Source organism: Panicum virgatum, chromosome 9N (assembly GCF_016808335.1).
Source record: "Panicum virgatum strain AP13 chromosome 9N, P.virgatum_v5, whole genome shotgun sequence".
NCBI lineage: Eukaryota > Viridiplantae > Streptophyta > Magnoliopsida > Poales > Poaceae > Panicum > Panicum virgatum.
The window spans coordinates 17130141-17199637 of record NC_053153.1 but is presented as its reverse complement, the minus strand read 5'-3'; the positions used below and the strand labels follow the sequence as shown (position 1 = coordinate 17199637).

The 69497-nt window shown below is 45.7% G+C and overlaps 6 protein-coding genes across 10 annotated transcripts; 3 read left to right on the top strand and 3 right to left on the bottom strand.

The window, feature by feature from the left end:
• Positions 1–3492: 3492 nt before the first annotated feature.
• LOC120692437 (peamaclein-like) lies at positions 3493–13767 on the bottom strand. Of its 3 annotated transcripts, none has more exons than XM_039975734.1 (3): positions 13465–13767; positions 12995–13289; positions 3493–3521 (listed from the first exon to the last, which is right to left on the bottom strand). In XM_039975734.1, exons 1-2 carry the CDS (start codon positions 13553–13555, stop codon positions 13081–13083), a joined length of 300 nt encoding a protein of 99 aa, XP_039831668.1. In that variant the 5' UTR covers positions 13556–13767; the 3' UTR covers positions 3493–3521; positions 12995–13080. The 3 variants fall into 3 exon arrangements, with proteins under 3 accessions (XP_039831668.1, XP_039831667.1, XP_039831665.1); XM_039975733.1 differs by lacking the exon at positions 3493–3521 and adding an exon at positions 5851–5987 and having other exon boundaries at positions 12982–13289; positions 13465–13766; XM_039975731.1 differs by lacking the exon at positions 3493–3521 and adding an exon at positions 5851–5984 and having other exon boundaries at positions 12982–13289; positions 13465–13765.
• A 2604-nt stretch (positions 13768–16371) lies between these two features.
• On the top strand, positions 16372–21472 carry LOC120687977 (elongator complex protein 1-like). Of its 3 annotated transcripts, none has more exons than XR_005680933.1 (5): positions 16372–16772; positions 17074–17397; positions 17474–20547; positions 20681–20807; positions 20882–21472. XR_005680933.1 is itself a non-coding variant. In XM_039970092.1 (5 exons), the coding sequence occupies exons 1-5, from the start codon at positions 16602–16604 to the stop codon at positions 21198–21200; spliced, it is 3987 nt and encodes a 1328-aa protein (XP_039826026.1). In that variant the 5' UTR covers positions 16377–16601; the 3' UTR covers positions 21201–21472. The 3 variants fall into 3 exon arrangements, 2 of the variants coding, with proteins under 2 accessions (XP_039826026.1, XP_039826027.1); XM_039970092.1 differs by having other exon boundaries at positions 16377–16772; positions 20709–20807; XM_039970093.1 differs by lacking the exon at positions 16372–16772 and having other exon boundaries at positions 17261–17397; positions 17487–20547; positions 20709–20807.
• An 883-nt stretch (positions 21473–22355) lies between these two features.
• On the bottom strand, positions 22356–41367 carry LOC120687975. Its single transcript, XM_039970091.1, has 24 exons — positions 41008–41367; positions 40071–40180; positions 39554–39719; positions 39330–39430; positions 39147–39219; positions 38921–39062; positions 38251–38411; positions 37958–38082; positions 37773–37872; positions 37435–37531; positions 37238–37289; positions 36681–36782; positions 36454–36600; positions 36206–36377; positions 35873–36112; positions 35568–35722; positions 27567–27695; positions 27312–27429; positions 26968–27163; positions 26653–26764; positions 26422–26576; positions 23508–24933; positions 23240–23434; positions 22356–23134 (listed from the first exon to the last, which is right to left on the bottom strand). Exons 1-24 carry the CDS (start codon positions 41180–41182, stop codon positions 22655–22657), a joined length of 4929 nt encoding a protein of 1642 aa, XP_039826025.1. The 5' UTR covers positions 41183–41367; the 3' UTR covers positions 22356–22654.
• Positions 41368–43991: 2624 nt separating this feature from the next.
• On the bottom strand, positions 43992–47834 carry LOC120692857 (metal transporter Nramp6-like). Its single transcript, XM_039976253.1, has 4 exons — positions 47126–47834; positions 46209–46345; positions 45268–45920; positions 43992–44800 (listed from the first exon to the last, which is right to left on the bottom strand). The coding sequence occupies exons 1-4, from the start codon at positions 47809–47811 to the stop codon at positions 44636–44638; spliced, it is 1641 nt and encodes a 546-aa protein (XP_039832187.1). The 5' UTR covers positions 47812–47834; the 3' UTR covers positions 43992–44635.
• Positions 47835–48537: 703 nt separating this feature from the next.
• On the top strand, positions 48538–55194 carry LOC120688298. Its single transcript, XM_039970552.1, has 6 exons — positions 48538–48921; positions 50952–51157; positions 52776–53070; positions 54059–54166; positions 54335–54585; positions 54669–55194. The coding sequence occupies exons 1-6, from the start codon at positions 48718–48720 to the stop codon at positions 54784–54786; spliced, it is 1182 nt and encodes a 393-aa protein (XP_039826486.1). The 5' UTR covers positions 48538–48717; the 3' UTR covers positions 54787–55194.
• Positions 55195–63857: 8663 nt separating this feature from the next.
• On the top strand, positions 63858–66335 carry LOC120692791 (cyclin-A3-1-like). The gene is made up of 7 exons (XM_039976176.1): positions 63858–64691; positions 64805–64880; positions 64997–65073; positions 65183–65219; positions 65343–65492; positions 65579–65713; positions 65808–66335. Exons 1-7 carry the CDS (start codon positions 64099–64101, stop codon positions 65877–65879), a joined length of 1140 nt encoding a protein of 379 aa, XP_039832110.1. The 5' UTR covers positions 63858–64098; the 3' UTR covers positions 65880–66335.
• The last annotated feature ends 3162 nt before the right edge of the window (positions 66336–69497 follow it).

The window sequence follows — 69497 nt, the reverse complement described above, 5'->3', positions numbered from 1 at the left end:
TAACTCAAATCCATCGTCGGTTTAACCGGTGAGTATAACCTTAGAAATCCCTGGAAAAACCAACGTTCTGGACAACTGCACCGACGTTAATTTCAAATATCGTCGGTTTAACCGGTGAGTATAAGCTTGAAAAACCCTGGAAAACCAACGTTCTGGACAACTGCACCGACGTTAATTTCAAATATCGTCGGTTGATCCGGTGTATGTACTTGTCCAGACTCTAATAACTGCGTTTAACCGACGTATAGAAAATTGGAGTCGTCGGTTAAACCGGTGTATAGACTTTTTCTGATTTTTCCTTTTCTGATTTGAATCTTGAATGAAATCCAAATATTCTTGAGATATAAGTTGAAACCCACTTATTTGAACTTCTAAGAACCTGAGTGACCATAGTGTGCATCCATTTTGATTGACCATGTCCATGCTCAAGTTACTTGACCTTAACCCCTCTTAATAGTGCGACCTCTACAAAACTATAAAATCTATACTAAACTAAGTGTCCTTCTCAACCTTACGATACTTAGGACTAGAAAGATCCTTAGTCTTGTTACATACTTGAGTTGAATACCGAGATCGCCTTTTTGAATAATGAAATTGAGGGGCCTCTTTAACATATGATCCAATGAGCGATAATATTTCATTAAGCTGCACAAACTCATTAGTCACAATAAATGTTGTCATTAATCACCGAAACAAACCTTAAGGGCCTAGATGTTTACAGCAGTCCATCTATTCTATCATCAGTCCATGTCCATCGATGGATCTTCTCTTTTTTTCTTTTTAATTTCACCATTCATGCACGCGGGGAATCGCTAGCTGGTGGGGTGTGGGTAGGATGGATTCGGATGGCTGAACATCCAAATTATCCGTATTTATATCCGCTTAAAATGTAAATATATATATTTGTATTCGTATTCGATTTTAATATGGATGCATCCGAATCCGACTTTGAGAATTTTTCTGTATCCGATTCCATATTCGTATTCGAGGAATATCCGATCTCATCCGTATCCGTCCGTATCCGCAAAGAAAAAATGACTAGTGAGACAATCTTAAACTTATCTTTATGCCTAATTACTTAATGGTGTATACTATTTAAATTATTTAGAAACTTAGATAACTAATAATATATTTATTAAAATTAGCAATGATATAAAAATTAACTTTAACTATTTAATATATTTATTTCATGATTAAAATTAATTTATACGAGTCAAATTAATTATTTATTTAATGATAAAATCTTTTTATATATCTTAATTATTAAGTATTTAAATATTTATTTATTTTACCTTTAAAATTAGTATTATATATTTAATATAAAAGCTATACATAGATAATTATATTTTTTTATTAGCTATCTTCTAATCCTTTACTCCCTACTTGTATAATGATTTTGATCTACTATAAAATTGTTGACAAAATAAACTGATACTCGTAATAGCTCTATGTTTCAAATCGAGAAGGTATTCGGATTCGAATCCGGATTCGAACTATCCGTTTTGTATTCGAATCCGAATTCGAACTATCCGTTTTGTATTCGTATCTGATGAGATTCCCATTCGCATTCGTATCCAGATCGATTTCATCCATATCCGATCCGAATCTATCCTTAGTGTGGACTCTGGAGGTTGACCGAGGTTGACCACATAGATCATGGCAGTCAGGACCGCTAGCTGGCACTATTGGAAAAAAAAATAGGTGCAGGGACGGGTGAGATGATGACTCGCCCTACGGATCTATTTCTAGAAAATAAAAAATAAAATAAAAATAATAAAATAAAAATATCCCCGCTAACAAGCTACCAGCACAAGCCTTTTACTATACCAAAGTTCGAACAGCTTACCTCAAAACCTCGCATGCCAACCACCGGAGGTCCAAGAAAAAGGGGGCCAACAGCCCAAATATAAAACATGCCTTCTAGAACTCTAATGCATCTTTTACTTCGACAAAGTTGATCGAGGCATCGGAAAAATGGTAGCGATGTGTCTTCTATCTTTGGAGACGGGGCGTCGTAAACTCGTAGGTATTATCATCGTCAATAAAATCCGAACAGCTAAAACTAAATCGGCAAATTAGAGAAAGGTCACCAACCGTCGGTCACTGAACATTTGTTACGTGCAGTGTCTGTGAATATATTCTACTGCCCTAGCACTCAACCTGATTTACTTATGGTACTTGGAATAGATTCGTATCCATCCCACCTTCATCTTAAATTCAGTGAGTTATTTCATTAATAATTTATTTAGCACGTTGAATCTTCAATTTATAAATTTTAACTATTATAAATAAAAAAATATTTATCCTAAAGGGCCTATAATTTTTGGTTTGCTTGGGGGCCCTCAAACTCGTAGAGCCGGCCCTATGCGTACCTCCATCTCGACCACACTAAAATCGATTTGCAGGGACGGTGACCTCATCACCCACCCTTAAAAACATTTTTATTTTATTTCAAAAATTTATTGAAATCTTTAAATATAATAGAATAGATTAAAAAATAAAACTTTTACAATATGATTATGTGAACTATGGATACAGAAAAAATATGCCAAAAATATCTCAATGTATATAATGGTTAAGATTGTAGAAACTTGAAAATATAACTTGAGGTGTACTAATAAATGAACTTGTGATCTTAAATGGCCATAAATAAATAAGTATAAACTATAAGTTTAGTTCTTATGACGTTCAAACTTTTAAATTTTAAAATGAGAGAACTTATAATATTTTTTTAGACCACTAAATGACCACTGCACATGCATAGCGGGGACGGAGCGTTAATTAGTGAAAGCGCATCGATCGGTACGTAATGGGTATTGGATCTTTTGGATACGATGACAGGGAACGTTCGTTCCTAATTCTAGCAGCTTGGCGGAGGAAGAAGAAGCTCTTTCTTTTTCGGAATTCCTGAACAACACAAAGATAAGGGGCTTCTATACATCTTGTGAGGTAGATAAACTATTCATCTTTAAAACTCATTTAATTCAATTAGCTACTGCAAATATGTTCAATATTTCCCATAAACATGTTCAACATTTTTGTTAAACATGTTCAATATTTGTGGTTCAAATGTTAAAACTATATTGATAAAATGTTGTGCGTGCTCTGTTGCGCGTGGCGGACCACCGGCCAGTCCTGCCGGGCGGCCGATTCATTCCCGGGCAACGCACTACCCAGCACGTACCGCCGGCCGTGTTTGGTTTGCCCTGTGAAATTTTTAAAAAAAACAAATGCACCTATGAAATATTAAACGAAATTTATTTGCGAAATTTTTCACGGATGAGAGTAATTTTTCGAGACGAATCTAATGAGTTAAGTTCCACCATAATTGGCTACAGTAATACTACAGTAACCGCACATATTTATCCTCTAATCATACGGTCAAAAGCCTCATTAACTACAGTACATGCTACAGTCCCATAATTATGAAGGTAGTTTTTCAATTAGGCCCCATTTAATATCTTTAATTAGTGGTGAAAAAGTTTTCATGAAAAAATTTTCACCGCCAACCAAACACGGCCCTAGCTACTGCTCTGGCCTCTGGTCGGCCGCCGGCAGTCAGACCGATGGAGCGAAATTCCGTCCACTGCCAATGTCGCCATAGCCCCTGCCAGCGTGGTGGTGTTCTGGTAGGTAGCAAGGTAGCAACCCTGTAGTTGGCCCGCCTCCCTCGGATTCGACTACCTACGTTCCGGCAAAGCATAGCGCACTCCGAGGTGGGGAAGCAGCCAAAAGCCGCGGCGTGCGCAGGCGATCGACGAGACGACGACAAGCAAGCAGCTCACGGGCAAACGTCACGGGAAGCACTGCACAAGTTTCAGTCTCAGAGTCTCAGTCACTAGCACAAGTGCCATGTTGCGAGCGCTCATGACACCACGATTACCATATGTAATTAGTTCACGCACGACACGTACAAATGAAGCTACTAATACTGATTAATACAGGCGCGGCCTCTGATCGGCTCATCATGACACTGCTGCTCGATCTACGTCTACCAGTAGTACTACATCACACTAGCTTTTGGCGTGCATGCCAGCCCTCGGGGGCACCATCCGTCGTCGCCCAGCACCTCAGCTCACTCCCAGCTTGTCACTACTATAGTACGTACATACCAGTAGATATCACATTCACATTCACACACGCGCGCGTCATACGGGCAACGTACACGAATACGCAAAACGGAACCTCCAAATTAAAACTCTAAATTAAGTTTAATGGCCGTCATTTGAACACATCGGGCGCATTAGCTTAATGGTTTAATTTGACGGTCCTTTCTCAACCCACGGCCCGATCGAAACAACACCGGTAGTCCCACACGTAAGCGGGCGCAGATGGTACAAGCACGACAAAGCCTTGAAAATATATCAAGGTGACAAACTAGGATACAAGAGTTTTCACAAACCCAGTTTAAATACACAATAGCTTACATAATGTACATAAATTACATGATTTACAAATTTTACAGTGGAAATAACCAAGTTCCAAAGGAAAAAAGACCTACAACTACATGAGTGTGCTGCCTCTGCCCAACCGGTCAGACCGATTCCTCCAACCGGTCAGACCGGTCTGCATGGAAACCCTGCGCGAACACCGGTCAGACCGGTACACAGACCGGTCAGACCAGTCCGGCAAAAACAGAGGATTGCACACTTAGCCCTCAAGTGTGCAATCCCGCCGACTCCCTAATCTAAGGGTCTCGCTCCACGACCTGCCACCCCTCTGCATCCCGGCGGATGAACTTGACACAACAAGGACAGAAGTCGACGTCCTGGGGTCCTGAAATAATTTGAGTAGCAACAAACCCTGAGCATCTAATACTCAGCAAGACTTACCCGACCAGTGGGTATAAATTAGCCCACATACCTAGACATGTAAGGCTTTTGGCTTGTAGTTATTTTGCAGAAAAGCGACTAAAGTAGTTCTTTACTTTTATTTTTTTAGCCCCAGATTCTATGTCAATTATCTCTAATCTAATATTTGCATGAACCAACTATAGCAAATATGCTGGTGCAATCAATAATAATTTAATGTGTTCAACATCATATATGTATAATTATCATTCTATCATGGACTACGATGTGACTCGGTAATCAAGGTGCTCATATCCGAGAGTGACTGACGGCGAATCGATTCGATTTAATCTTGCAAAGTGGACCTAACCAACACGGCACGCAAAAACCCCATCAGACCCCACGCACCAACATTTACCCTCCCTGTCTCGAACTACAGAACCGCCCCACCAGCATATAGTCAGTCGAGGCCTACGAGAGACCACCAAAAGTAAACATATGCATCCCAATTCTCCGCGGCCACTCGACTCGCCCTAAGGGGTGGGTAGAAGTTTTGTACTTTCGAAACAAGGCAGTACTCGGCTTACAAGTTTCGACTACCTCCTACTCCCGGCATGAGGTTAGTACAATTCAAACATGATCAGCAGGGCCAACAACGGTACGGTCCTCAATCGACTCGGACGGAGCTAAGACACCCAGGAACCCTGTGCTACTGCCATACCTATATATCATCATCATTCCCCGCCCGATCTCATATTTCCATGTCAATTTCAACAACTCAGGTACTGTATATAAGTATATAACCTATATCTCGCGAGTAACCGGAAATTACTCGACTTCTAAGTATCCTATATCTCGCGAGTGCAAGAAGTTACTCGACTTCTATCGAGAAGTATTAAGCATAGCATTTCTATCATTCTATACATGCTAGTATAATTCAGGGAAACCTAGGGATCATGCAACTAGGGTTCCAATCAACTCCTAAAACGTAATGCACAAGTAATAAATACATATATATGTGTCATAATTTCAAATAATAAGATGTGCACCGGGGCTTGCCTTGAGTCTGCGGCTCAGTGCTAGAGTGAGATGGGCCTTGGGCCGACTCCCCACGATCCTCCTGCTGCAGGGCTTACCCCTGTGGCTCCTGTGGCTCCGCAACCACCTCGTACACAACCTCCTCCTCCGCCGCGGCTGCTACACATGTGCATATGCATATGATATGAGAGAATGCATGCATGACTTGCAAAAATTACAAGTAATCAACAACCCAATTAATTTCTAACCAATTGTGCCAACTAACCCAAGTTGAACCCTCTCAGCCCTGCTAGCACCGGTCAGACCGGTATACCAAACCGGTCAGACCGGTCTGGCCTGTGTGCGACTCGAGACAAAAAATCCGGAGTATCCGGACTCCCAAGTCCGGAGAATCCGGACCTAAACCCGGAATGTCCAGACTACCACAAACCTGGAGTATCCGAACACATGGCCGGACTGTCCGAACCCCTACCGGTCAGACCAGTCCCTCCGACCGGTCAGACCGGTCCTACCTAGACCAAAACCTAGGATTCCTTGGCGCGGCGAAAATCGCCCACCAACTCCAAACCCTTTCTAGGAACTAGTTCAGGAGTACATGTGAATGCTTTTGTCCAGAGGAAATCACCTAGAACCCCCTAGGAAAAGAGATCGGCCGACACAAGTGTATATACCTTGAGTGAGCTCCTTTGTGCACAAGAACTTGAATCCCGGCCACCCCAGGGAGGAAATCGTGGAGAGAGTGACCCACCATGCCGATTTGATCCTTTCTTGGACTTGGAATCAAGTGGAAAGGGTGGATTGGCGGATTTGGGGCTTGGAGGGAGGGAGAGCTCGGAAGGGGCGAGCTGAGCACGGGGTGGTGAGGATGAGTGAGTTGTTGGGAGAGAGAGTGAGTGATTTAAATGATGTGGGGCCCAAAAACGGTTGAAACCCAGTTCAACCGGTCAGACCGGTTGTCTCGACCGGTCAGACCGGTCCAGCTGAGCTGAGACCCAAACTTTGATTTTGTGAAGTTTTGTCGTATGGTTTTGTAACTAATGACTGTGCTTAGTCTTAATTACAAATAATTAACACCTGAGGTGTTACAACCCTTCCCCCTAAAAGAAATCTCGTCCCGAGATTTAAGGAAGGTCCTAAATTGAAAGGAAAATGGAAGATGGTGTACCTTGGTGAGTTTGCAGCAACTCGGGACAGTTGGACTGAATAAATTCCTCCGTTTCCCAAGTGGCTTCTCGCTCGGAGTGATTGCTCCATTGCACCTTATAGAAATTACTAGTTTGATTTCGAGTGACCCGAGTCTTGTGGTCCACAATTTTGATAGGATGCTCTAGATAGACAAGATCGGGTTCCAATTGCACATTCTTCATTTCAATAATCTTGGTTGGAACACGGAGGCATTTTCTGAGCTGAGAGACATGGAATATGTTATGCACCGAGGATAATTGGGCAGGAAGTTCCAGGCGATATGCGACTGGCCCACACCGCTCAATGATAGGAAAAGGCCCAACATAGCGAGGTGCGAGCTTTCCTTTTACCCCGAACTGTTGGACCCCTTTCATTGGTGATACCCGCAAATAGACGTGCTCCCCCACTTGGAATGAGATAGCTTGTCATTTCTTGTCCGCATAACTCTTTTGGCGGGACTGTGCAGCTTTCAAATTTTTCTGTATGAGCTGGACTTGTTCTTCAGCTTCCTTAACCACGTCAGGCCCAAATAAATTTGTTTCCCCGGCTTCTGACCAATTCAAAGGAGTTCTACATCTCTGCCCATATAAAACCTCAAAAGGAGTCATTTTGATACTCTCTTGGTAGCTATTGTTATAGGCGAATTCAGCCAAAGGTAAACACTCATCCCATTTCTGGTTGTAGGTGAGTGCACAGGCCCTGAGCATATCTTTAAGAATCTGATTTATTCTCTCAGTCTGTCCATCGGTTTGAGGATGATAAGCCGAGCTGCGAATGAGTTGAGTACCAAGAGCTGCATGCAACTGTTCCTAAAAACGTGCAACAAATTGTGAGCCCCTGTCAGATATAATGGTCTTAGGAATACCATGAAGACTCACAATCTGGGCAATGTACAGCTCGGCGTACTGGTGGGATTTATACCCTGTCTTGAATGGAAAAAAATGAGTGGATTTAGCGAGGCGATCCACTACAACCCAAATGGAGTCATATCCCTTTGCAGTCTTGGGAAGTCCGATAATAAAATCTATACTAATATCTTTCCATTTTCCTGACGGAATAGTCAGTGGCTGTAGAAGACCAGCCGGCCTCAAGTGGCTCGCTTTAACCCTTTTACAAATGTCACACTCAGATACATATTGGGCGATTTCCCGCTTCATTCTCGTCCACCACAACTGCTGTCTGAGGTCCTGATACATTTTGTTACTGTCAGGATGGATGGAATACCTAGAGAGATGAGCCTCATCAAGAATCCGCTTCCGAAGCTCCAAATCTTTAGGTACCACTAACCCATTCTTGAACAATAGAACCCCCTCACTATCTTGATGAAAGCATTGAACCTGAGGATCATTCTCACCGAGCCGTTGTTTGATCTTATCCATGCCCACATCATTTTTTTGAGCAGCAACAATTTGATCCTGAAGTGTTAGAGTGAGGGTAATATTAGCAAGCGTGTCTTTAGATACAATAGACAAATTTAACTTCTCCATTTCCTGGCATAAGCTTGCATGCACCGCTATAGCTGAGATGCAACTGCAACTGGCTTTGCGACTCAATGCATCGGCCACAACATTTGCCTTGCCCGGGTGATAATGAATCTCCAAGTCATAATTCTCAATTAACTCTAACCACCGTCTCTGGCACAAATTCAGCTCGCTCTGGGTAAAAATATATTTGAGACTCTTGTGGTCTGAATATATATGAATAGGATTACCCAGAAGATAATGCCGCCAGATTTTTAATGCATGGACCACTACTGCTAGCTCCAAGTCATGAGTAGCATAATTCTCCTCATGCCGCCTGAGAGCTCGTGAAGCATAAGCAATCACTCGCTGATCTTGCATAAGGACGCAGCCAAGTCCTGTGCCTGTTGCATCACATTAAATGTCAAAGGCCGAGTAATATCGGCTAAACCAAAATAGGGATGAGGGCGCAGCCAAAACTCGTACCTGATGCATCACAATAAACATCAAAAGGCCGAGTAATGTCCGGCTGAGTCAAAATAGGGGCCGACGTCAATAACTTTCTCAAAGTCTGGAAAGCTTGTTCACATTTATCGTCCCAAACAAACTTTACCCTTTTCTTAAACAATTCCGTCATGGGCCTATCAATTTTAGAGAATTTTGGTACAAACCGGCGATAATAGCATGCTAGCCCAAGGAAACTCCGAATCTCTGAAACAGACTCTGGAGTCTTCCAATTCAATACATCTTGAATTTTATTGGGGTCCACAGAGATACCCGCCTCAAAGATAATATGGCCCAAAAACTGAACCTCCTTAAGCCATAAATCACATTTACTGAATTTAGCATATAACTTATACTCTCTGAGACGCTGGAGAACAATGCGAAGACGCTCAACATGTTCTTCTTCATTCTTAGAATATATAAGAATGTCGTCAATGAAAACCACGACAAACTTATCCAGTTCAGGCATGAATACCAAATTCATGGGTTACATGAAGTGAACAGGGGCATTCGTCAGCCCAAATGACATAACCAGATACTCATAGAGCACGTATCTGGTGGAGAAGGCCGTCTTGGGAATATCCTCAGCTCTAATCTTTATCTGATGATAACCAGAGCGGAGGTCGATTTTTGAAAATACCTTGGCCCCGAATAGCTGATCAAACAGAATATCAATTCTGGGAAGGGGATATTTATTCTTGATTGTGACGGCATTCAGAAGTCTATAGTCCACACACAATCTGAGGCTTTGATATTTCTTCTTAACAAAGAGTGCAGGACAACCCCAGAGGGAAGTGCTAGGGCGGATATACCCTTTGTCAAGCAGTTCTTGCAATTGCTTCTTTAGCTCTGCTAGCTCATTGGGTGGCATCCGATAAGGTCTCCTAGAGATGGGCGCCTTGCCTGGTTCCAACTCAATAGCAAACTCCACATTGCGGTCAGGTGGCATCCCAGACAAATCATCTGGAAAGACATCCGGATATTCACATACCACAGGTATGTCTGCTAGCTTCTTACCCTCGGTGTGGTTCACCGTATGGATCAACGGGGTGGAGCTCATAAGACACAAAGTCATCGAACCATGGATAGGAGAATTGATGTGCACAGATTGAGAAATAGTGTCAAGAACGACTCCATGAACTCACATCCAATTCATGCCAAGAATAATATCCATTTTCTGGGATGGCAACACTATAAGTTGTGTGACAAAAACTTTCCCCTGTAACTGTAACTGTAAGGGCACTTGTCTAACAAGTTGGTTAGTAATTAAGTGCCCCCCAGGTGAATGAATATTATACGGCCTGAATATGCTCTCTATTTCCAACCCCAGCCTATTCACACATTCTTTGCTAATAAATGTGTGAGATGCCCCAAAATCAAATAACACAGTAACAGAGTGCCCATTAATGGAGAACGTACCCGTCATCACTTGTGCTCCCTCAGGGATGGCCTCAAAGGTGGTGTAGTGCACCTGTCCTGCCTTGAAATGAGCCACTTTCTGCTTATGGCTCTGCTGACTTAATTGATGGTCTTGTTTTGGTGGCATTGGGCAGTTCCGTGCAAAGTGTCCCAGCTGTCCACAATTATAGCATGGAAATAAATTAGATCGCACTCCCGGCTGCTGCACCCATACCTTCTACTCACCCTGCTGAGGAATAGGGGGCCTGACTGTCCCCGATGGTTGTGTATAGTGAGGTGTCCGATAGCCCCACTGCTGATGTGCCTGGTGCTGGAAAGGTGCTCGCTGTGCGTCCGACTGCACCAGGCGGAACCTCTGAGGAGCACTGCTAGAAAACCCCACTGCCGGTGACTTTCTCTTCTTCTCCGCCTTGTGAGCTAGATGGACATCCTCCTGAATGATAGCCCCATTGACTAGCTCCCTGAAAGTGTCAAACTTGATCATGGCCAGGCAATCTTAGAGCTTGCTGCTAAGCCCCTGCCAGAAACACGCATGTTTCTTTTCATCAGTATCCACGTGATAACTGGTGTACTGAGACAGTGTGTTGAAGGTCTGGGCATACTGCATCACACGGTTATTACCCTGCTTCAGGACTAAGAACTCCGTGAGTTTCCTTCTGATCACCCCTGCAGGGATGTGATGCGCCTTGAATGCTTCTTTAAATTGTATCCACGTGAACCGGATACCTTCAGGGAACATGGCCACGTGATTGTCCCACCAGGTACGTGCGGAATCCCTGAGCTGCTGGGCTGCAAATCCTGCCTTGTCCCCATTATTGTACGTATGCAGAGTGAACTTGGACTCAATGGTCCGGAGCCAGCTATCCGCTTCCAGTGGCTCATCTGCTTTGTGGAACAGTGGCGATTGAGTGCTCAGAAACTGCTCATATCCGAGAACAGCGGGTAGGTGGTGATGTTCATGCCGCTGCGCTCTGCCCTGCTCCACAATCTCCCGAAGGAGTGCCGTCTGCTCATCGCGTCCGGTGAGCATGGCCGCAATGGCCTGAGCCAAATCGGGAGGGTTCGGGGACTCTGCCATTCTGCATTCAACCATACATTCAACCATGATTGGATTAATCACATTTTTCTAATTACATGGAAATAATCCTGATAGCAACTAATATCCGAATCATGAAAAAAATCGCAGAGAATAAATTATTTGAACATGACTTAGAGACCTCTGTCTGCGCTCAACCGGTTAGATCGGTGCAATGACCGGTCAGACCGGTCTGCATGGCTCTGCACGGTTCTGTAACCGGCCCAACGTAGAGCAACTGGTCAGACCGGTGTCAAGGACCGGTCAAATCGGTCGCCACCCAGAAACTAAACTTCACTTCTAAACTTGAGTGACAACCCTTAAACTAATTTCATACATACAAACAAAAATAATAGATGCCATGATGCATGCCATGATGCATAATTTGCAACAGAAGTTTTCAAATGTAAAAGAAAAATATACAATAACATGATGCATAAGCGTCTTACGTTAATCTCTCACCAACACTGAACACTTACTCACAACTCTAGCAAAAACTATATAGAGCTATTACAAGTAATCCCACTCACAACTCCTGTGGCTCCGCAACCACCTCGTACACAACCTCCTCCGCCGCGGCTGCTACACGTGTGCATATGCATATGATATGAGAGATTGCATTCATGACTTGCAAAAATTACAAGTAATCAACAATCAAATTAATTTCTAACCAATTGTGCCAACTAACCCTAATTGAACCCTCTCATCCCTGCTAGCACCGGTCAGACCGGTATACCAAACCGTTCAGACCGGTCTGGCCTGTGTGCGACTCGAGACCAAAAATTCGGAGTATCCGGACTCCCAAGTCCGGAGAATCCGGACCTAAACCCGGAATGTCCAGACTACCACAAACACGGAGTATCCGAACACATGGCCGGACTGTCCGGACCCCTACCGGTCAGACCGGTCCCTCCAACCGGTCAGACCGGTCCTACCCAGACCAAAACTTAGGATTCCTTGGCGCGGCGAAAATCGCCCACCAACTCCAAACCCTTTCTAGGAACTAGTTCAGGGGTATATGTGAATGCTTTTGACCAGAGAAAATCACCTAGAACCCCATAGGAAAAGAGATCGGCCGACACAAGTGTATATACCTTGAGTGAGCTCCTTTGTGCACAAGAACATTAATCTCGACCACCCCAGGGAGAAAATCGTGGAGAGAGTGATCCACCACGCCGATTTGATCCTTCATTGGACTTAGAATCAAGTGGAAATGGTGGATTGGCGGATTTAGGGCTTGGAGGGAGGGAGAGCTCGGAAAGGGCGAGCTGAGCACGGGGTGGTGAGGATGAGTGAGTTGTTGGAAGAGTGAGTGATTTAAATGATGTGGGGTCCAAAAACTGTTGAAACCCAATTCAATCGTTCAGACCGGTTGTCTCACCCGGTCAAACCGGTCCGGCTGAGCTGAGACCAAACTTTAGTTTTGTGAAGTTTTGGCGTATGATTTTGTAACTAATGATTATACTTAGCTTTAATTACAAATAATTAAAGCCTGAGGTGTTACACATACCGTCATACAGTACGTAGTAGTAGTGATACGATGGCAGGTCCGTCCGTCTCGCCAGTCGCCTCGTTGTCATCTCCGCAGCCGCCGCTAGTCGGGTTCAGTTCAGGGGCACTTGGGCCTCTTCCTGGGCCCGGCGGTGAGCATGTTGCGGTAGCAGGGGCACTCGTTCACGCCGCCGCTGCCGCCGCGCCCTCCCGTGGGCACGCAGTTGCACTCCTCGCAGCACAGCCCGCAGGTCCGCATGCACGCGCCCCGCCGCGCGCCGGCGCCCGCCCGCGCGCACCGCACGCCGCACTTGCTCGAGCAGAACCCTGCATGCGGGGATAGGATGCCACCACGACGCACGCGCGCGGTCAGGGGAGGACACGCCCGGACGCCGACGGCGGCCGGTCGAGCATCACACCGGCCGGCCAGCGGCAGCTAGTAGCAGAAAACCAAGCCGACTCGTCGATCGTCACAAGCTAAGGTCGACGGCGGCGCGCGTACCTGAGGCGGCGTATGCGGTCTGGAGCCACGACGCGGCGGCGACGAGCAGCAGCAGGAGGAGGGCCGCGGCGGTGCCCCGGGGCTTGGCCATCTTCTCCCCAAGCGGACGATGTCCTTGCGGCTGTGAGCGAGCTTTGTGTGAGTGTAGTCTGGGTGAGTGAACGGCGAGCGAGGGAGGGATGAGAACGAGAGGTGCTGCTCCCGCCCGGGTCCGGGCTCCTTTGTACTGGCACTGGCAGGCACCGGCAGAGAGCTGGGGCCAAGGAAGGCTCTGGAGACCGGGTTACGTGTCGTGCGGCCACGTACGTGCGCCGTACCCCGCCGTGACTCTCCCGGACGACGACGCCGCTGCGAACATCAGTGCCTGCCGGGAAGGGACAGGACACGGCCGGTGTGCGGTGTGCGTGGGCCGGGGCGCTGCAGCAGCGAGCGGCGGCGTTCGGTGCTGCATTTGGGCCATGTTTGGATACCTGTCAAATTAGGTTTGCATAAAAAGACGAACATCCGTATGGAGTACTAAATGAAATCTATTTGTAAAATCTTTTTAAAGATGAATGTAATTTTTCGAGACGAATCTAATGACTCAAGTTTCATCATGTTTGGCTACAGTGTGCTACAGTAAACACGCTCAATTATTCACTAATCGTACATTCGTACGTCAAATGCCTCATTAGTTAGAGCAACTACTACAGTACCATAGTTGTGGAGTTAATTTTGTAATTAGACTTTATTTAATACTCTACCAAAAAATTTTCCTCAAAACTTTTTCACACCTCATACAAACATGGCCTTGCCGCTGCACCTGCACGCTACCCGGGGACCCGGCCGGGGCAGGGATGGGATCGTCATCGTGAGACAGCGAGTCCGCGACCCGTGATGCCTGACGCCTTCGCTCTTCCCTGGCGGCCGCGCGCGCGCCGGCCTAGCGGGAGGTGCAGCACGGGCGGGAATTGGCGCGCGAGGGCAGTGGTGCCTGATTTATCCTCAACACCCGCGCGCAGCACGGCGCGCGTCTTCCGGGCATGGCCCACGCCAAGGTAGATTTGTGCCGGCGGCCGGCCCGGGCGCAGCACCCGTGAACGTGAATACGTCCGGGCGTCGGGCGATGCCAAGGTAGGATGTTTAGTTGGTGTAAAAGTTTGAATTTTGTTATTGTAGTATATTTTATTATTATTTGATAATTAATATCTAACTAGGCGTATAGTCCGCGTATTTGTATGAGTAGTATTAAAAATTTAAAAAATTGCATATCATTGTATTCTTACTTTTATTTTTTACCATACATTTAGTGCTATGTAATTAGTTAAACTGTGTAATTAGTTATTTTTTCAACTGCATTTAATGCTTCATGTATGTGTCCGAAGATTCGATGTAACGAGTACTGTAGAAAAAATTTTGACAACTAAACACCCCCTTAGACTCACGCCCGGAAGACTGGCAGTGGATACGTCGCGAATCATGTCGAGGGAAAAAAATACTCTGTCCATTCCGAATTATTAGTCATTTTAATTTTTACTAGCATAGTGTCCATACGTTGCAGAACGTGTTGAGATCATGCGAGGTATTGATCGTCCATGATCCGATTATGATTCCAATTAATTTGTCTAGGTTTCAATTAGGATTTTGATTGACAAAAGGCTAGTCGAACTTGTATACGGGATGGGCTAAGGCCCCTGTCAAAAGCACAAGATGGACCAAACCAAAATTTGAAGTGGAAGGCTTACTCGCTTTAGAAATAGGTATAGAGGTATAGATATAGATATATGCATAATTTTACTATGTATCTACATATATATTATGTTAGTACATAACAACAAAATCGATGTATGTAAAAAAAATAAAACGACTAAAAATTTAGGATGAATTCGACTCCTAATTTTATCTCAACTAGAGGTGTTAATTGGTGACACTTAGGTGCCTCTTCAATTCTTTTTAGTTCAAAAATTTATACTACTTTTTCAAAATAAGATTTCAATTTAAAAAAATAGTACAAAATTTTGAACTAAAAGGATTGGAAAGAATTATCAATTTGCACCTAAAATCTCAACATACACTATACAGTCTACATTAGCGTGATGGTAGGCGCTGAGGACAAGTAGTTGGTGAAAAAGTTGGGGTTTTGGTACTGTAGCACATTTCGTTGTTACTTGATAAATAATATCTAATTATAGACTAATTAGGTTTAAAAGATTCACCTCGTGCTAATCAGTTAAATTATGTAATTAGTTATTTTTTCAACTACATTTAATATTTTACATGTATCCGAAGATTCAATGTGACGGGTACTGTGCAAGATTTTTTGGGAACTAAACAGGGCCTAGTATTACTGTAGCAATTTAGTGTCTAATCACGTTATAATTAGACTCATTAGATTCGTCTCGCGATTTTTTGTGTAATGCAATTTATTCTTTGACTACATTTAGTACACCATACAAGTGATTTATAAAAATTTTGTATTTTGTATTTTGGGATCTAAACAAGGCCTAAGACTTAAGACTGGGAACAAAATGCAAGATGGTGTTGCTATAATTACCCTAAATAAAAGTAGGGAATGCTAGCATCAATGGGTTACGACCTCCTAATGCAAATAAATCGAAAATTTGGCCACTAGGATGTGACACGCACAACTTGTAGGATTGAGCCCATGTCTTTCTTTTGGGGCCTACCTTATTTATCACTACCTTCAATTTTTAGGCCTGGGCCCTAGGCGGTTTGGTGCCCCGGCGCCGCGAGTGTTCCAGGCATAGACAATTTGAAATTCCATGTTTTTTTTTTTGAAAAAAACGTAGAATGGAAGTGATATATCAAAGTAGTAGTTGGGCTGGGGCCGAGGAACATCCATTTTTTTTTTATCCGGAACTCGCTAAGCCCAAAAGCCCAGTAGCCTTTCCCCAACCAATTCCCCCAATCGTCCTGCAAAGCCCTCCTCGTCCCCGCTCCCCACCCCCGCCCACGACCGCCGCCGCCGCCGCCGCCGCCTCTCTCCCGCCCACGGCAACGGCTCCCTCGGTGCCCTCGCCCGTCATCGACGAGCCCGAAAAAGCGGAGCGATCGATAGAGGGATTGAAGGCAAGCGAAAGAAAATCTCCGCGAGCTACTAAACCCCTAAAACCCTCGACGTCGGAGGCGGCGGCGAGATGAAGAACCTGCGCCTTGTGACGAGGCTCCCGCAGCAGCTACAGCTCCATCTGGACGGGGAAACCCTCGTCGCCTCCGCGATCGACGCCGAGCGCCGCCGCGCCTTCTTCGCCTCCTCCGCCAACTTCATCTATACCGTCCAGCTCCCCGCCTCCTCCACGCAGGGACAGGTCTTCAATTCCATCCCGTCCCGTTCCATTTGGTTGCAGTAGCTGCCGCATCTCAAGGACTCGAGGCGAATTTTTTGTTTCTTTCACCGCAAACAGGCTATACCGCTAGCATTCCTGCTTTTAGCTACGCTCGAAAGCAAGCAAACAACAGTTACTGATCGCCGATTTACTGCTTCCTCAAATGTTCTGTATAGCCAATGGTTTTCTTTGCAGTCTAAGGAAAAGGTTGCTATGGCGATGACTTCATCTTTGCAGTTTTCCATGTCATGCTGACTGTCCTGCTTTCGTCTAACTTCTGCAGCAACCACTACCGTGGAGTAAAATTACTGCTCAAAACTCTGACGCGGTCGTGGAGGAGGTTGTTCTTGAGCCTGGAGATTGCATAGTTGCCATGGATTATCTCATGGAGAAGGAGTCTCTACTCCTTGGTTCATCGGCTGGTTGCCTGCTCTTGTATAATGTGGAGGAAAAAACAACCGAAGTTGTTGGAAGACTGGAAGGTGGTGTCAACACCATTGCCTCTAGCCCTGATGGTGCTCTTCTTTCTGTAACCACTGGACTTGGGCAACTGCTTGTCATCACACAGGATTGGGAAGTGCTGTTTGAGGCTTCTCTTGATCCTCATGTATGTTTTCTATATTAAAGTCTTACCAAAGATACACGTTATTTATGTTCCTTGTGCTAAACATGCTTCTTCTTAGGATGCTACCATAGGCGACATAGACAGTACCGGTTGTCAGATACGAAGCTCAATTTCTTGGCGGGGGGATGGGAAATATTTTGCTACACTTGGGGCCCTTGATGGCGCTTATGGCCCCACAAAGCTTACTATATGGGAACGTGAATCAGGAAAGGTTCATTCATCTTCAGATGCCAAACCTTTTATGGGAGCATTGTTAGATTGGATGCCTAGTGGAGCCAAGGTTGCCACAGCCCATGATCGGAGGACAGAGGGAAAATGCCCTCTCATTGTCTTCTATGAAAAGAATGGCTTAGAGAGGAGCTACTTTTCTATTGATGAGCCAGGAGAGGTTGCCATTCGTGCTTTAAAATGGAACTGCAATTCCGAGATCCTTGCTGCTCTAGTTTCTTCTGAACAGCATGATGTTATTAAAATATGGTCCTGCAGGAACAATCACTGGTACTTGAAACATGAACTGCGGTACACAAAGGAAGAGAGGGTAAAGTTCTTTTGGGATCCAACGAAACCAATGCATCTGATTTGCTGGACACAGGGTGGCCAAGTCATTATTCACAGGTTTGCTTGGACTACCGCAGTCAGTGAGACTTCAGTTGCACTTGTTATCGATGGTTCCCATGTTCTTGTTACTCCTCTTAATTTGGGCCTCATGCCATCTCCCATGTCTCTGTTCCACCTTGCATTTCCTTGTGCAGTGAATGAGGTTTCTTTTGTGTCCAGTAACTCAAAGGCCCACTTGGCTGCTTATCTCTCAAATGGCAGCTTGTGTGTAGTGGAGCTTCCAGCACCAGATACTTGGGAAGAATTTGAAGGCAACAGGATAAATGTTGACCCTTGCTGTTCTGACTTCACTTTGGATAACTGTATGCACCTTGCTTGGATAGATACACACACCTTGATTGGCATCTGTTGCTATAGCGAACACTGCTGTTCAACACCGATTGGGTCCAGTGAAACTAGTAACCTGGTACACAAAAATGATTCACTGTTTTCCATCAATGAGATTGAACTTGTATGTCCAGAGGATTCTGTGCCAGGTTCAGTGATTTCATCTGGTTGGCAAGCTAGAGTATCTAAGAAAGTGCCATTGCAGAATGCGGTGATTGGAGTCTGTCCAAATCCAGCAAAAGAAGGTTCCGCCTTCATTCAAATTAGTGGAGGAAAGATTGCTGAGTACTGTTCAAGTTTAAATCTGTTGAAAATGTCAGCACAATTCAGTGAGGTTGATTCTGACAATGGTTTTCCAGCAGCATGTCCTTGGATGACTGCAGTTCTGTGCCATGAAAATGGTATGGCTCAACCCTTTCTCTTTGGACTTGATGATAACAGCAACCTTTATATGGGCAAAAGGTTATTGAGCAACAACTGCAGCAGCTTCACATTCTACTCCAGTGCTTATGGAACCACCGAGCGGGTTATGAGCCACTTACTAGTGGCTACTAAGAAAGATCTTCTATTCATTGTGGATGTCAATGAGATCTTTCTTAAAGACAATGAGGTGACAGTTGACAGCCATGTCAGTAGCCATCCTCGAGGAAAGCAAAGCAAAGAGCACATCACTGTGTGGGAAAAGGGAGCAAAGTTGGTTGGTGTTCTCCATGGTGATGAAGCAGCTGTTATAATGCAAACTACACGTGGTAACTTAGAGTGTACTTACCCTAGAAAGCTGGTCCTTGTTTCAATTGTTCAGGCATTGGCTCAGAGGCGTTTCAAAAATGCAATGGACATGGTGAGGCGGCATCGGATAGACTTCAATATCATTGTTGATTATTGTGGTTGTAATGTTTTTATCAAGTTAGCAGCAGATTTTGTCAAACAAGTTAATAACCTTAGCCACATCACTGAATTTGTTTGCTCAATGAAGAACAGCAATGCCAGCAGCAAATTGTATGAAGCCTATATATCTTTTCCTGATCACTGTGCGGACTCGATGGTTGATACTGAGTGCAACAAAGTCACTTCTGTACTGATGGCAGTTGGAAAAGCCCTTGAGGAACAAATGGAAGAGAGCTCATCAAGAGAACTTTGTGTACTGACCACTTTAGCCCGTAGTGAACCTCCATTATTGGAGGAAGCACTAAACAGAATAAAAGCAATTCGAGAATTGGAACTTCGTGGTGTCGATGATGCCAGGAGAAAGCTTTACCCTTCTGCTGAAGAGTCTTTGAAGCACTTGCTTTGGTTAACGGACACTGAAGCTGTTTTCGGTGCTGCTTTGGGGTTGTACGATCTGAATCTTGCTGCTATCGTTGCTTTGAATTCCCAAAAAGATCCAAAAGAGTTCCTCCCTTTTCTCAAGAGTCTTGAATGTCTTCCCCCTGCTGTCATGAGATACACGATTGATTTAAGGCTTGGAAGATACGAGAGTGCCCTCAGAAACATTGTTTCTGCTGGTAACGAGTACCACGAGGATTGCATGAAGCTCCTTAATGCTAATCCTCAGCTGTTCCCACTGGGCCTCCATTTATTTAATGAATCAGATAAAAGGAATGAAATTCTTGAGGCATGGGGCGACCATCTTTCTGAAGAGAAATGCTTTGGAGATGCCGCATTGACTTACCAGTGCTGTTCGTCATATCAGAAATCATTGAAAGCATACCGTGCTTGTGGGGACTGGAAAGGTGTGTTTACTGTTGCAGGTCTTTTGGAGTTAGAAAAGGAAGAAATTACTCAGCTTGCACATGAGTTATGTGATGAGTTCCAAGCTCTCGGCAAGCGAGGAGATGCTGCTAGAGTAGCACTGGAGTATTGTTCAGATGCCGAGAGAGGTGTAAGTTATTATATCACGGCAAGAGAATGGGAAGAGGCTCTTAGAGTTGCTTATATGCTTAGCAGGCATGATCTGGTTGGAACTGTTAGAGATGCAGCTTTGGATTGTGCTGCATCACTGATATCTGAGTACCAGGAAGGACTCTTGAAGGTTGGTAAATATGTATCACGTTATGTGGCTGTGCGGCAGAGGAGATTGTCCCTTGCTGCCAAACTCCAGTCAGAAGATCGGTTTATGGATGTTGAAGATGACAGCGTTTCAGAAGTGAGCACTAGCTTCAGTGAAATGAGCGCATATACTACAAGGTAAGATTGCACCATTTTGATGTTGCACAACACATGTTGTCTCTGTTTGTTATCCTTTCTTGCTACATAGTTTCTGTTTTGTTTTAGAAAGAATTCTGAGATTGAATTCTATCTTTCTCGAGTTACCCATCAGTGTGGAGCGCTGAATTCTGTATGGACAGGTCAACCAAGGAGTCAAGTGCCTCAGTCATATCCAGCAGAGCCAGCAAGTCACGAGGAGCAAGGCGACAAAAAAAAGGTGGCAAGATACGAGCTGGAAGGTTGGCAACCTGCACTTTTGGTGTTGGTTTGGGTTTGTCGGTTGTGCAGACTGACAATGTCTTTCTTTATGCAGTCCTGGGGAGGAGATGGCCCTTGTGGAGCATCTCAAGGGGATGGCACTGACAGGCAGTGCCGAAAGTGAGCTGAAGAGCCTTCTCGTGGTTCTAATACAACTGGGGAAAGAAGAAACTGCCCGTCAGGTGCAGCAGGCTGCAGATAACTTTGAAGTGTCTCAAAGGGCTGCAGTGAAGTTGGCTGAGGATACAGTAAGTAATGACAAGGTAGATGAGAACGCTCACACCCTTGAGCATTATATAAGAATGCTGAGGGCTCATGGGTCAGGTCATAGCGAGACTGGTTCATGGCGAATCAAGGCATTGTCTCCCCCTTGAGGGTTTGTTTGTTTGGTCCCCTCCCCTTTGAGTGGGATTATTAGTTGCAGGGGATTTCAATCTAATTGTAAAAGAGGAGCACAGTTCTGCTATCACTGAACATTGTGAGCAGATCAAACACCAGTCTTCTGTTATACATGTTTTAATGTCTTGTGTACCCAGCCATTATTGCCATTTGCTATTCGCATACACCGAATGGTTGGAGCTATTATGTCAATCTCTATTGATGAAATCAAGGATATAGAAGGCGGACAAATTTCATTTGCATTATCTTTTTTTGACTTCCATTATCAGTTAACTGAATTGATTTGTGAGTACATGTATACTTCTGAAATTGATTCTCTTAAAGCCATGGTTTGCTGCAAAGATTGGCTGTACAAATATCCAACCAATGAAAGTACTTTTGATTTGAATTGGAGGTTCTTGAATTGACTTCTGAACTGGTGTTTTTTTTTATGTTAGGCAATCAGCGTATCTCGTTACCAGCTTGAGAGTTGCAGTTGTATCATCTGCTGTCTCTAGGTGAAGGAATACCTGGTTTCCAGAATTCCAGCGTCTCCATGTGTAGTATGTAGTTATTAGTCTTGTTCTCCAGTTTGCTGCAAACTCCCTGTTCATTTGGTTTTACTTCACTGGACTTGACTGCTTCTGATTCTGGAAGTGGTACCTGATGCCTTGCAAATCTGGAGTAAAATTAATTGGATGGCCTTATTTTCTGCTTAGAGTCTCGCACGGTTGCACAATCTTTTCTGTGTTCAGAAGCTGTAGTTCTCGTCACTGCCATTTTATCAGCAGAACCTTTGAAGTATTATGAATTCAAGTTACACCAGTATTAGAAATGTGTCCTCAAGGTCTAGATTAGCTGTAGTGGTGATGGGCAAAATTGAGCATTCTTAGTGTATAGCGTGGATCATTATTTGAACAGTGACTGTCATCTTCCTCCTGAGTCTGCTTGTTCTTCGGTAGTTGAGAAACATGCGGCTACTTCATGTTTAGAGCAGCAGTTATTTAGCATATCGTTGCGGCTGTAACAAGTTTGCTACTGGAACAGAGTTGTATCGTTAGATGCAGGTGGCGCTCATGATAGTATGATACCCGGACAAACGACAGCTCTCATCATTTACTTGCATGCAAGATAATTCTCTCCACCACCAATAGCACCTGCAATTAAGTGTATTTCCTCGAGTTTTGGAGTACGCACAACGTTCACGATTCATGTCGTCCCATATGTTCAATCAAATGGCACTTCGACTTTCCTTACATTGCTAGCTCGCCAACACCGTGTGCAATCACATCCAAATCAAAATACAAGTGTACATGGCTCTCTCAACACCAACGTGCTACACGTCAAAAAGGCTACATACAAGCTACAACAATCAAATGGGAACGAATGCAAACTGCACACTATAGATACAAAATCAGAAAAGGTGAGGGAGAAAGGAAGAGTCCCCAGTTTAGCCAAAGGGCGAGGGCACAGGTCCAGGTCCACCAGCGAGGGCATCAGATCTCTTGATGCTCCCCATGCCACAGATGACGCATCCAGGTGCGGAGAGCGCTGAGAACTTGGCGCCACAAAGGTCGCACACGTCGTGGCCGATGGTCGAGAGCCGGCTGAGGGTCACAGAGCAGAACTGCGAGGGGTCCTCGAACGGGTCGATGGACTTGTTTGTCAGTCCTCTCTGGACACACATGTCGATTAGGCTCTTGAGCTCGTCCTGCTTCGTTGGGGGCGCTTTGGAGTAGAGAAGGTCCAGCATTTGCTTGGCATAGGCATAGTTTTGAACCTCCATGTTCCGCTTGATGGCAGTCCTGATGCAGTTGATCCTGTGCTTGGCTTGGATGGGCAGGGAAGCAAGGTGCCGAGATAGCCTGGCCATTTCCTCCTTAGCACTGAGAGCACCCGCGCCTTGAACCCTTTGCAGGCGAGCAATTTCCTGCAGAGAAATCAAAACTTAGCTAGAGCAACTGCAACCTTATACTGAGCACACATTAGAGGCACGTCCTATTAAGTCTCCACGCCAGATCAAAAACTAAATTACCTGTAGCAAAGCAACTGCAATCTTATACTGAGCACAAATAGTGGCCTGGGCTTTGATATCAGCTTCACGTGATTGGTCCTTTGCAAGGGCCAAAAATGCTTCATCCAAACAAGATAGTGCATCAGTAAGCTGATTCTGCTCAAGGTGAGCAAGAGCCATCTTGTAGCATTCTGCGGCAGGAGCACCCCGTGGTACCTGTAGCCATGGATGAGGGTGTCAGGGAAATAATCGCAAGCCATTAGATTTCTTTTCAGGAAAAACATAGTACCTGGCCAGGGCGCACGGCAGTAGGTGCTGGAGGACGAGCAGCTTGCTTTGCCGCTCCAGGCCCCTCCACCAGAGCGCTGAGATCAATTGGCTGTGAAGGAGCAGGAATGCCAGGTTGAATGTCTTGTGGCTGTGAAGGAAGTGTCTGGGGTTGTGAAGGAAGTGGCTGGCTCTGTGGAGGAACACCACCATCGGGCAGGCCAATATTGTCCATAGGAATGCCTGGTTGCTGAGGAAACTGGGACTGTTGCGGTGGTGCTTGTGGCGGCACCCCGCCATCTGGAAGGCCAACGTTAGCCATCATGTTTTGATTAGGTACTGGTCCTTGATTCATTCCAGGAGCAGGTTGAGCCATTCGTGACAGGACTATTCCAGGAGGGGGTAGTTGAGCCGCAAGTTGATGTGATGGAATAGTATTCTGGAAGAAGTCTTCAGGGATAGGTCCAGCCGTCACTCCCATGCCTGCAATAACAGGGCCAGTGGCACCAGAGGGTGCTTGTGGTTGAACTAAAGTATTTGTTCCAAACAAATCAATTGCAGCATTTGGCATTGCTGGAGAAACAGCTGCTGCTGGACCTCCTGGCTGCATAGGAGCCTGATTGAATTCTTGCGGTGTCCCTGATAATGATCTTGTCCTACTCAGTGGAGGACCCAAGCCTAGCTGCTTAGTGGCTTCTTTCAATTTGTTAACATCAACAGTAGATGCAGCCGGCTTATCACGTATCCTTATATGTATCTTTTTAGTCTTCGAGGTTGACTCATCTTCATCACTGCTCCCATCATCAACAACACCATATAAAGTCTTCTTAAACTCCTCAGCAGCTTTTGCCTGTTCATCGGCAGATGCAATTTGGACACCAAGCTGCCTGGCCAGAGTATCACCAACCGAATCACTGCCAGCAATTGCCTTATTTCTCTCTGCTGATTCGGAAGACACCGACTGTGTTCTCTCACTACTAGCTGCTGCTATAGCTTTAACCAAACTCTTTTCACTTACTTCCACTACATTACCACGGCCCTTCATCACACCCAGGTACACACCAATATGATCTGCAACAACAGACGGTATACCCGCGTCAGTTGTCCTCATGTAAGGCATGACTTCTCCTGCAAGCTCCCACTGAGGTATAGTCTTGACGTTAGTAGGTGTTTTGATCTCCCAGTTTCCACCTGCCCATTCCGGACCTTTAGGTACCATACTTTCAGCAGCAAAATTGGCAAAGACACCCTGTGTCCATCCAGTTGAACGAACTCTTAATATTCTCTCAAGGTATCGCCTCAGCTCTGAATCTGTAGCAGATTCTTCCAACTTTTGCGCAAGGCGTCGCAACGCGCTCGGATTCAGATGACATATAAATAAATCCAGCATGCTCTCATGATCTGCAATAACCTCAAACGTTTCTTTTGCACTGTCAAACTGACCATACCTGAAAATATGTATTGAATGTTATGCTATGATTCTTATGAGAGCATATCTCTTTTCAAAATCAGCATAGAAGAAAATTTAAGCAACAAAAATAAGACAGGCAACTCATACCAAGTGTAAAGAATTTAATGATATCAAAGAAAAGGAAAGGGAAACCAATGGTCCACAAAACAACAACATAGCCTTTTAGGCCCAAACAGGTTCGTCTAGGCCAGACATGGCCAACAAGAGTGTCACGACTGCATCTTCAGTCAGGAAAGACGAATCTAGTAAAAGCGTATTTCTCAGAATGGTGTAATTTTGTAATAGCTATGACATGTGGGCCCAGGTGGGAAGTGGGGTGAGTGTGGCCAGCATATAGGCTGTGCCGTATCGAGGGAGAGGACTATTCCGAATCTGAAAAATATAGACTCAGCTCTTGGGTGTCAGGGTTCATCGCCCTCCCCAGACCCTATCAAATTTGCGCTGCTCTTGTCGATTTCTCACGCTGCGATCTCGATCAGTAGCTACGGGTATCACAAAGAGCTAACAAAGAGGAAAAAAATATATGACAAGTGTAAAAAAGGCATTAATGTAGGAGAGAATAATGCCCTGTAATCCTCCAACCCTAGAAGGGTGGGTATATATAATACCTATACATGGGCCTCCAGATGGGCCTTTATACACATGGGCTCAATATACTCCAACAATTAATGTAAATTGTAATACCCCGGTCCCAAATATGGCTCAGTCCTACTTGCACATTAACTAAAACACATACTCGCACTAACCCCACTTACGCTTCCGTCCTCACTTCACATAAAAGGGTTAACCCGAGGGTTGGAATGCATTTAGCACTTGGGTTTATATGTTAGCGAATTTCACCCTTAACTATCAAGGTGGGATTATTCTCCAACACATGCCATATGCCACTCACATGGGACAATTGTGGGCTCAAATTCATCCTTGGCCTAACATGTCACAATTAGTAGTAGCAAGAAATATTATATTCAATAGACATCAATATACCAAACATATTGCTTTGTATTGAATAAACAAAAACTCTATACGACTTTGCTAATCCTTCTGACAACCAGATAGTTTGCTAGATGAGCACCTAGCACATCACAGAACATTTTACAAAATCAACTACTATGGATTATGGATCCTGTCTGGTGCAGGGCAACATGGGAATATCACAGAGTACAATTAGGAAAAAGTTCTGATTTCTGAAAGTTCTGTGTGCATTTTTAGTGCCTCTAATTCATTAAAAGTTTTGTTGGCACTCATTGTGAAAGTTCAAACTTTAGGGCATGTCTCAAGTCTAAAGTATTAAGATAGGTTTTCATAAGATGTAACCAAAAACAAAGATTAACTACCTTTAAATGCTTCAGATTGGATTGATTAAAAAATGATATACTGGACAAAAGTTGTGAACATTTGCAGTTTAGCCACACAATTGGAGACAGTATCTTAATTAAGATAAGGTAGAGATGCCAGCAAAACATACTTTATACATGCATATCCCAACTCTCGGAAGCGCTGGAACAGATGGGAAGTGGGAGGGCATTGAGGATAATCTCTGGAACGCAGGAACTCATCTTTCAAAATTGACAGAGCAGTAGAGAACCGAAGAGCTTTGATTGCATAATTGCAGCGCATAATCTAAAACAGTGAGGGAAGAAATATTAGCACAAGTGAAAGAGAAAATGCTGTCAATACAAGCATAGATTAAGCTCACTTGGGTAAACTGAGGTCCTGCTTGAGATAACGATACAGCAAGGTCTCCACAAACAGGAGGTCCTTTAGCTAATATGTCCAATGACCTTGGAGTAATGCGTAAACTATCGAACCTGCAAGAATGCGAACCAACAAATACAATGTAATCAGAATATGGAGATCCAACCAACAAAAAGTATGAGAAAGATTATGCTCACTAGAACAGTAACACAAATCATTAACAAACGCAACATACCTCTGCTAAAATTCAATAGGAGTAATTAACAACCATACTAAAAAGTGAACAATGGAATCCAGCAAATAAATAAATAAATACCTTGAGGTTATTTGGTACAGAACTTCTGAAAGATCAAGTTTTTGCTCAAAATGTTGCTGCATGGTAGCAAATCCAATAAGAAGAGGTTCAAGAAGCCCAACTAAACAGCTCCTTATTTCCACTCCCTTTTTCTGTCTTGGATTTATATCCGTTGGATTTACAAGCAGCAAACGGTCGTTCAATGCCCCAAGTAATACTGCAAATATAAAGGGCATATTGTTCTGTTCAGCAAACTGAGGAAGAAGAAAAAAAAAACAACAGATCGATAGCATGCTAACAGAAATGGAGGAATCACAAAGAATTTAGGTTGATCATATAAAAAAACTGTATGGTATGGATCTTACCTGAATGAGGAAAGCTAGTGGAGAGGATTGATCGGACTTTGTTGTCCCACCCAAGCATACTTATAGCAGTTGCACTTGAGAAGATAAGTGCTGGCCCAACCCACAACATTGATCGATAGTACAAAGTGGTTAAGCACTCAACAAAGTAATGTGGCAATTTACAACAGATAATAAATATGTTAGCACAGTTCTGTATAACAAGATAAGAAAAAAGAGAAGGGGGAGGTAGATGCAAGACTCATAAAAAAAGGATATTGATGGGAGACCCCGATCAAATTTAGTTGAGCTGCTTGACAATATGTCAAGATCTGCAGAAGCAATTAGTACCCTCTGAGTTGTCAATATTCCTACTACAGGACCTCTTAGAGTTGTTTGCCAATGGACCTGCATAGTGGACAAAATTAATTACAGTCAGTTGCAGATAAGTAACTAGCGGTACATGTGGTTTTGATGGTGAAACTAGAGTTGCAGCTACTCGCTTTACATGGATTCTAAAAGCCCAGATACTTTCTACAGCACATTTTTTAAGAAAAAAAAATGCCAGCACCTTTTAAATTTAAGATCTTTTACTTCATTAAAATAGTGCATAGAATGTGCGTCTAATTCAATGACAACTGCCCGCATGCAGTAAGGTTTAATGTAGTATCTACGGCCCACGGCTAGACTTTGTAAACGAATGGTTAAGTGCATGCCTCACGCAGTGTCCTGAATAAAGAAATTACCTCATCTAATAAACTGTAGTGCCTCATGCTAATAGCGTGTTTTAAGTGTAAGAATGTGTCCTTTTTATGTATACTTAGTTATTTGTAGCTCAACCCAAAGAAAGCATCTACAGCACACAAATGCGAGTGTGAAATAAAATACAAATTTAAGATCTGAAACATTCGTGTTGGTGTATATATGAGCCCATGTATAGAGGCTCATCTAGAGGCCCATGTATAGAAACTATATCCCACCCTTCTAGGGTTTGGAGAAATACAAGCCATTATTCTCATACATGGTATCAGCTAACTTCTCCTTCCTCTAGCCGCCGCCGCCATGGCTGGCCGGCCACCGGCGCCTCCTTCCCTTCCTCCCTTTGCTGCTGCTGTTCCTTATCCCGCCGCCGCCGCTGGCCCCATGGCCGGCCGGCCCCTCCCCTCCTCTTTCCCGAAAGGGTGCCGCGGGTGCCGCCACCGCGGGCGCCGCGGCCCACCTCGTGGCCGCCTCTCCTCCCCTGGCGCCAGCCGCTGCTCTGCTCCCCGCCCTGGCGCCGCCCGCCGCTCCTCTGGCGCTCTGGCAGCCCCTTGCTCCAGCAGCCGCCACCACCGTCTCTGGCGCCCCTGGCGCCGCCGGATCCGCCGCCCCCGGCGCTCCTCCGGCCGTGGACGCGGGGGGCGCGGGCGCGGCCTGCGCGTGGCCGCCCCAGGGCGCCACTGCCGCCCCTGCCGCCGGATCCGCGGCCCCCGGCACAGGCCCTACTGCCGCGGCCGCCGTCGGGCCGCCGCCGGTCCCTGCTCTGCCCGCCCTGGCCCCGATGGTTGTGGCCGCGGGCACCGGGGGAGCGGGCGCGGCCGTGGGCACGCCGCCTGGGCAGCCTGCGCCACTGCAGCCCACGCCCGGGCACGGCGCGGCCTCCCCTGCTCTCGGCGCCGCGCGGTCGTGGCCCGCGGGCACCGCCGGATCTGCTCCGGCCGCCGGCCCCTGCTCTGCTCTGGGCGCCTGGACGGGGGCTCGGTCGCCGCTGCCTGCCTCCACCGCTGCCGCCTTCGCTGCCGCAGCGGGGGGCGCCGGGGCCCCTCCTCCACCTCTTTTGCCGGCTGCCGTCGCAGCCCTGGGCGCGAGCGCGGCCCAAGACGCCGTTGCTGCAGCCCAGGGCGCGGGCGCCCCTGCCTCTGCGCCCGGCACTGCTGCCGCCTACGGATGGCCTGCGCACGGGATGCCCGCGCCCGCGGCGGCCCCGCCTGCGCCGCGCCCTGCGCTCCTGCACGCGCTCGCGGCGTCGCCCCTGCCCGCGCCCGCATGGCCTCCGTTCGGTATGCCCGTTCGCCGCCGCCACCTTCCGCGGGCAGCAGATCGCCGCCGACGCTGCTACGGCCGAAGCTGCTCTCGCCGCGGCCCTCCTGGCCGCCAAATCCGAGGCTTCGGCGGCTCAGGAGCGCATTCGTGCGACTGCCCTCGCTTGGGAGCGTATTCAGCCCGTCGTTCCCTTGACCGAGCACGGAGCTCTGTCCTCCCACCAGGCTCCGCCCTCTGGATCTGGACCCCGGACCGACCCCCTCCTTGGTGCTCCTCTCACCGGCCAGACCGGGGGTGGGGGAGGCCGCGAGCGTCGGCGGCGGGGGGGGGGGGGGGGTCGTGGTAGTGGTGCTGACAGCACTGTTGGCCCAAACATGGATCTTTTGGTGGAAAGCCCGGAGGTCAGCTTGACCAACGGGCCGCTTGATTGAATCAAGAAAACAAACTCAGTTGATTACAAGGGAGAGGGCTGCTGCTTATATAGGCAGAGCCTTCACCTACTCTCAACAACTTTAACACTTTAGCCAAAAGCACCTCGTGATCAACTTGAGGGCCAAGGCAACACACACTACAGAAATAAAAATGCAGGAAAATAAGATACAAGTGCTAGCTTGATGTGTCCAGGTTGGCGAACAGCTCACGACGGCCAGTCATGTGGTGAGTTGCGCCGGAGTCCAGGTACCACCCATCAAGCTTCTCGCCGTCACCGGTCTCGCTGTGCAGGAAAGCGTTCGCCTTGGGCTCGTTGATGGCGAGGGTGGTCGACTTGGCGAAGAAGGTCGAAGCTTGCCCCTTGCCGCCGTCCGCATCGAGCTCCGGGAGCCCACACGCGAGGAACAACGCGTGGTCTTCATCAACCTCCACCATGTTCGCCGCACCACCACGATCGCGACGAGGTTGGGGGCAATCGCGTGCCCAGTGGTTGGCACGATTGCAATTGAGGCAGAGATCGTAGCGATTCCGTCGCCGATCGCCTCCAGCTCCAGCCTTTTCCCCACCTCGATCCGCACCGCCGCCTTGATCGCCGCCCTTGGCCTTGTTCTTCTTGCCACCACGAGGGCAACGCCGGCGATCACCATCCCTCGACGACCCAGCGCCATCCTCCTTCTCGAAGGCCCGCCACTGCTCGGCGGTGTAGAGGAGCTTGCCGGCGGCAACCTCCGACTCCGGCACGCGCTCGCGGTCCTGGGCCGCCTTGAGTCGGCCGGTCACGTCCTCGATGGTGAGCTGCCCGAAGTCGAGCAGCGTCTCGATGGAGAGAACAAGCTGCTCGTACTTCTTGGGGACACACCGGAGAAATTTCTCCACAGCGCGCTCTTCGTCGAGGTCGGTGTCGCCGTTGATGGCCATCTGCTCCATCAGGTTTGTCAGGCGAAGAGCAAAGTCCTCAATTTGCTCACCGGGCTGAAAGGCGAGGCTTTCCCACTCGCCGCTGCAGCGTGGCGCAACGGACGCGCTCACCACCGAGACGCCTGGTGGCGATCGCCTCCCAGGCGAGCTTGGCCGTCGGCTTGTTGGCGAGGGCGGCGCCGAGATCTGCCGGCACCGCAGCGCACAAGGCCTCCAAGGCCCGGCGATCATCCTCGTAGACGACGACGCCGTAGGCGACGGCCTCCCAGAGTCCGCGCGCCTGGAGCTTCACCTTCATGAGAAGGCTCCACTCGTGGTAGTTGGCGCGGGTGAGGATGGGCCACCCGCCGCCGATGTCGCGGTAGACCTGCACCACCGGCGACCGACCACGTCGCCTGTGGCGCCGCTCTGGGGACGGGGATTGGTGTCGACGACGCTCCGGAGTGTGGAAGCGCTCCGACCCTTCGCCCGCCGGCTTGCCATCCTCGATCTCCTGGCGCAAGGCGGCGGCCGCGGCTACGGCAGCTTGAGCCGCCTCTGCCGCCTGGGCTGCTGCATGTGCTGCCTGCGCGGCCGCTGCTTCTGCGGCGGCAAGACGGGCCTCTCGTGCCTGGTCTTCACCGTGGCCGGATCCGGAGACGTCCTTGCCCTTCGCTGCTGCGGCTCATGATCAACTTGAGGGCCAAGGCAACACACACTGCAGAAATAAAAATGCAGGAAAATAAGATACAAGTGCTAGCTTAATCCTATCAAGCACTACTCCGGCTCCGGGTTGTGTTGGTGGAGGCCGTCGGGGCACTCCGGACCCGACGCCGGCTCCCACTCCTGCTCCTGCCCCTAGAGGTTCGCTCTGGCCATCCTTCAGCGCCCCATGGTCAGGGCGCATCCCACTGTAGCCGTTTCAGGGTCAGGGGGGCCCTCGTCCTCAGCCCCAGCCAGCGGCCATGTACACCGGTGCTGCTCCCCTGTTCGCGCTGTTCTGGACCCCGCCCGCTCAGCCCAGCCAGCAGCCGACCTGGCCTGGGGGTGGGACCAGGCCACACTGGCGCAGTCCTTCAGCGCCATGGGGCGGACACCGCCGGTCAGCACCGAGTGGATCGCCGACTCGGGTGCCTCTTTCCACACCACCCCTGATGCCGGTATCCTCTCTTCTGTCCGACCCCCACACCCCTCTTGTCCTTCTTCCATCATGGTTGGTGATGGGTCTTGCCTTCCTGTCACCGCCGTTGGTTCTGCTCCTGGTTCTTTTCGTCTTCCCAATGTCCTTATTTCTCCTCAGATGGTTCATAACCTTTTTTCCATTCGTCAGTTTACAGCTGACAACTCTTGTTCCATCGAGTTTGACTCTTCTGGCCTCACTGTAAAGGATTCGGCCTCCCGGCGTCCGCTCCTCCGGTGTGAGCACGGGGCCCCTTTACACCCTTCGCCTTCCGTATTCCGCTACACCACTCTCGCCTTCTTCGTCTGCCGCTTTTGCCGCGACGCCGTCTTCCACCACCTAGCACCGCCGTCTTGGTCACCCTGACCGCGACGTTCTAGCTCAGCTCAGTCGTAGTACCGATGTTCCTGGTACTAGGGCTTCTGCTGAGCACCTCTGCCATGCGTGCCAGCTTGGTCGTCATGTTCGGCTTCCTTTTTTCTCTTCTTTTTTGCATGCGACGCATGCCTTCGATCTTGTTCACTGTGACCTGTGGACCTCTCCTGTTCTCAGCCTCTGGCTACGGATACTATCTGGTGGTGGTCGATCATTTCTCACACTACTCTTGGACTTTCCCTTTGCGCGCCAAGTCTGAGACCTTCCCCACCCTCCTCCACTTCTTTGCCTGGGTGTCCACTCAGTTCGGCCTCACCATTAAGGCCGTCCAGTGTAACAATGGGCGTGAGTTCGACCATAGTTACAGGATTCGGGGTCGATGCCTCATTCCACGACTCGGGAACGCCGTTCCGATTCGAGGGTCGGTGTCCCATTCAAGGTTAGATCGCGTCCCGGTTTGAGAGGGGTCGTGCCCCATTACTAACAGATTTAATTGGGATAAGGAAGTTAAGGATAGTGGATCAGTGTGGTTTTTATTAAACAATGAGCTGAGTACGTGTAGCATGGTCTAAATGTACTTTTTTATACGTTTCTTATATGCTTGTGCATATTAGTTTCTTCATTAGTAGCACGTATATATAGTTTTTGTCTTTATAAAGACGTGTTGACCCGAAGATATCGACCCGGATGAATTAGGGCCGTGTTCCATATAATAATTTATCGTTCCATAGAGGTATACCCCCTTCGTACCACAATTTTATAAAGTGACGACCCTCGACCCCGTTCCTCGACCCGGTCGACCCAGGAACTTTGTGACTATGAGTTCGACAACTCCACCTCCCGTTCTTTCTTCCTCCCTCGGGGTGTTCAGCTGTGTATGTCTTATCCGTATACCTCTCCCCAGAATGGCAAGGCTGAGCGGATGATTCGCACGACGAACGACGTCGTGCGCACCCTTCTGATCCAGACCTCTCTGCCCCCGCGCTTCTGGGCCGAGGGTCTCCACACCGCCACCTACTATTTCCGACTGACCCGGTGGTTCAGCCACCTTTACCTGTCTGCCCTTTCCCTTCAGGTTTTCCCGGCACACCGGCACCGCTTCCGGTGATCCCTGTTGCGCCGCGCGCAGCACTGGTGCCCGCTGTCGCGCCACGCGCGGCCCCAGGACCTCCTGTCGTGCCGTGCGCGGCCCCGGGGTCTCCTGTTGTGCCACGCGCGGCCCCGGTGCCTCCTGCACCTGCGCGGTACGCTCAGCCGGTGCAGGTGTACCGGCGTCGGTCGGCGCCGCCTCCGCCGGTGCCGCCGCCGCCTCCGCCGACTCGCTCTCGAGTTGAGCCGGAGGTGTACCACCCGCCAGTCGTCCATCGGGATCCTCGGCATATCCATCCCATAGTGACTCGGCGGATGGCGTCTCAGGCCGCGACTCTCTCCGCCACCGAGGGGGAGCCGCGGGTCTCTCCGGTACCCTCCTCTGTCCGCGACGCCTTGGCGGATCCTCACTGGCGTCGCGCGATGGAAGAGGAGTACACGGCTCTTCTCACCAACCAGACGTGGGACCTCGTGCCGCGTCCGTCTGGTTGCAATGTGGTCACAGGCAAGTGGATCTGGACGCACAAGCGTCGGGCTGACGGCACACTGGAGCGCTGCAAGGCTCGCTGGGTTCTCCGGAGTTTCACCCAGCGGCCTAGTGTGGACTATGATGAGACCTTCAGTCCAGTGGCGAAGTCCGCTACGGTGCGCACGGTCCTCTCGCTTACGCTCTCGCTCTTGGCCTGTGCACCAGCTGGATGTGAAGAATGCGTTTCTTCACGGCACTCTGTCAGAGACTGTCTACTGCTCTGTACCAGCGGGATTTGTGGACTCGAGTCGTCCGGATATGGTCTGCCGGCTCAACAAGTCCCTCTATGGTCTGAAGCAGGCTCCTCGGGCTTGGTACTCTCGGTTCGCCACGTTCTTGCTGACTTTGGGGTTCACCGAAGCCAAGGGTGACACTTCTCTGTTCATCTACCGTCGTGGGGATGAGACTGACTACCTGCTGCTCTATGTTGATGATATTGTGCTCACCGCCTCCAGTCAGTAGTTGCTCGAGCGCGTCATCTCCTCTCTGCAGCAGGAGTTTGCTATGAAGGATCTTGGTCAGCTCCACCACTTCTTGGGCGTTACTGTTGAGACTCGCCCATCTGGCATGTTCCTTCACCAGCGGCAGTATGCCCTCGACATTCTGGAGCGGGCTGGGATGACTGATTGCAAGCCATGCTCCACTCCTGCCGATACTCGGGCGAAGCTGTCTGCTGATCTGGGTGATCTCGTGGCTGATCCTACTGCCTACCGGAGCCTCGCCGGTGCCTTGCAGTACCTCACCTTCACCCGGCCGGATCTCACCTATGCCGTTCAGCAGGTCTGTCTTCACATGCATGATCCCCGGGAGTCTCACCTTGCTGCACTGAAGCGTCTCCTCCGCTACGTCTGTGGCACTGCTGGCTTCGGTTTCGTACTTCACCGCTCTCCCACCTCTGAGCTGGTGGTCTACACCGACGCTGATTGGGCTGGCTGCCCGGACACTCGCCGCTCCACTTCCGGCTACGCCGTCTTCCTGGGCAGCAACCTTGTCTCCTGGTCGTCCAAGCGGCAGCCGGTTGTCTCCCGCTCCAGTGCTGAGGCGGAGTACCGGGCTGTCGCTAACGGCGTGCGGATGCGTCCTGGCTCCGACAGCTCTTGGCGGAGCTCCACAGCCCGCTCGCCAAGAGCACGCCCGTCTACTGCAACAACGCCAGCGCCGTGTACCTCTCCAACCCTGTTCAGCATCAGAGGACGAAGCACGTGGAGATCGACTTGCACTTCGTGCGCGACACAGTCGCCGTCGGCAATGTTCGGGTACTCCATGTCCCGACCACCTCCCAGTTTGCCGACATCTTCACCAAGGGACTACCCTCCTCGACCTTCTCGGAGTTTCGCTCCAGCCTCAACGTAGCAGGTGGCTAGTTGTGGTTGCGGGGGGTATTTTCCCTGTGTACTTTCTTCTTGTCCAGTCTTGAACACCGCTGCGCCGGTAGTTCAGACTGCGGGGGGGGGGGGTTGGTGTATATGTGAGCCCATGTATAGAGGCTCATCTAGAGGCCCATGTATAGGAACTATATCCCATCCTTCTAGGGTTTGGAGGAATACAAGCCATTATTCTCTCCTACAATTCGGAAATTGGTTGCCTCAGAAAATCAAGTTAGTTCATATTCACATAATAACAATAAAGCTAAATACTAAGGACTAACCACCTTTTGGTAAATGAATACAAAATTTGAGCCTGATCAAGCATTGTCATCAACTAATATTTAAAGCTCAGAAAGTACCTCAGGAGAGAATTAGCAAGGATAAAATACCTGAAGAACGGTCTCATTTGGTTTCAACTTGATAAACTTCTTCCCATCAGTTTTTGTTGTGATGGATAGCCCATTGTCTGTAGACAGCCTGTATCCCTGCAGGAGCTTCGCGAGTCCAATATGCTTTCCCGAAATCACATACAACAATGTTGATTCTACAGGACAAAACAAGTTGGTCACCTACTCTCCAGAGTTCCGTATAGATAAAATGTTCAAACAAGGCAACCCTACAATCCTTTAATTTTTTTTCTATAATGAAAAAGAGAGTTGGATATGATGAGAGGAAAGCAGTCCACTCAACGTACCTAGAGGAGAAGAAAATATGCGATCAACCTCTGATTCAAAAGTAAACTGCAGAGGACCTTGGCGTTCCGTTGAGTTAGCAGCATTATCAGCAAAAGTGTTTTCTTCAAGCACAGCAGCATTATTTTCAAGAGCTTCCTTTGTGGCCACTGCCTTGAGACTAAAGAGATTCAGGCTTGTTCTATCTTCCTCCAGAATAGCATACTGATTGTCATCCGGGCCCAAAAAGGCAGCATCACGACCTAAAAAAAAAGCAAAATAATGCAGTTGTGAGCAAGCCAGGTAGAAATATCTAAAGCATAGATAAGTAAGATGCATGTCAGAAAGACAGATACCTCTTATTGAACTTCCTTTGCTGTTTACTGTCTGAAGATCAGTCTGCTCCCAGTAAAGAACAACTTCATGCACAACTCCATTTGCACCACTTAATTCAAATACAACAAGAAATAGGTGCTGCTTTGGACTGTATGTCATATTCTTGGGATGGCATTCCATATTTGAGGGAATCTGAGAATGGGTTGCATTAGAGAAAAAATAAAAGGAAAACAAACAAGAAAATATTGTGCTAATGGACTGTCAATACCGTTGAGTAAAGCTTCTTATAGAGATTGTCAGCTCCAGTTGATAAGTTATGGGCCATTAGGTTAAATCCATCCAAATAGAAAGCCCTAACTGGATACTGAACAACACGGTTTTCCTTGTTGAAGAAATTCAGCTCCAGATGATATGGCTGGAGTTGCAAAAAATCATCTTGTTTAGAGAGTGTAAAGGGAGTATGTAAGTGAAAAGATAAGTTACTATGATAAGTACCTGACAAACAGGAACATCTCGCAAAAGGTTGCTAGAATCTGAAATTGTAACGAGAGGTAGGCGAGAGATTGGACCACTTTTAGCATGCCCTTCCATGAAATGCTGCACAGATCATGTATAAGAAACTAGAAATGGTCTACAAACACCATTATTGACTGTGCTGGTAGAATCAACGAATGGATAAGGACTGGACATGTAGGGCATAATATATTAGGAAAAATTGAAGGTTGAAATGGGACACAGATACTCAAAGTTTGTACTAGAATGTGGCATCATATGATCAAAGTATGAACAAGATTCTTTGGGAGGCCCCACTGCCAAACACTCCTAATTCATTTGTTTTCTGTAGCACTGAGACTGTGCAAAAAAAAATTTAGTCTTATTTTTTTATCTTGAACAACGCAGGAGATCTGTGTCTCATTTCATTAAGATAGAGAAGTACAAAAAGATGGGTTCAATAAATGTGTGGATGCTGTAACAGTTCAGGTTGAGCCACAAAAAGAAAAGTGGAAAATATACTTTTCAATCACTATTAACAGAACAGAAATTCCACGTACACTGTGAAGGAATGCCTTCCTCGCAACATCTGAAATAGTTAGCTGGCTCTGGCTGACAATAAGAAAACAAGTGAAATCAAGCCAGCAATCAATATGACAATCAATAAAGAATATATCTAAATAGTGAATCACCTAAAAATCAAGTTCATACAAATGGAAGGTTTCAATGATTTATGTAGGAAATACTTAATTTTTACCCCTTCAAGTGCTGCTCTTGAAGCTGTGCCTGAAGTTGATGCTCTGCTAATATTCCTGATGATCCCAGTGCTAAAAGTTTCTCTTTCAAAACAGCAGCTGTAGCACCAGAGCAAACCATAGTGTACTTAGGGGCTAGGGCATGTATGAACTACTCAAAATATCTAATTATTAGACATATAAAACCATTATGCTGCAGCAAGTCAGCCAAGGAATAAAATAAAATCAGATTAGTGTTGCATAAGAGTCTGATATTTTGTCCTGTATGAACCAAGGTTCCCATTTCCACGAGGGCCTCATTAAAGAAAACATGAGAATAACTGCAGGAAAAGGAAGGTACCAGTCGAGCCCCTAGCTCCCTGAAGAAGAGCAAACAGCTGCCTCCTCCCTTCCCTTGTATACGCAGCCTTGTTCTTTGCAGCTTCTGTCCCAGACATATCCTGCAAATCAAAGATGACAAGTGTTCCTAAAAATTTTGGCATTAAATACCAGAATTATTTGGGTTCATAGTTGATGTGGCCTAACCGCAAAAATTACAGCTGCCAAATTGAACTTGGGATGTACTGCCAAATTTTTTATCCGGGGTAATGGGTAAACTGCTTCTCCTCCTTGAAGAGTTAGTATCTTTGTGATATCCATTGTTTCAATAGCTGCACCATTAACAAAGAAAATGGTTGCAGAAAATCATTCTCAAGCAAAATACATATATGTAACTAAACCGTGTAAATGTAAAGGACAAAACGCAGCTTGAGAGGGAAAGAAGAAATAGCAAAGAAATTTATCAATTTCCTCAAAAGATGGGAAGAACAAAAACTAACCTGCACGCTCAAAGAAATGAGTTTCCATGGGTTGCCTGTTAGGGTTTATTATAACTCGTGTCTTCCAAACTTGAAGTGCTCCATCCTTTGTAATCGTCACAAGCAACCGCAGTGTAGGAAGCCAGGATACAGATGTGATAGGCTGGGAACCAGCCTGTGTACTAGGTAAATGTGAAAGATGAAAATCAGTTGGAAAATAGACAGATCTGTGGGTATGTCGGAACAAAGAGGAATCAGAGGATTTAAATCATAAAAAATAGAGACATGAACAACAGAAAGGTGCATGCAGATGATTGACTGGGACAAAAAAAGCATCATTAAAATATTTTTATATCCATTTTATGCCAAGGAACTGCAAGCACTATATCAGAACTTTTAAATTAAAATTCATGTGTGAAGATGCTTTAAATCAGATGTAGATGCAAATTTTATAATATGGGAGCAAAGGATCTCAGATAGTTTAAACAAGTCCTAGTGTGATCTAAGGAGTCGTAGGAAAATTGTTCTAGTTTCACTGGTGCTTTAAGCAACTCAATGTTTGACTTCACATATAATGAAAATTTCGTTATCACTGAGATCAAAGTAGCAACTTGTATTGGAAAGGGGAGGAACAATGGACCAATACAACTCTGTTTTTCCACTCTCAACAATATACTACAAGGATACTTACATGCCAATCATACTTGGCCTCTCAGTTGATACATCCCATGCCAGGAGAGTACCACCTCTATCACCAACAAATATCCACTCCAGGGTCGGATGAAACCCAAAAGCACCAGCTCCCATTAGCTTAATAGTACTGTCGACAGCAACTGAAAATTTGTGCAAATTAAGAAGCCAATACATGGATAATCATATTAAAATACATGAATATAGAGTACAGCATCCCATCTTACGTTGTAAGGTGTAGTGTACAGCATATGTCTGGATGTTGTAGGCACGTATCAAGCCTTCAGCGTAAGCTACATACTAAAATTGTAAGCTTGTATGTCAAATATGGGAAAAAGCAATACATGATAACATAGAATATTGCTGTGTCCAATTAACAACAAGAGGCAGGTAAAGATATGGTTATCTACCAATACAGGGAGGCGGGGATGGCAAGCCAGGTTAACAATAGGTTTTTTAAGATCGGTCTTTATTTTCGTAGGCGGTCTTCCTCCTTCAACAGTCCCTACAACTAGAAGAAACTAAAAGGTTGACACATGAAAGTGAAACACTAAAAAATATAAACAGATGGATGACCACTATAAGCCTCCTAAGCAAATAAACAAAAAAAGAACTGCAAAGCTAAGAGAATAACCTGTTACACTCATTCTTTTGTGGAAACCGAAGAAGACAATAGGCTCAAGCGGTGTCAATGCAAGATGTACTTCCGTATCTATTGAAACATGATCTGACTTTTTCTCAGGCGAGTGCAGCACAAGTGTCTGCTCCGTGGCGAAATCACAGGATCTGATTGTAGCATCCTGCAGAGCAACAGATACAGGAGAGGATTAATGGTAGCACAGGTTATTAATAAAAGGTGCAAAACTAACTGCCGATAGGCCATATTAGTGGATGAAGCCAAAACTTGCTAAAGAGTTATTATTCACTCTGCCATGGTAGATGACTAGATAAAAAGGGCTCAAGAATATCCCTATTAGCCTACTAACAGCAATGAAGCCTCATCACTTTTCTGACATTCTGTTCACAGTATCATAAGCATTTGCCTTGTTTTTGGAGTTAGTGACAGAAGGCAATTCACAGTTGTAGAGATAAATGAAATTTAATTTTTCAGAGAAAATAAAGGAAAAAAAAAGTGAAGTGTTGAGGCAGACCTCAAGAATAGCAATAACAACATGACTAGTGGTAGGGCTATATGCCATACGAACAACACGAGCACCAAGGTCAATCGAAGCTATCTTGCTTCCCGTCAGAGCATCGAATTCTGCAAAAAAACAGGAAAATTAAGACAACTCAGAAGATATGTGTGCATCATACAGAAACCAAACAGCAACTAAAGCACTCCATTGAATTCTTCAACAAACTTCAGCAGTAAATATGTGTTAACAGTATTTAACACTGCCATTTTTGGTAAGAATAGACAGTCTGGTTATCAAAAAGCAGGAACCAAATAATTTCCCCAACAAGAGAGTATAAAGATGAAATGAACCAATGCACTAATGGTTGTAGCATCCAAATTTTCACGGTTGACAAGACCAACTTATTCTGATAATATCATGATTTTAAGCATCCTAAGCAAAGAATTTGCCAGTTATCCACAGATAATTGTCACTTGCCACATGTTAGAGCAACTGAATTATAAAGCCAAGGGAGATGTGAGTCTAGACCCTCATGCTGTTAAATGGTACTTCATACCAACCCCATGTGTTCTAACTTCCGAAATCATCACCGAGAGCACACATCAAGCTATGAAACTGCTCTATAAACTAACCAAACTACTATTGCAGGTCCTGGTACCCCATTAGACGGGAACATTACTCAGAGCGAAGCAATTGTCTTAAAATGGGATCCTACAGAGGTGATCATAAGCTCCGTCCAAACCTATAGTTGAATCACTGGAGATCCGACTCCCTGATACCAACTCCCTCTACTTCCATCAGCCGAGCGAACCCGATTGATGTGTCCCCTCACCTCAGATCACAACCTGTACAACCCACGCGCGGCACGAGGACCCCCTTGGAGCGCCCACCCAAGTACCTACGACGAGGCTACATCGACCGAGCAGTCCGAGCGGCGTAAGAGGGAACTCACCGACGACGTGGGTGCCGATGGCGACGGCGACGATGGCCTGGGAGGCGCGGAAGGCGGCGGCGTGCGGCTGCATCGGGCGGGCCGAAGCGCCGCGGCGGCCGCCGGAGTGGCGCAGGTCCAGGTGCTGCACCGTCGTCCACTCCATCGGAGCGCCGGATCTGGTCTGCTCCGGCATCAGGGGCTTGCGTGGCTACCACCCTGAGCCGAATTTGCCTGGCCGGAGCCCCCCACCCCTGCGTCCGGCCGGCCGCGTCCGGCTGTCAGCAGCTCGATCCTGCTGCGGAGCAAGCTGCTCCGCTAGCGATCTGTGTTCTGGAGGAGCAGAAGGATTTGGGGAGTCGATGGGATCTGGGGGTGGAAGAGAGACAGTACCGACCGGAAATGGTCTGGAAATATACAAATTTCTGTTTGAGCCGTCGGATCAGGTATCAGTGGCCTGGATGGCTGGATCATTTCCTACCAGCACGTTTCGCAAAACCTCCTTGGAAACAGAATGTTTCTATCGTGTGCAAAAACACTTCAATGGCTGTGTGTTTAGATCCTTGTGTTATTTAGGCCATGTTTAGATCCAAAATCCCAAAATTTAAAAAAAATTGTAAATCGTTTGCATTGTGTATTAAATATAGTCAAAAAATAAATCGCATTTCACAAATAGACTGTAAATCGCGAGACGAATCTAATGAGCCTAATTAGGTCGTCATTGAACAGTAAATTGCTACAGTAAATTTACAGTAACCATATGCTAATGATAGATTAATTAGGCTCATTAGATTCGTCTCGTAGTTTACAGACGAGATCTATAATTAGTTTTGTGATTAGCCTACATTTAATACTTCAAATGTTGAAAGATTTCCTTCCAAAAATCCAAAATAAAGGAACTAAATAGACCCTTAGTAACACACCCCAAATATCTCCAAATAACACTTGAGAGCTAAACATGTGTTTTATTTGGCACTAACGCACCCTAAAACTCTAACCCCTCCAAGAGATGATTATTGTGTTACTTCTAGTGGCCCCATTGAAAAAAGATAGAGTATTGGTTCCTTAAATGCTAAATAACACTATGATCCAAACTAGTAAGTTTCCTTAAATGCTAAATAGTGAGTGTTATTTCTTTGGAGGCTTATTTAGAGGGGTTAAAAACTAACACTAACACTAGGATCCAAACACGGCCTATATGGTATATCCTTCTAGCCCAGCCGCTTTATTAAAATGTAAGGCGATTTGGTTTTCTCCTAATTCAAGCTTTTCTTTTTGACCAAAACTATTGAAGATATACATAACATCTAGAACATCTATAGTTTCATTTACATCCATCATGAACTATGCATTTGTAATACATTCATTAGATATTATAATGTTAACGTATTTTCTATAAATTTTGTCAGAATCAAAAAAAGTTTAACTAAGGCTATTGCCGGTGCAAGATTTTATTGTTCGATTTCATAGAGTGCCATGCCATCTAAGTACATTTGAGTTCGCGAATGAAACAAGATCCCCAATACAAAGTTTCATTTCATGATTTTGTAGAGTAGCCATAGCATTTGAGTGTGAGACATGTAATTGGCCGCAATTGCATGAATGAAATTCTATAGCCCCTAATGCAAGTTTAAGTAAGTTTCATAGTTTAGAAACAGTGTATACACAGTTTATCCTAATGAAACTCAGTTCCTCTCTTTCTTCATAATTACATTGTCATATCATCACCAACTGCTGACGTGGCACTGTATTTAATATGCATAAAACCTCTATGAAATTTACATTGGGATTAGCCTAATAACAAAAGATTTGGGGCCTCCTCATGAGTCGTGGCCCCACGCGGGGCCCGAGCACTGTTCATGCGGGTCCCACATACTATTCACGTGGGACCCATGTACTATTCAGGCGGGACCCACGTACTATTCAGGCGGGACCCACGTGGGCCCACGTACTATTCAGGCGGGCCCCACATGGGGCCACGTACTATTCAGGCGGGGCCCACGTGGGGCCATGATTCTATTAAGTTAGTCTTTTTATCTTAAAAAAATATTTTTCTTATACTAAAGGGCCAAGATTTGGGGCCTCCTCATGAGTTGTGGCCCACGTGGGACCCGAGCACTGTTCATGCAGGTCCCACATACTATTCACATGGGGCCCACGTACTATTCAGGCGGGACCCACGTGGACCCATGTACTCTTCAGGCGGGACCCACATGGGGCCCATGATTCTATTAAGTTAGTCTCTTTATCTTAAAAAAATATTTTTCTTCCGTTATTTGACAATACAAAATATATTTAACTACTTCCTACATACAAAAATAATAACTAAATTTTGTATACTACATTTACATGTGGTAGTTATACTACTTCTTGGGTTTTGATTTCCCTCCGTAAATCCACAAAATATAATTAAAATGTTCATTCATTTCTAATCTTGCTTTTTTTTCCTACTAAAGTAATTAAACTATACCTACTGACACACAAAAAATTCCTAAGAAAAAATTACCTGTACCTATATACTACAATGCTTGAGATTAGCGCGCTCTCAGACACAAAACTACTATGCCGCTTTACTGTAATTTTTAGATCTAACTCAATACATCGATACGACGTTGCTTCGAATATAGTAACGGATAATATCTTTCTATTAATATTTTAGGTCCGTGTTTTTGGTATAGGCGCGCGTAGCGCGCCAACCTGACTAGTTTATCCTAATGAAACTCAGTTCCTCTCTTTCTTCATAATTACATTGTCATATCATCACCAACTGCTGACGTGGCACTGTATTTAATATGCATAAAACCTCTATGAAATTTACATTGGGATTAGCCTAATAACAAAACTAAAATAACTTACATTTTAAAATCAAAGGAGTATGTCATTGATACACAGGATGCTCGGGTGGCACCTATTGCTACGAGTCTACGTCATCACCTAAGTTTGTTGTTAATATCTGTACATGCTTAAAGTCAATCGGTTCCTTGTTTTCTATGAAGACAAGTGTGTAAAGACCACTAGAATGAATTAATCCTTTGTCATTTGGAGTCTGCAAAAGTTTATCAGAGCTTTGGTACAACCTGATGAGAGCTGCTACTACTCTAATTACATGACAACATTGACCTCATACGCCCGAATATATTACACGATACATCACCCTACTTTTCTGATATCTAGTGCCTTGTTTAACTCCAATTTCTCTGTGTCTCTCACCCTATCTGCCATCCACATGCCATGAAACGAGAAATTGCTGGACATACAGTTCTCTCTATTGTCTGCTTCCAGTTGCAGCCAGAGTTCAATGCATAGAAGAGACAACAAACGCTCTGTCGTTTGGCTTGTCAGCCAACCAGTCAGCAGTACTGTTCTCTCATACTAAATCAGCATCAGCCACCAGCTACCAGCCAGTCAGCAGTACAGTTCTCTCATAACAAATCAGCACCAGCCACAGCCAAGCGAACACAACGAAAGTCACTGGCACAGCTCTAGTCAACGATTGAACCTTCTCCTTCCTACCCTCTGTACAATGTGCACTCCAATATCTGAGTTTCCTAAATGTTAGTAAGCTGTCATCATAGAGCAAAATGGTTTATCCTTTTCTTTGTCATATGAAGTTGTTCTTGTGTATCCCTATCACAAAACGGTTAGAAAACTACGTGCCTCGGAAAATGAGATATATTATGAACATAGCATAAGCAATCACGGCCGCGCAAAGAGCTGAACTGGACAACAGGCCTTCCGTTTCTGAAGAGAAGAAATCGAACAACATGTAGCTATTTATTACGATTGGTACGGATGCAGCTGTCCAGGAAGCAATCTACATCAATATGCTAAGGTTAGTTTACAATGCTGTATAAATATAATGATTTGGCAAAGCTAAAATAACTAAGAGACAAAAGTATTCATGATTCATGGATAAGTTTCTAAAAGCAGGCTTCCTAAAAAGAGAGCTGCTCCCTTTGTTCCAAAATGCAAGGTTCAAATTCAATGGCAACACCTCAATCTTTAGTTTAGCACACATTTTGCCAAGAAAATATCCAAAACATTCATATAGAAAGCTCTTGAATCAGGATCCCGCTAAGAAATAAAAATGAAGCTTTAGTTAAGCTTGGTGAGCTAAGCTCCAGCAGTTCAAATAGCTTAGTTCAGTTCAGCAAAACTTTGATTACCAAGTTTAAATTCACATCCTTGAATGAGTTGAGCTTATGTTACATCTCTAAAACTCGTTGAAAAACGAAGAAAAGCATGTGATACACAACGGGAATATCATTGGTTGTTACTTACTTTTGTTCTTGGACCGATCTTGAAAGGTCCCATGACTTCCTCCTTAGAAACCAATGTTACCAGTGGGATCAGTGAGAATGGGATTTGGATTGATTGGAGCACATTGAGCCATTCATTGAGAACATCCAGTGCAGAATCAGATGTGTTGAAGTATAGAGCAACAATTATAGTTGGCACGATCGCAAAGCTTCTAGTGATCAATGCCCGGATCCATTTTTTCACCCGCCAATTCAGAAGCCCACCCATTATAAACTGTCCAGCATAAGTTCCAGTTATGGTACTACTTGTTCCAGCAGCTAATAGCCCGACACCCCAAATATAGAGGACAGGGAAAAAATCACCCCCAAACTTCTCATGTAAATATTTCCCAGCATTCTCAAGACCAATATTATCTGCTTCTTTGGTACCATAAAACCCTTTTGCAAAAACTGTTGTGACAAATAAATTTATCATGAAGGGCACTACCAATGCCATGGTGGATTCAATGGAATAGTACCTCAACGCTTCACGGACTTCATATTCATTTTCCGGGTCAATTTTTCTTGATTGCACAAGAGCAGAATGAAGGAACACATTATGGGGTGTGATAACACTTCCAACAAGACCAACAGCTTGTTTTATTGTTCTTGAGTTCAGCTTTGGGACCAGAATGCCTGTAGCACATAAATTACACTGTGATTGGCTGGAGAACATAATATCAGACAGGTGAAACACATGATCGAAGGTTAAGCAGACAACAGAACAGCATTGGTCATATGGTAGAGGCACTTGACACACAGATACCCACGAGGGTTCAGATCATATTGGGCAATGTAACATCTTTTTAAATTTTTTTTTGAAAGGAGAAAACTCTGCTTTTCTTGAAAGCAAGTAACATCTTTTTTATTGGGATCTCCTTCGCCATATTTCGAGAAAGAAGACAAGCAGCAATAGATACTCACCAATGATTAGGTCTTTCCCTCTGGGCTTGGTTTCTATAAACATCCATGCAAAGGAGCACGCCATTGTTGTAACTAAAACTGCAAACAAAGCTTCCAACTTTCTCACCCCATAGTTCTCGAGGGAAAGAAAAATAAAGCTGATGGAAAATAAATTTCGGTTAGTGGGATACAACCTTCCTACTATTCAAACAATAAGGACAACAAAATCAATGCTTACATGCCATGATATTGAAGAGCAATTTTACAAGTTCAAATAAAATCAAATCAAATCAAACTTGCACTCAATATTATTCATATGCTACTGTATGGCTCACAAGTACACTCTAGTAGTAGGTTGGGACTCTGTTCAGATGGTGGAACATAAAGGAAGAAATTCTAGATTCGATTCAGTATGATAGACAGATAATATCATGTAGTTGTGCTGCACCTGAAGTTTTTTCCCCCATTATGCCACATAGCAATACTGCTCCAGCATTTACCGAAAGCTTTGTTGGAGTGTGAGCAACAAATCTTAAACGTTCGACCAGCTGACAGGCAGCAAAGTGACGAAGGTATTCACCACATTTGACGTATTCAACAAGACATACTACTGGGCTAATCACCTGCATTGTTTAACGAAGACGCATATGCTTCAACTCTAGTATGAATTGGAGAATTATCTGCTAACCTCCCTAAGAAACTTTAATGCACGACAAACCAATTTAAAATTTCGTCCACTTTTCACACCAGACGGGGCGATATCTTATTGCAAATTAGCAACGGGTCAATCCGTCAATTACTAGGCACGATACTCTGATTTATGGAAACAAGTTGAGATCTAGCACCAAAATCACAATACATATCATTGTTTTTGCGAAATGCCTACGTAGATTTGTAACATTTCCACAACCCGAGAAGAGGCTAGCAAAGAAGCTTACCAATCCAATGCGGTGATGACAACGCCGGCCCAAATCGGCAACAAGCCGTGGCTGAGGATCTTGATGGCAATGGCGCTCCCGATGACCTCCTGGATGTCGGCGCTGATGAGGGCGACCTCGGCCATGAGCCAGAGCGCGCGGCGCGCCCAGTCCGGGTACTCGTCGCGGCAGAGCTCGGCGAGGTGCCTCCCCGTGGCCACCCCGAGGCGCGCGGCGAGCAGCTGCACGAGCAGCCCCATGGCCGTGGACCAGAGGAGCAGCCAGAGCAGGGAGCCGCCGGCCGTGGCGCCGGCCTGGAGGTCGCCCTCGATGTTCCCGGGGTCCACGAAGGCGATGCTCATCAGGTACCCGGGGCCCGTGAAGAGCCAGAGCTTGCGCCAGGAGAAGGGCGGCGCGCGGCCCCCCGAGGCGTAGAAGAGGCGCTCCTCGTCGGGGTCGCCGGAGACGGAGACGACGACCTTCTCGGCCGGCTCGAACGCGCGCTCCTCGAAGCCCTCGTCATCGTCGGAGATGGCGGAGACGAACGACGAGGGGCGGAGGAGGGCGCGAACCTCGGCGCCGGAGGCGGGGGGCGAGCCCTCGGCGGGCTCTCCGTCGGCTGCGTTGTCGGCGGCCATCGGGTCGGAGTTCGCCGGATGCGCGACTGACGGCGGGCCCGCGTGGCTCGTGGCCGTGGCGCGAACCATCAAGTGCCGAGCCGACCCCCCCGTTTGCCGCGTGGTTTTGGGGTCGTATCCTATGTTTAGAGCCTGGTTGAGTGTTCTGCTACCCGCTCTTAAGACTACGTGAAGAATGCTAAAAATGAGAGGACGCCAGCTTAGAAACGCTGTGGACTTGCATAGATGTAGGAAAAGTTCTTGTATTGGCAGAAGAAAAAAAAAAGCAGTCTCCTTCCCTTCTATGCTAGAATTCTCTAAGCTATGGGCATGATTGTTTTATGTTAGGCCCTTAAAAAAACTTAAAAGTTGATTTTGGATTTGGAAAAAAATGCATGATTACTTGAATTGAATGCCTAGTGCAGAGGCCATTATTGATGTGAACTATGGACAAATGAGCTGCCCTCATTTTCAATAGGGATGGTAATTTTTTAGGAATTTTTTTTTAGGAAATGATCATGAAAGCAAACACAAACGGGCTGCTTCGAATGCACATGCTGGGCCGTGCCGCATGCACTGCACTTGTTGGGCCGGAACATACAGTAGGCCCGTAGAGCACCTCCCCAGCGGCAGCCCAGAAGACCGACCGGCGGGCGGACACAGCGGAGCCGCTCACGTGGACGCAATCCCACCGCCCTCCACGTCCACCCACCGGGGGCCAGCCGCGGCCGTCCACGAGTTCCCCCGCCTGCCCCACCCGCCAGTGACCCACCTCGCCCCGCAAGTATCCGCGGCTCCGGCCTCGCCTACCACGCACGCACGGAAGCGGACGCGAGCAGCGAGACGGAGCCGGCCAGCGGGGCAGCTGAAAAAGCCTATCTCCTTCGCCCCCGGGGGCCCCGAGGGGAGGGAGGAATCGCCGCCCACGCCCGCGGAGGCAAGGGTCGGGGGGAGGAAGGGGGAATAAGCAAGCGGGGGAGAGCGACCGGCGGCGGCATGCCGATCGCCTACAGCCTCCGCGCGCCGCCCTTCGCCGCGCAGCAGCGCCTCAGGCTGCCCCCTCCGCCGCCGCCGTTCGCGGCGGCGCCGCTGGATGCGGGGGCCGCTCGGCGGAGGAGGGCTGTCGGGGTGGCGGCCGCGTCCGCGTCGCCCTTCGACGAGCTCCACGCGCGGGGGAGGCCCGTGCACGGACCCTTCAAGGTGAGCCAACCCACCGTCCCTCCCTACCTCGCCTGCCTCGGGCGCATCGCCCCAGCGGCCAACCACCCTCTCCCTTATTTTCCCCAAATTGAATAGTATGTCTGGTGGGTAGTATTGGCTACTGCTAGATGATTAGTCTCCGATGGTCTCTGTGGCGGGTGATTTGAGGTTTGGGTACTGGAAAGGTGCCGTCGGTAATCATTTCTTGTTTGGAATTTGATGCGAGAGCGATGAATAGGATCTGGCCTCCAGGAAAGTTGATCTTATGATGGAGAGCTCCTGCGGTAGCCTCAGCTTCGGCTGTAAACTAATTATTTCCCTGTGAACGCGATCGGATCATAGCTGCTATAACATTTCGTGTATTGATAAGAGGTGCTTTGAAGCAGTTGTTAGCTGCGCTCATCGAAGCATCGAGGGAAGATATGCAATTCTAGTTATTAGTTGTGTTTAGTTTCTGTACGACAGTTGTGATTTTTAGTTATGGAGTTTTAGTTGCATGTGCATAACTTTAGGCGCAGTAATTCATCAGTGACCATGGTCGTTTGAACATGTTGGATGATACCTACCTGGATCGTGAGGCTGATGGGATTTTCTTATAAGTTTCATTTCACCCCCCTTGTTTTTGATCTTAGGTTGTGAACTTGTGATTTATGAAGAATTATTTTCTACTCTTAACTCAACAACCTGCTTTTATAGGGGGTCATTTAGCATTGCAAACATAAACAAACTCTGTTTGTGACTCCTGAATGACATGAGGAACCCTAGCGCTTAGGGTTTGAGTGTTCTACTATTATGTACTTTTAGCTCAAAACATTATATATTTCTGCCTATCATCATGGAGTCTTGAGTTATAATTTGCTTAGATTCTTTGTGTGTCATTGGTACTACTTTTGGGATGCTGACTATTGCTGAGCTAAGTTAGCAATTCTGTTCTTGCAGTATGTATTGACTGAGTTAATGTTTGGATTGAAAAGCTATGACCTTATATTTTGGTATCAAACTTGTGTTAGATAACTCGGAATGAATTCTTGAAAGCATTGCAAATATTCAGCTGGGTCCTTCTCAACATTGTGACTTATTATCTTGCTGTAGGATGTTCGATTCTGTTTATGTAATCCCTCCGCTTGAAATTACAAGACGTGTTTTGTTTCACTAGGACAAGGCTTTGACCAACAATTACCCCATTGATACATAATGATTTTGTATCATGTAAATGGCATATTAATGGAGTAATTGTTGGCCAAAGCTCTAACGAGATGATATATGCCTTGTATTTTTAAATGGAAGGAGTACTTCACACTGTTTGTCTGAATCATCTATGCTTCTTAATTGCAGCAGCAATAGTTATGGCCACTAATGTTGCATAGTAATTTGAAAATATTGCCTGTCCATGAGCCATGGTTTTCACTTTCTGATTGAAGCAGTGGGATTCTACGCCAAGGAGCTTTTTACTAGTTAGCTGCCAATTGTCTTTATGCATTAATTGCACGTAATACATGTGACTCCATGATTTTGAGCATTGGCTTATGAGCACTTGCTAGGGATGAGACTAATACAGATGCTTAAGTATTATATTTTATAGAGTGCCTATGAACTTACTTGATTTAAACGGGTGCCTGGCTGTAGTGGTTAGGTGGCCTCAGTAGCACTCCTCAGGTCCTGGGTTCGACTCCCCGAGGGAGCGAATTTCAGGCTGAGGTTAAAAAAATCCCCTCGCCTGCCCCCACACCAAAGCACATGGAGGCAGCAGCCTGAAGGATGGCCCATTCTCACTCGGGCAACAGCCCGGGTGTCAAGCGGCCTGTGTAAGGGTGGGGGCAGGGGTTTGGGGATTTTCTCGGCTTGCGTGAGAAGGCCTCTTCTTACATGCAATGCCCGGGGGGCGGCTTGCCCCTCGCAAGTTGAGTTTTTTTTATTTAACTACTATATAGATATTCATGATGTTCCCATTTTTATCTATTAAAAGCCACTTACACATTGTTTTGGTCATGCTTTAAATTTGTCTTATGATGTGTTTGGTTATCTTGTAGAAATCCATGCTCTGGAACTTGATCCAGGATATAGAGCCCTTGGACCTAAGTGTCATTCAGAAAGATATTGCTCCTGAAACAGTAGATGCAATGAAGAGGACCATATCTGGCATGTTGGGTCTGCTTCCATCTGATCAGTTCCGTGTTGTTGTAGAAGCCCTTTGGAATCCCTTCTTCAAGTTATTGGTATCTTCAATTATGACTGGGTATGCTTTCTACTTGAAAGATTATTTTATCATGGTTGTTATGAAAAGTACTTTCCGATGCTTGGTTGCATTATTAGGCATGTGATTTGCTTTGTTGTTGTTGAATTTATAATTCAGAGTCAACGTCTTTGACCTTCCAACGTGTATTGGTCTTAATTGACATGTGAAACTGATGCAACTCCTGCAATCTTGTATTTATTAGTTCAGTAGAATAGCATGTGGACCTATAAATGATGACCAACTTCGTTGTATACCTCTCTGATGTGTTATGTCCGAGAAAGAGGCCTATCGTTATCAGGACAGACCCAGTGCTGGAAGCTCCCACGCAAGGTGGGTTCTGGGGAAGGATTATATGAGGCAAGCCTTACCCCTGCAATAATTTGCAGAGAGGCTACGTCGAACCCAGGACCTCTTGGCACATGTGGGGTGACTTTACCACTGCACCAGGCCTATCGTTATCAGATTATTAAAAAATGATAACCTTCTAGTGAGGTTTAATAGTTTCCTTAGTAGTCACATTTCTTCTACCTGTACCACTTCACGGTGGTTTCTGGTTCCTTCCTGGCTTCTTTTGGTCAAGAAGAGAGTCAACCATGTTCTGCGCATTCTGCATGTGTGGCTTAGGCTTACATTTCCCATACGAGCTTGTTGTAGTATGGTCGGAATATATTTAATTTGGCTAGTTTCCCAGGTTAATAGACATCTCTCAAAGCCAATCAGGTTCCATAGCTCCTTCCGAATTACTCCCTCTGTCCCAAAATATAAAGCATTTCTAGTTTTGTCCTAAGTCAAACTATATCAGGTTTGACCAAGTTTATATCAAAGAATATCAGCATCTACCACATCAAAGTAGTACTCTATGAACTTGAATTTCATAATGGATCCGATATACAAATTTGATATCGTAAATGTTGTTATTCTTTTCTATAAGCTTAGTCAAACTGAAGATGGTTTGACTTAGGACAAAACTATAAATGCTTTTATTTTAGGATGGATGGAGTAACTGTTAGCTTTTCATTTTTCACAGATGCAAAACTTAAAAAAATGAAAAGTTTGCTTGCTCACTCTTTCTCTCCCTCCTCCCTCCCTCATGTACGAGGCAGGGAATGAGATGCTGTTGTGTTTCTTTTAAATATTTGCTCTTATAAACTTTGTTTGTGGTCCTGACCTACTCCCTCCGTATTGGTAAAGGAAGTTGTTTTGGACAAGATTTGGGTCAAATATTGGGAATATAAATTATCAAGAACTTTTAAGTTGTTGAGTTTACAAATGTGAAAATTATATGAATAGATTTGTCTTGAAAAATACTTTCATAAAAGTTTACGTATATCACTTTTCTATAAATATTTTTTTAAAAAATAAGAGGTCAAAGTTGTGTTTTGGAGACCGTGTCGTTGTCCTAAACGACTTCCTTTACCAATACGGAGGGAGTACTTAGTTATTAGTATGAGCCTATCTCCCATGTGATAAAGTCATAATATATTGTTTTCTGTAATAGCTATGGCTATATAATCTGCCAATAACTGAGATAATGAGAAGTATTGCCTTGTTTCATGGAAATACAGTTCACATGTATGCCAGAGTAAAACTCTGATCTTTACTTTGTTTCTGCCTCCAGGTATACTCTACGTAATGCTGAGTACAGGCTTTCGTTTGAAAGAAACCTAGAACTGTCTGAAGAAGATGGAGAATGTCCAAAAAGTGATATCACTGAAGACAATCACCATAACATCAATTTGGGTAGACCTGTCACTATTTTTAGATTATCAGAAGAGGACATTATGCCCCAGGATCCTGGAAAAAGTGATGAAGAATCATCACATGAACATATGGGAGAAGAGCTTGGTAACTTAACACCTCAAGCAGAAGAGTACATTATTCAGATGCAATCCCGTTTGGATGCCATGAAAAAGGTAATGTAGTCTGTTGCTTGATTAAGTTCCAAGTCATTTCATCTTCTAGTCTGATTCATTATACGGCATTTATATCTATTGCCATCATGCATTCCATATAAGTATGCAATTCATCAGTTTAGTTCATAAATATGAATGTTGCATATACTATAGGAGGAAGATCACAAATAACTTGGGAGTATACGCACTATGCACAGGCTAGAGTTGGTACTTGTGTAATTAACTTGAGTGTACCCACTATGTGTATGTAGTTTTCACCGCTACATGAATTTGTGAATGTTAACTTGATGCATACCAGATTTATTGAACATATTGATAAGTTTGTGAATATCTTGCATGCCATATATTTACTTTGAGTTTCTGTGCCATTAATTGTTTGTCACTGATTCATTTTGCAAATATATTGAGTTTATTGACTGTATCTAATTAATTTATAGCCTGGTCCCAGCAAAATAAGCAATAGATTATTCCTTCTATCAATTATGAGATGATAGTAGAACTTTTTTTTTGTTACTGATCCACATGTAAGAGAAGCCAAGCTTGAAGAGGTGTAGGCTCAGCTCGAGCTCAACACAAGGTTTGGTGCAAGCATAAGCTCGAGCTGAGCTTAAGCAAGCCTAAGTTAGTGTTCAAGCTTGGTGGGCTCAAGGTCGGCTCTGTCAAAGCTTGAGCTCAACACAGTATGCTCTGTGGCAAGAGTAGCGCATGCGTCTTGTACTCTCATGTACAATTGGACAACATATGACAATAAAGGCCCAAGCTGCGCTCAAGCTTGGCTTGCAAATTGGACAAATACGAGACACACCTGTTTCTATCCACTCTGAGCTGGATAATTCAGTGGATCAGAAAAAAAGAAACCAATTGTATCCCTAGTGACCATTTTGTGTGACTGGTGCTGTCAAATATGATTTGATCATTTTGCATATGATAGTGCTGTGTTGCATCTTATATCAAACTTGAATGCTTATTGATTTTATTGACATTGCAGGAGTTACATGACCTTAGGAGAAAGAATTCTGCCCTACAGATGCAACAGTTTGTTGGAGAGGAAAAAAATGACTTGCTGGACTATTTGAGATCACTAACACCAGAGAAGGTATGTTCCAAATTGAATCTCATGGTTAATGCAAACGGTCAATTTTTCATTACGTCTCATCTTCGTAATGAGTCATTTATGATAAAATGTTCTTAACACAAATCCCAAGTGTAAAACAAAATTACTAAGCTCTCCTGCTCATTTGCCTAACCTAGCTGCTTTGAACAGGTTGCTGAACTATCAGAGTCTACGTGTCCTGGTGTGCAAGAAGCAATTCATTCTGTGGTTCATGGTCTGCTTGCTACTCTTTCCCCCAAGATACACTCAAAAGCCCCTCCGCCACTAGACAACACTTCTGGTGGTGCCCTAAACCTAGGGGGTGAGGATGATGACTGTGCGGAGCTTGTCGAGAATGCTTCCCTCCCGTTTCAGCCTCTAATATCCGTTCCCCGTGATTATCTTGCACGTTTGCTCTTCTGGTACTGCAAAGCAGACTTAATGGTGGTATTTGTTCTTATACCATATATATAGCTTCTGACCACCTGTTCTCTGAACTGTATAGGTGCATGCTGCTGGGTCACTACATCCGGGGTCTGGAGTACCGGTTAGAACTGGCGCAGCTTCTGCGAATGTCCAGCGATGTGGGTTCCTTCACTAATGGTGATGATCATGTTGTTTGAGAATGCCACCTTCACTGGCATTCCCCACCGCCACTGGAGAGAATTGCAATCCCTGGCTGAGAAATGGTGGAGCTGGCGGTTACAATGCGTTCCCTGTACGGAGCACGCCCAAATACAAGGAACACTACTGAGCTATATAGTTCTTGTTGTAGTTCTTGTAAATTCAGAAGACTGCCACTCGAGTGTAAAGCTAGTGTTATATATGGACGTGAACTACTCTCTTTTTCTTCTTTTGATGTTGTACCGTATAAAAAAAGAATTTGGCTGTTCATCGCAGTTAATCTTGTGGTAGCATGATAGTCATCCTTGTATTTTAGTTGTATGTATTTGTTGGCTGTGATTGTTGTCCATTTAGTGCTCTTGTGTCTCTTATTTCGAATAAAGAGAACTTTTCATATTGAGAGGTCACATGTTCAAACTTTTGTTGGGAATTATATCTGGAGTACTATGGTATCTTTGTCGCCGTGAAATAGGATCGATTCCTTAACTGGAGAGGGGAATAGATATCAAGAAGTCGGTCTGGTACTGTAGACGAGCATGATAAATTTGCTGTCAGGATCAATAGGTACACGCAGCTAGTATTCAGTTTTTCAATAGATGCAACCTTTGAATTTTTTTCCCTTGCGCTTATGTTGTGATTTGTTTGTGATTTATTTGACTTGTTTGTTTAGGCCTCATTTGGCAGCTTATGCCAAAGCAGCTTCGCTAGCGAAGCTAAAGCCGGTGAAGCTAAAAAACTGTTGTTTTCAGACTTCTAGTTCATTTTATCATTTTAGCATGGGCTTATAAAATACTTTCACGCTATAGTTTCTCGATTTGCATGAAAAAGTGAAGCTGAAGCTAAAATAAGCTATGCCAAACGGGATCTTAATTTGTGATGAATGTTTTATTTGAGAAATCATATCATTCTAGATGAGACGGTCTATCATTAATTCATCTATGAATTTTGATTGGATATTCTATTTCTCATTACTAATCATGTATATGTGTAGAATATGTTAGTTATGGATCAACCTACTTATTTCTCAAGCTTTTTAAAAAAATAGGCGGGGGAGATGCTTCTCATATTAGTGATAAAGAAGTACTCCCTCCGTTCTAAACTATTAGTCATTTTAGTTTTTCTTGATGCAAGATTTTGCTATGCACCTAGATATATATTATATCAGATACATTGCAAAATCTATGTATCTAGAAAAGTCAAACGACTAGTAGCTTGGGACGGAGAAAATAGTTACCAAAACTTAGTAGTACAAATCAACAGCAACAGCTCGGGCACCACGACTATTAACAAGACATTGACAAACTAAATTACCAGCAGCAGAAACAACCCAAAATCATCAACATGAAACAACTTAGGTACACATACAACAGCCACAACAAGGGCAATGACAATTAAAAAAAATGTCCAACGAAGAGCCCGCCATAAGGTTCTCAAACCAAATATAAATACGAGGAGCTCTACCTGCTAGTGTGCATAGCAACATATGGCAATTGCCAAGAATTCTAATTGGGCAGATAACAAGTGGACAACCACCACCTAGCCAAGAGAACAATGCAAAATGCAGAGTCACCTTCCAAAATAGTGGCACACTAGGTCAATACCTGATATAGCAATACAGTGGCATCAAATGGAAACAATATGAGCTATCTATTGAGGTGGGAAAGGGAGATCTTGGCTAGGTGGAAACTCAGCAAAATGAGATCAAGTGAATACAAGTGAAGAAGCAGGCCCAGTGTCGGCTTGGCTAAGGAGACTATACTACTATGCACTACTATTTTGCCTATGTATGGAGTGAATTTCATTGACTTCCTAAAGTCCTACTTATTTGAAAGTACAGACAGAGAGCACTGCCCCTATTTCATTGAAATAGGACGAGTTTTACAGCATCTCAGTTCAAGTGAAAGCACCACACCAGACTAAGCGGATAACTACAGCTGAACTCCCACCCGGTGCTGCAAAATAGTTCAAAGCTTACTTCCACCCTTACAAATCCACTGGACAAACCGCACCACTGTAGCAAAACAAAGCAGAAAGCCAATCGCAGGGAAAGAAGTTCAAGCAAAAGTTGCACCAAACAGTAAACTAAGGATATGGCATTGTTTCTTAATTTAAAACAAACTCAGGCAACCAAGTACAAGCAAATCATGTCCAGTTTAAGGATACAGAATTAAACTGTTGACTCGAAACAAACCCCAGCCAACAAAGTACAAGCAAATTAAACACTGATGAGCAAGATACAGTTCATTGATGAAAACTATTCGTTTGATCTGATGATAAACTGATGTAATGAAAGCCATTCTCAGAAGCATCCACCGGCGGGGGGTGAGTTCAGGGAAGGCCCTTCATCAGCTATGGCAAGCATAGCGAGCCGCTTTGCGACAATGTCAGCTGATCCGGCCGGTGTGGTTGCCGCCGCCGCCGCCGCCATTGCCTCACGGTAGTAGCGACCTGCAAACACTTGGTTAGTGTCTTCAGCTACACGGTAGTTGCTGAAAGCCTGCTCCTGCTGCACAGAGGTTGGGAGCTGATGGAACTGGAGCTGGTTGTAGTATCCACCGGCCTGGCGATCTTCAGCAAAGGGGTTCCCCGGCGCCAGCTCGTACGGGGACGACAGATAGCCACTCTCCTGGTCCTGGGGATAAGCAAAGGGCTGGTGCTTGCCAGTGAAGACGGGATCGTCGTACATGGCTTCCAGAGCGAAGTGGTCGCCGACGTTGATGTTGAGGCCTAGGAACGGCGCTGACAGAGATGGCGGCGGCAGTGGTTTGTCACCCGACTCCAGTACTTGAGGTGAGGCTGCAAAATTGGAGCCTGGAAATGGCATCGTGACCTTTTTGACCTTATTCTTTCCTTTTCCCTTCAGGCTGCGCATGTAGTCCTCGATGATGCCGGGGCGGGCATCCCCCTTTCTATTCTTGCGCTTTGCCTTCAAGCTGCGTTCAGCTGCATACCATTGGTTCTTGATGGAGTTCTCAGACCGGCCAGGGATTCTCCTGGCCATCTTAGACCACTTTTTGCCGAGCTTCTTGTGGCATTCCACCAGCAGCAGCAACTCAGTTTCTGTCCAGGCCGTCGTCTGCAAGACACAAGGGCATATTTCAGCACAGCACTACGAAGTGAAACCAATGCGTTATGCCTACATTTGAAATGGCACCAACATTTTCGACATGCATGACGGTACAATGAAACAGAAACATACAGGTGGCAGAATAAAGCCTAGAAAAATTGGAATAAGACAAAAACATCTCAAAATAAATGAATAGCACATATTTATTGTTTAGTTGCATCTAATTGCTAACTGATTTCAGGATAGATTGTTAACTGATTTAACAAAAGAAATGGTAGAAAACGGCACATAAATGTTTTCTACAATCGAACTGCGCCACTGCACAATGTACCAATGTGAAATAAAGTATTGCTAGCAAGGTCAAAAACGGTACAAAAAAACAATTTTGTCCCTCCACTATGAAGAAATTGTTTTAGACAAAGACTGAGAAACTATGTTTAGTCATGAAAGGCAGTTGTTTGCAAATTCATAATCAAGGATAAACAATCATTACGTGTATATGCATGTATACATTGAAAACCTATGTGTAAGAGTAATCGATAGAAAAATATGTAGATATATAAAGTAAATCAATCCTGGAGGATCAAGAAAGAAGACAAAATGTACCTTAATTTTCGGGTCTAGATTATTGATCCATCTCTCTCGGCACTGCTTGCCAGTTCTGCCAGGAAATTCCCTTGCAATAATCGACCAAGCTTTATTACCATGGCGCTCCATAAGTTCTCGTAGCTTTCTGCAAATGGACTATATCACTACACTTATAGCAATATGCAACTCATACACATGGATAGTTAAACATGAATAAATGAAAAGGTGCATTGACATGTGTACAACATAACTTGAACAACCATAATAATGGCATGGAAATAAATAGTGACTAACTATAACAAACATGAAACTATGTTTTCTTACTTATCATCTTCATAAGTCCACTTCCTTCCTGTAGCATTGTTTACCACAAAGCTAGCTTCAGCATATGCCTTGCCCGCTTCATTCTGTAAGGCCATGGAACCTATCATCTGGCCATGATATTCACCGATAGGAGCTTCCTGGATGGGATCACCCCCACGTCCTATAAAGCCTGAAGCACCTTGCCAATGAGTGCCATAATCGCTCACCCCAAAGTTGGTAGCTTGACCAACGGCCTCATGAGCAAGAACACCATGCATGGTGCCAACATCTTGCTGGCCAAGGGCATATTTATACCGCTGCAAAAAGCACCAAAAGGGTAATTCTTGAGTTGCGATATTCACCCTTATTCCAAATCGATAAAGTTTTGCTCACCTTCTCAAACATCTTGTGGAACATGGATCTCTTCTCACCCAAGTGAACTGCCATGGTTGCACAGAAGACCAAAGCAGAGGATTTGTAGAGCTCAAGAAAGAATTATGGGTAAGGAATTCATGGTTGGATGTTGCGGGTGCTAAATAGGCCGACTCGAGCAATCCAATTCACGTGTTGAAGCATATCAGTAACGCTAATGTATCCGTAAAGATTTTCCAGATATAAGAAATTTAATTGTTAACCTAGTCATGGCACTAGAGTAAAGCCAAACATTAATTGTTACAGAAAATATGATTCCTAATTAAAGTACTAATTATTTGTGATCACAAAATATGCCACTAGCTAAAAGCTATACTATCCTACTAGATAGCTGCTTACCTTGTGCAAAATAGCTATGGCCTTTAGTTGGCAATATTTAAAATCCTCTCTAGAAAGGCCAGGTTATCTCTAGCTAAGCAAACCCCTATTTTGCCCATGAGCACTTTGTTGGCATCATTTATTACCCCTCTATATATATTATCTACCAGACTCCAGACATTTAAGTGGTGTTGTGAACATGCTGGACATGTTGCAATGCCATCTCTAACCTAAGGACTTGCCTGTTCAATATTCATGCATATATTGCTAGCCATTGAGGTTGTTGCCACTCTTAGACTAAAATCCTCTACCCTGGACCCCCATGAAATGAACCAAAATCCTATATGCAATTCCAACATTTTGTATCATACCTCGTGATAGGTGAATCCATGATACTCCACCTATCAAGTGCAGAGGGTATATCACATCCATCCACCGGGCATATCACATCCATCCACCAAAATAACAATTTAATAGTGTTACATTACATTCAAAATATTGTAGAGTACATCATGAAACAAGCCAATACAAGTCCATATGACTGAATAACATGATGAAAACTTCTATGCAGTGGAGGCATCATGAAATCACCATCTCCAGCGTTGTTTCAATCTCCAAAGGCATAGCATAGCATAACATAGCCTCATAACTCCTCAGTGGTACCAACCGTTGTGGTTGAAGTCGTAGTCCAGCTCTAAGCCTAAAAACTCAAGATCTACCCCATGGAATGGATATGCCATGTCACCACCCTAGTGTGGAAAGTCAAGGAGTTCGATGTTCTAGTATGCAAGTATTTCAAGGAGTCATGACTTCCTATGCAACAATATTCTTGTATGCAAGTATTTCAAGGAATCATGACTTCCTATGCAACAATATTCTTGTATCCAAGTATTTCAAGGAATCATGATTTCTTGATGCAAATAGTAGCAATAGTCATTGGAAGAATCTTCATCCCAAAACCAAGCTCTCACAGCTTAGTATGGCTTTTGAAGAATCGAAGTTCTGCACCAAGTGTATCCACCTTAGCTCTCTCTCTCTCTCTCTCTCTCTCTCTCTCTCTCTCTCTCTCTCTCTCTCTCTCTCTTGCTCGCGCGCGCACACACACACACACAAGCTTTCTTCTCCAAGAAAGCAAGAACTAGGAGGAGATTCATATGGACCTAAATTCAACCAAAATTAATGATGACCAAGCTTGCAAGATCATCAAGGGCTTGATTCTAGAAAAATAGTGAATCTTGTTTCATATTTTCCTGAGTTAACTCGATTAAGCCAAGATTTTCAAAGACAAAATCCTATTTAAATCATTTATTTTTATTCTTTTTTTTGTGTTGTGCTACTCTATGCTGTTATTTAGTTGTCTTTGACTACGTCAGTGAGGATGGCTTATAACCTTGTTTGAACTCTTTGTTCCTAGACAGACAAAGTGTGTCATTTGTGCTTTGTCGGTGCGATTTGTGCTTCATCGACATTATTTTGTGCTTCATTCATGCGATTTTGGTGCCATATTGCGATTTTTCTTAATGTGTTACTCAATATTTTGGTTTATTCGGTCATGATCGAGACTGAACTGACATAATTGATACCGAGTTCGATCATTCCTAAGAATTTGCAAGAATAGATTAGTTCCTATTTTCTGAGAATCAAATTTTACAAATACCTAAAGAACCGATCGGTTTTCGGTTATGTTAGACCAGGTTCCCACCTCGACTACCACATAAAGAATCTCAAAATAAATCTAAAGAAATGTGAGCACCCGTGTCATTTCAATGACTCGAACTCGGTGGAACATGGCAACCTTAAAGTGTTGCAGTAGTTTTATTGTAGTCGCCACGAGCACACTAGTGCATGAAGAACCACAGATCCTCTGTAAGACTTGAAGGGATATGACTATCGAAGTTAAATTGGGGCATAGACTTATATTGTTAGGGGTGGTAATAGATTATGACCTTAGTGCTCCTATTATCAATCCAATTCAACCCTTAGTCGTTTTAACTTAAAAATATATAAAATATGAGCCTTTTTAGCTTGGTCTTTCAAATTTGTAGGCTAAATTTTTAGCCTCTTTACAACTCGTAATTGTAATTACGCAAAATCACTTATGTAAACAAAGATATTCACATTGTCTTCAAAATGTTGGAAGTCGCCGCACAACACAACTCAAGTTGGGTGTATAGACCAACAAACCCTCCAAATCCTGAGCATTCGCGCTAAACATTAGCTTGGCTTTCGTGTCAGTTTTCTTATAGGACGCGCGCACGGCTCCTCCGGTGCGGTCAGGGAGGGTGGGAGGTGGGTGGAGCGGCCGCCGGCGAGGTCGCCGGCGGCCGGGGTGATGGTGGGAGGCAGCGGCCTTTAGGTTTCCGGGTTGCCGGGGGTGGGTGCAGCTCCATGGTCATCCGGACATAGAAGGAAGGTCGGGGCGGGCGGCGGCCAGGCGGTGGCGGCGGTTCGTCCGGCGGAGGGCGCAGCAAGACAGCGGTGGGCTTGTGCCGGCGGCGGGGGCGGCGGGATCCGGCAGCCGTGGGCGGTGGGGAGGTCGGCAGGGGTGGGTGGCGGGCGGAGCGGTGTAGCGGTGAGTCGCCGCCGGCCGCGGGTGGAGGTGGGGGGCCTGGGGTGCCTGTTGTGTGAAGAAGAATAAAGAGGAAGCTAAAGGAAGAAGAAGAACAATAAAGGGTACCTCTTCATTCGCCGGTACATGTAGGAGCGCGTGTGTTGGGATCTCAGTACCCGAAGGTTACCAGGATTCCGAACAGACGATGGAAATTAACAAGCAGAGCACTCAAAGACCTTCGGATGACTCAAGGCGAGCTTTTCCAACAATCAAAAAGTTGTTACAATGTAGAAAACAGGGGTAATTTATACCCCAACCTCCGCGGTACATCTACATTTTTCCCATACATCCGGACCCTATATCAGCACTTTCGAGGCCCTATTCTAGTCCTTTTATGCTTCGCAGTTGAAAGAGGGTCGTAATCCACACGCTTCTCCTGGTGCTCCGGAGGTTCGCGAAGTCTACGGGAACAATCCACCTTCCGAACCGTGACTCGGCAACCCGGGTCCGGGGGTCTTTGGCGATCCTGACCCATCCTTGCAGGTATTGCGGCACCTTCGGGCGAACCCTTGCGGGGAAATGGCGTTCCTGGGAGGGGTCTTTTTACCTGCGCATTATCGGAAAGAGCAGCGGACCACCCGAATGTTATGAAAGAGGGTTAGTAGCCGTTGTCGTTGCATTTCTAACCTTCGAATACGTGTCCTCCGGTGGCGCGATCCTCAACTGCGTGAGTGCTAGCTAGTGGCCCCCCTTTCGTGTGCTCGGTTTGAGAAACAGAGGGTCTGTTTAGATCGCTTTGGATGTTGGATTTTGGGATTTTTGGAAGGGAATCTTCAACATTTGAAGTATTAAATGTAGACTAATCACAAAACTAATTATAGATCTCATTTGTAAACTACAAGACGAATCTAATGAGCATAATTAATCCATCATTAGCACATGTTTACTGTAGATTTATTGTAGCAATTTAATGTCTAATCACGCTCTAGTTAGGCTCATCAGTTTCGTCTCGCGATTTAAAGTCCATTTGTGTAATGCGATTTATTTTTCAACTATATTTAATACACAATGCAGACGATTTACAAAAATTTTATATTTTGGATTTTTTTATCTAAACAGGGCCAGAATTGAAACAGGCAAACAGCAACACGTTCCGAATTCCAAATCGTCCTACAAATCTACAAATCTACAACTCATTTACCAGCACTGCATGCCCCAGTACAAAAACAGAGGGAAATAGTGGGGGAATAAAAAAACCACCGGGTGCCAGGTCAGCCACGAGGCCCCAGCCCCAGCGGCGTGACGCTCACGCCGGCGTCCCCGAATCCCAAAACTGAAATGGAGCCTAGCGCCTGCGCCACGCACTCAGGCCTAAAAGTTTTCAAGATTTCCTATCATATTAAATTTTTGGATATATACATAAAATATTAAATGTAGTTTAAAAAATAATTAATTATGCAGTTTAGCTGTAAATAATGAGATGAATATTTTAAATCTAATTAATCTAAAATTAAACACTAATTATCAAATAAAATAAAAATATTACAATAGCCAAACTCAAAAAATTTCACTAAACACGCCCTCAACCAAATCAAACCGACGAGCTCCTCCCGCTCCCGCGTCACCCCTCTGACAGGCCAGGCCCACCAAAACTCCCGCGCTCTCGGACCCTGGCCGTCCCGCGCCGCCGCGCCCGCGGGGGGCCTCGCCCCAATTTTTTCAAAAAATAATTCCGAAATCTTCCCTCCCCCTCCCTCCGCTCGAAACTCGAACGAATTTCCAAACCTGAAAGTCTGCGGCTGCGCGGAGAGGGCTTCCCTCCAACCGGAGCGCTCGCGAATCCTTCGAATCCAAAGTAATGGCGGCCTCGTCTCCCTCCCATAATCCCCATTCGCCGCGCCCCGCCCGGCTACTTAACCGCCTCCTCCCATGCTTCGCTCAACCCCTGCTCTGCCTCCGCCACCGCCTCCTCCGCTCCGGCTAGGCGCCTAGCTACCGCTCCTACCGCCGCCGCCGCGCTCGGAGCCGGAGGAGCGCCCGCCGCCGGTTCCCATGGCCGACAAGGAGAACGCCGCCGCCGCCCCGCCGCGCCTCACCCGCGCCCAGGCCAAGCGCGCCGCCGCCGTCACGGCCGTCGCCGTCGCCGTCGCCGCCAAGCGCAAGCGCGTCGCGCTCACCGAGCTGCCTGCGCTCCCCAACGCCGCGCACGACGACGACGACTACCGCGCCAAGCCCGCCAGGAAGCAGCGCCTCCTCGAGCCCGAGCCCAAGCCCAAGCCCAAGCCCAGGGCCGCGCCCGCGCCCAAGGCGGCGCTTCCTCCCGCCGCCGCCGACGCCGACGGCGAGGAGGGGGACCCGCAGCTCTGCGCGCCCTACGCCTCCGACATCTACTCTTACCTCCGCTCCATGGAGGCGCAGGCAAAGCGCCGCCCCGCGACCGACTACATTGCCGCCGTGCAGTTCGACGTCTCGCCCAACATGCGCTCCATCCTCGTCGACTGGCTCGTCGAGGTTGCCGAGGAGTACAAGCTCGTCTCCGACACGCTCTACCTCACCATCTCCTACGTCGACCGCTTCCTCTCCGTCAGGGCGCTCAACAGACAGAGGCTGCAGCTCCTCGGCGTCTCCGCCATGCTCATCGCCTCGTAAGCACCCATTCCATCCATTTCTTCCCCACATTTCTGCGTCGATCTGCGTTCTGCGACTAGTTCTGGAACCGAAGCTTCACTTCTGATGCGTTGGATCGGATCGATTGCAGCAAGTATGAGGAGATCAGCCCGCCCAATGTGGAGGACTTCTGCTATATCACTGACAACACCTACACCAAGCAGGAGGTGTGTGTTTACATCCTTGAATGCCTTGAATGGGACTTTGTGTCTGGATCTTGCCAGCAGTTGATTCTGAATTGGTAATTGACATGCGCTACTTCTTGGTGCTTGGGGATCTGTAGGTTGTTAAGATGGAGAGTGATATACTGAACGTCCTCAAGTTTGAGATGGGCAATCCTACCACCAAGACGTTCCTGAGGTAGATCACAAACCAGATCAGTCTGAAGAAATGTTATCCGCATCCTTGTTTTTCAGGATTGATCCGTTGCTAAATCTCTTGTCCTCTCTGTTTCCTTGTTTTTTGACAGGTTGTTCATCAGATCTGCCCAGGAAGACAATAAGAAGGTAATACCACAGTAACACCCCTCAGATCTGTTATGTTTCAACCTTGAATTATGCTTCCATTCAAAATGCCTGCTACCTGTGTACAACATTGACTGATCCACTATGTATTGATGCGTATTGCAGTATCATAGCCTCTCGCTGGAGTTCCTGGGAAGCTACCTTGCTGAGCTGAGCTTGTTGGACTACGGCTTGCTTCGCTTCTTGCCATCACTTGTTGCGGCCTCGGTGGTGTTTGTTGCTAGGCTGACCCTTGATCCACACACCAATCCCTGGGTATGATGTAGATCTGCTTGATTCCAATTGTTCCTCTGGTTCATTTGCTATGAGATGCCAACTCAATTTGTTGTGTATGGATGCAGAGCAAGAAGATGCAAACACTGACAGGCTACAAGCCATCTGAGTTGAAGGACTGTGTTACTGCCATACATGAGTTGCAGCTCAACCGGAAATGTTCATCTATGATGGCGACCCAGGACAAATACAAGCAGCCCAGGGTAAGCATGAGACTTTGTCAGCCACACATGGTTTTCCTATAAGACCATTTGCACAATTCTAGTGTCCTAACTGTGCAATAAATCTTTTGAACAGTTCAAGGGTGTATCAACATTGCTACCTCCTGTTGAGATCCCAGCATCATACTTCAGGAAAGTCAAGGAATAGGTGTTCTTGCATAACCTAGCAATGTCAGACACATTTTGAGCGTTCCTCAAGGAAGACGCATAATGATGATGTTGAGAAGTGACCTGTTGGTCCAGTTGGGGTATGGAGAGGTTCTTGATGCTGCGTCTAGGCTTGAGTAGGAGCATTTGGAGTTAATTTATTTGAAGTTGAAGCTCTGTTGTAGGCTAGGCATGCCAAATCTTGCAGGAATGTATCATAATTATACATTACAATCAGATGCCTTCATTTGTTGGGGGCACAATTCCAAAATTTTCATTATTGGTCCTTACACCATTTTATCCTTGATCATTTTTTTCCTTATACAGTTCTACTAGTCCAGAACACAAAAGTATCTAGTGTGCAGCTTTACACCAGGGGGTTGAGGGTAGCTTATGGATGTACTTAGAATTATAGAAGTTGGTAACACAATATGCAGAAAGTGATACTCTTTGCACAGGAATTGAGTCTTCGGTAGATTTGGAAGTTGGAACAGTTGTGAATGATCATTACTAACACAATGTGCACCTTTGCTGTTGATTGGAAAATTAGCCACATGTGAATGATCATTACTTCTAGCACTGTTCTTTCTTGGAAAACTGGAAATTCTGAATATCTGAATTTTGTTGTCTTGAAATGCAGTCATTCATGACAATATTTGCAGTTTATTCAAGGGTTAATTGGATTCATGCTATTATAATTTTCTGAGTTCACTGATTTACCATTACAATTCATTTATTTCGAACCGTGCCATTACAATTTCCTATCTCTTTCAAACATACCACTACATACCCCTTTGACCTGTTTTTTAAAATTTGTGGACCAAAATACCCTTGACCTTCTTCTTCCTCTCATCCCTTCTCTCTTTCCTCTCTCTCCATGGTAGGATGTGCCGGCACTGCCCTTGCCCCCAGGCTCATGCCCCTCGCCGACCGGCTGATGCTGCTGTGCGGCGGCTGCTGCTGGACCGGGCGGCGGGCGCGCAGAGCAGCTCGGCGTGGGACAGATGACGTGGGAAGGCCGCGCAGCAGCGACGCACTATTATTCTTGGCTGGCGTCGAGGACGGGCACGGCCGGGCGTCGTGCGGAGCGAGGCTGCGATGCTGCTGCGGCAACGGAATCAGGCGGATCGGCTTCCTGTCCGGCGGAATCGACGAAATTACCTGAGCATCTCATAAATGGATTGGTGACCGCGCCAAGCTCAATTTGATGTCCAAATCGACAATAATGCCTGCCAGCTTTATCGATTTGAGGTTGCTATGGTGCAGGGCTTCACGAGCACATGGGCCCGTAGGCGTAGGCAAGGAATCCCAGCTCGCCGCGAGCCCCCTGTGCCGACCGGCTGCTGCTGCTGCTGTGCGGCGGCTGCTGCTGGACCGGGTAGCGGGCGCGCAGAGCAGCTCGGCGTCGCCGGCGACGGCGCGGACCTTGCCTACCTCCACGCCCGCGGCATCATCCAGCGTAGGATGGAAGGGCGGCGGCAGCGATGCATGAGCACGGTCAGGGCGGCGGCGGTGGCCATCGGAAGAAGTGGATTGGGGAAGAAAGGGAAGAAGAAGCTGGTGGCCGGCCGGACTGCCTCCTCGGGCCCCGCCCCAGGGCCCTAGCAGCCGTCGCCGCCGCACAGCAGTAGCAGTCGGTCGGCGAGGGGCATAGGCCCAGGGCGCGGAGCAGCGGATGCTGGTGGCGGCCCCCACATCGCCTGCCGGGGGGGGGGGGATCTGCCTGGGCCATGGAGAAGGAGGCAGGAAGGAGAAGAGAGAGGAGTGAGAGGAGGAAGAAGACGAGGGTATTTTGGTCCACAAATTCTCAAAAACACGTCGAAGGGGTACGTAGTGGTATGTTTGGAAGAAATGTGAAATTGTAATGGCACGGTTCGAAATAGGTGAATTGTAATGACAGATCAGTGAATTTGGAAAATTGTAATGTCATGGATCCAATTAATCCTTTCTTCAAAATGTTAGGACTTACTAGTTACTAGTATACTTTGCTAAACTGATGGATGGAGTAGAGTACTCAGCGCAGCACTGAATCTGAAAACTCTTGAATTGTGCATATGTTGTCCTGGAGAAAGAGCAGGTCAGCCGATTAGCTATACTAGCGCACTGTAATGATATAATAAGCTTGTGTTCTCTTTAGCCTGATTGTGGCAGCCTTCACCTTGTTGCTTCCAAGTGGATACTAACATATTATTGACCTTGGTTGAAACAGATTGCATGGTTAGAAGTGAGTAATGAAATTCTATGACACGATTGACATTTGGTGAATTCCAATGGTTTCATGTCATTTAATTCCACTTTTTTCTGTATTGGCACTATATATCAAATAAAAACACAGCAAATCCAATAAACTGAACAGTGCAGTTCATAGTTTAATTAATTGTATAGTTTCCGCCTGATTGTATACTCATCTCTGAATTCTACTACTCTAATCAAGGGCAGCTGGTGTAAATATTGTTTCTTCAAAAATGCAAAGTGACATTTCTTACTAAATGAACGAACTTTCTAAATGTTAATGATTTCACTTTGGAGCTGTGTTGAAATTCTTCATGTTGGTTGATATTCCTTATATTGTGAAAAGTTTAAACCATGGCAGTTTTTCCGAGCCAGCAGGCACTACAACTTACCGCTTGACCTAAAAGGCTACAAAGTTACAGTAAGGCAAAATCTCCAGAATTGTAACTGGATTCGCTCTGCAAAAAAATATTACAACTTTCATCAAGCGGCTTGAAGTTGTTCATCTTTGGACAAAATCCAAGGGATTGTGATACAGCCTGAGAACCCGGACAGCATCGTCGGATGGTACATATTGTGCTACTTTGCCTGTTTAATCCAATTTCAGGGCTCCTTTTGCGGTTTCAGACCCAATCAAATTTGGACGCCAAAACAGAAAATAAATGCAAGGTTTTTACTTGGCTATTGCACAACACAAACTGAATACTTCAGATTATGTTGCTGCAAAAAACTGGCCACATAACAGCCAATGTTCCCTGTGTGATCAAGCACAAGGGTCAGTTCATCTCTGCCTACAATGTGTTTTTCCAAGACGTATGGGAGCATGTACCAAATTGATCACATAGACCTGAATTCAGAAATATGCTCCAGCGAGACCATGCTTCAGTTGTGTCCTGGTGGGAGACAGTGGTGTTCATTGCAAACCCTGACCTGAAGGTTGCCACCTCTATCTTTATCATGTATGCTAGAATATTTGGAAGGAAAGAAACTGAAAGATTTTCTAAAGTAAAAAAATAGCAGACAGCTTTTGAAGATATCCTATCTGGCCAAGGATGATGTTGAAATCAAGCTAGTTGGTTATGTATAGTTTCTCAGTTGCTCTGTTCTTGATGTTCATTCTTTTCTTCTGAAACCGTTTTTTGACTGATCAGAGCTCATGCATTTGTTCATCACCGTCAAGTGCTACTCTTTGGTTTTGAACTGATGTAATATCGTATCAAAGTGAATGGCAGAGTTCACTTCCCTCTAATCCTAAGTGACGTTTAGGTCATAATAATGTTTTCAGCTTCCACTTCGTCTCATTTCTCTAGTACAATATGCCCTGGGCATTTCAGATATCCTCTTAAATTCTATTAAAAAGTTATCCAATTTATCAAGCCCCCTTAGC

Bases quoted from the DNA above. Each gene is read 5' to 3' on its own strand.
- LOC120692437 (XM_039975734.1), bottom strand. From the start codon at position 13,555: ATGGCCAAGCCCCGGGGCACCGCCGCGGCCCTCCTCCTGCTGCTGCTC. The intron at 13,290-13,464 runs GTACGCGCGCCG...CCCCGCATGCAG, and splicing joins GACCGCATACGCCGCCTCAG to GGTTCTGCTCGAGCAAGTGC.
- LOC120687977 (XM_039970092.1), top strand. From the start codon at position 16,602: ATGAAGAACCTGCGCCTTGTGACGAGGCTCCCGCAGCAGCTACAGCTC. The intron at 17,398-17,473 runs GTATGTTTTCTA...GCTTCTTCTTAG, and splicing joins AGGCTTCTCTTGATCCTCAT to GATGCTACCATAGGCGACAT. The intron at 20,808-20,881 runs GTTGGCAACCTG...TTCTTTATGCAG, and splicing joins GGCAAGATACGAGCTGGAAG to TCCTGGGGAGGAGATGGCCC.
- LOC120687975 (XM_039970091.1), bottom strand. From the start codon at position 41,182: ATGCCGGAGCAGACCAGATCCGGCGCTCCGATGGAGTGGACGACGGTG. The intron at 36,601-36,680 runs GTACTTATCATA...TTGCAACTCCAG, and splicing joins GAGATGTTCCTGTTTGTCAG to CCATATCATCTGGAGCTGAA. The intron at 35,723-35,872 runs GTACGTTGAGTG...TTTGTCCTGTAG, and splicing joins CATATTTTCTTCTCCTCTAG to AATCAACATTGTTGTATGTG.
- LOC120692857 (XM_039976253.1), bottom strand. From the start codon at position 47,811: ATGGTTCGCGCCACGGCCACGAGCCACGCGGGCCCGCCGTCAGTCGCG. The intron at 45,921-46,208 runs GTGAGTATCTAT...TATGTGCTACAG, and splicing joins AGGGAAAGACCTAATCATTG to GCATTCTGGTCCCAAAGCTG. The intron at 44,801-45,267 runs GTAAGTAACAAC...ATATTGATGTAG, and splicing joins AGATCGGTCCAAGAACAAAA to ATTGCTTCCTGGACAGCTGC.
- LOC120688298 (XM_039970552.1), top strand. From the start codon at position 48,718: ATGCCGATCGCCTACAGCCTCCGCGCGCCGCCCTTCGCCGCGCAGCAG. The intron at 51,158-52,775 runs GTATGCTTTCTA...TTCTGCCTCCAG, and splicing joins GTATCTTCAATTATGACTGG to GTATACTCTACGTAATGCTG. The intron at 54,586-54,668 runs GTACTGCAAAGC...TGAACTGTATAG, and splicing joins CTTGCACGTTTGCTCTTCTG to GTGCATGCTGCTGGGTCACT.
- LOC120692791 (XM_039976176.1), top strand. From the start codon at position 64,099: ATGGCCGACAAGGAGAACGCCGCCGCCGCCCCGCCGCGCCTCACCCGC. The intron at 64,692-64,804 runs GTAAGCACCCAT...GATCGATTGCAG, and splicing joins TCCGCCATGCTCATCGCCTC to CAAGTATGAGGAGATCAGCC. The intron at 65,220-65,342 runs GTAATACCACAG...TGCGTATTGCAG, and splicing joins CCCAGGAAGACAATAAGAAG to TATCATAGCCTCTCGCTGGA.